Source organism: Sander vitreus, unplaced genomic scaffold, assembly GCF_031162955.1.
Source record: "Sander vitreus isolate 19-12246 unplaced genomic scaffold, sanVit1 ctg318_0, whole genome shotgun sequence".
In the NCBI taxonomy this organism is placed as follows: domain Eukaryota; kingdom Metazoa; phylum Chordata; class Actinopteri; order Perciformes; family Percidae; genus Sander; species Sander vitreus.
Window position 1 is genome coordinate 67,483 of NW_027595465.1, and position 71,793 is coordinate 139,275.

Here is a 71,793-nt window from a genome sequence, read left to right on the forward strand (position 1 = left end):
GTGGTGGGGCAGTGTGTGCTACAGAGTGAAAATATCAACCACTAGTGCAGCATTTGGACTATGTGTTTAGTTGATCTTTATCATTTGATGTAATGGCTTACACAAAAATACTTTGAGCCCACAAATTTGTTACATAATTCAAATCGTCACTTGATGACATCACATTTGTAGTAATATTGAATTAGGAAGGTTTTTCCTGATAGAACACATTTCACCGTAAAACATCCTTAAAATACAATTAAATGTTAATATGACAGTATTGTACACATGTTTCAAATGTATATGATGATGAACAGTCTCTTTCAGCTGAACACCAGAGACAAATCCTGGAACTGCTCCTCAGACAGTGAACAGTGGAACTCCTAAGACACTGACAGAGTTTCTGATTCAGCGCTGTAAGCGCTACATTTAAATACAACTAATTTATATGTAATAGCTCAAACATTACTCTGAGCCCACAAAGTTGGTTACTTTAAGTATCAGTCACTTGATGGAATCACCAGTTAGAAACATTGAAATAGGAACATTTTTCTGAAAGGAAACTCTATCCAAATGATTTTCTTCAAGGGTTTTAAGATGACTTGTGTGAATCTCTCCAGTTCTCAAGAGAGAAAGCTCCTGGCCCTCTCCATTGGTCTGAAAATCTAAACTCTTTTGTACAAATCTGTGCAGACGCTGCAATCAATCTCTGCAGTTGTCCAGAACGCTTGGCCTACTTGGGCCTTTGAGGCTGGTAGTCTCCGAACATGGGCAGCCACATTTGTAAATGCTGCAGTGAAAATGCAACCTTGTAAGTGCAACTTCTTACAAAAGGATCCAAAGTCTTGGCTGTAGAACACCATAACATTTAACCACAAATGGAAAATAAAATCAAGCAAGTCTGTGCAATTCAGCTCTGCCTACTCTGTGCTGTACAGCTGGGTGCTCAGTCTATTGACTTTTGGGGTCATTTTTTTTCCATCAAGCTCCATCAGGACCTTTTGCACAAATTCAAAGGTGAACTGCAGCCTTTCAGATATTTTATGTTGAGTGTGTATATGAGCCCAAAGACCATGGCAAAAGCTGTTGCAACGAGGGCAACTCGTTCAGGACCTCGGTTCCTTCGATGACAATTTGAATGTCTTTGGGTGGACGGAGAGGATCCTCTTTGCCAGTGATAAAGATCGCCATGACTATCTGCTCCAGTTCTTCAGCCTCATTTTCCTGCATAAAAAAGAAAAAGAAAAGAAATACGTTAGCTTCAGAAATCTCCAGATTTCATGTTAGATCATAATACACTCTAAACTTTCAAAACTTGAATAGGTGCAAATCAAACAAATGTTTATTAAAAGGGGTGTGACTAGATTAAAAGTGACAAGATTTCTCGTCAGGTTAAAAGCTGTTTCATGAGATTCCCGCAATTCACATTTTTTCACACGCTGCCAAGCGACACATCAAATTTTCTCACACAGTAAAAAAACAAATGTATAACTGATAACGTGCACTCACAGAGTGAATCAACTGTGTGTGGATTTGTGGTGAGAGTTCTGCCTGATCAGAAGTGTTTACTCTAGGGCTGCACGATATTGGAAAAAAACTGACATTGCTGACATCACATATTCTATTCTGCAATATATATTGCGATATGAAAAAATACAGGAACAGGAGTTCAATTGCTCCATTTGAAAAGAATTTAGCATCTTAAAATTATTGGGGTGATTTTGTAGGGAAAAATGCATAGAAAATAAAAATAAATAAGCAGAGGATTTATTTTTAAAACCAGCCATTCTTGAGCCTGATTGTCTCATTAGCAACAAACTGTGTGTATGTAAGAACTCTTAAATCGGAGTAAGAGTAAAGTAAATCGGTTGTGAAAGTTATATAGTAACGTAAAGAGTAACGTAACTAGTAATGTAATATTATTACTTTTTTAAGGAGTAATAAGTAACTAGTAACTCATTACAATTTCTGAGTAACATGCCCAACACTGATGATGACGTTATTCTCGTTATATTCCAACCCAGTCTCACAGCAGTTCCTGTAAATGTCACGTTATTTTTAATCTGTTGATACGTGTTCATGGGCACGTTTTTTTCATGTAAATGTCACGTTATTTTTTTACGTGTTCACGGGCACGTTTTTTTACGGACACCGGGAGGCGGCCGAAAAGGACGCCCCATATGCCGGGAAGGGGGACGCGCGACAATAACGGGATGGCGGAGGTTGGGTTTAGGAAAAACCCTACGGGGAAAGGGCGCCTCACACGCCAGGAGACGGCCGCGGGGGACGTGCCACAATAGCGGGACGGTTGTGATTAGGAAGACTACGGGAAACAAAACGCCACCTGCGGGACGTGATCCCTGCTCGTCCGGGTGAAAGTCCCTGTGCTGTTTGACCCATCCACCACCCCAAGCAACTTCCCTTCGCGTATTTTCGGCTCTTTATACTACTATATATATACTACTCATGCTGTGGTCACGAAATATGCTTCCCATTGAAATACATTAGTTCACATTTCCGTGCTGGCCACCACGTAAAAAATGAGAAAAACATGCCCGTGAACACGTATCAATAGATTAAAAATAACGTGACATTTACACGACCTGCCTTGAGACCGGGCTGTATATTCTGACATTTTTCTGGACATGTCAGAGAACACAGATATGTGGAGAGATTCTGAATGTGCAGCAAGTTTTGAACATGAGCAGAAAACCTGCTGAAAGCTGTTAAAGTCCAGGAGTTTATAACTGAATTAAAATGTATTAATTTATCATTGAGGTGAAAAGGTGCCACAATCTTAAAGAGGTAACTTCCCCAAAGACACAAAGAGGAGGCAAGACTAAATCATGGCTGCGTGTGTGCTGACCCGGCAGGAGTTGATTGACAAAAGTTGATCTACAGGAGAAACATATCTGAAAGCAACACAGAATGCCTGAGAGCCGTACTGCATTATATTGTTATAGTGTTAGGTTTTGAATTGCCATATGCCACATCAATTGTGTTTCCCCCTTACATAAAGACATTTTCACCATACATTGGTGCAGAAAAATTCCCCAGAATGCAGGAGATTAAGTGTTTACTGCTCAAAATTGAGTCATAATTCAGCATCAAAGATTTCTTATAAATAGTGTTAAATTATCGTCTTGTGAGTTGAGTTTCTCATCACACCCCTATTTATGACATATGGCTAGGAAACCTAGACTATGACCCTGTTAGTCTGTAGGTGTTAACTGTGTGAGTAAGTGAGAGACATGCCCTTACCTGGTATTCTTCGATAAGCTTCGCCCAGGTAGATCATCAGAGATTTGAGGATGCATTCTCTTCTGATGGTGATGTCCACAGTCTGAGTAAGAGCAGCTACTATTAATTAAAATTAAACATTTACAAAAAAAACTAACTATTCAGCCATGGATCCCACTGATACACAACTTATTCATAGATACCTCATCTAAAACCTGCAAGGTCCTGGTGTTAACAGTGTAGCAAACTAACATTACCAGCTAGAATTAGATGGGCCTGTAATATTATGGCTGATTATGGGTTACCGATTATGGGATATAACGGTGGCAAACAAGGGCTGTGTCCGAAATCACCCACTACTCATATAGGCCTACTAGAAAACCATATAAAACCAAACCAGTAGCCTGTCGTACTGTAGAGAAAAGAGGATATCCAACTGCAACTGCAGGTGTTTGTAGCATCTGCTAGTGAGATACTGACATTTATAGTTTATAAATGTTAACACTTGCCAATATTAGACTTGTTAGCATTTTCATGACCCAATTTGTGCATTTTTCTTCAAGGTTTCTTTGATTATTACAATATTTTATTTATATTACAGTCTGTTATGTTGCAGTGCTGAGGAAAGAAATTGGTGGTAGCCTATGTTTTTTTTTAAATTTAAAATGCAATGTAAAATGACAAAATAATTTACTCACTCAATTAAAAGGCTGCAGTTTAAAGCATAATTACATTAGGGGAACAATATTTAGACTATAGGCCTACACTTGGCAAAGCACCTGCCAGATGTTGTAACAGATGACCTATCAAAAATGATTGACTTCTAACCCTCAACATTTATAGCTTACTATACTAGGAGATATTTATATGTATCTGTGCATCACAGGATTCTAATGTAAAACCATGTACAAAGGTCTTGGTATGAATGACTAGGCTGTATTTAGGAACAAAACTCTTTAATATAACATAATATAAAACTAGTTTAACATCACTGTTAATCTTGCGAAAAGTCTGTCATTTTTTTTATCAGTCCTTTTTTTTTTTTGAAGACAAATGTGAAAAGTTCTGCTGGAGAACCCCATCCCAGATGTCCATCTCCTGGAGGGCTTCTTTCTTTTCTTCTCTGTCCATCGAAAGGACAGCAGGGAGTTTCAGTCCTCCATCCAATGTTGACTTACGGCACCAGTCAGCTGCAGCAAGGCTATCTTGGATAAGAATGTTTTCCTGCAGTAAAAAAGTATGTTATTGGTAATTGATGTTGTTCCCAAGTAAAGATTTCAGACTTATAGAGCATTTACAGTACATTTGAAAGAAACATAAAAAATGTTGTACCAACAAATGCTGTCTTTATCAACACTGTGGGTTCCATCTAAAACCCTCCAAACTAAATTTCAGTATATATTCATAATTGTCTTAATTGTACATATAAATAAAAGAAATTAAGAAATGGTAATGCAACAAATGTGTATCCAGAGCATCTTCAATACACATCATTAAGTACCACTGTCATTGTGTCCTGGGAGTGAAAGAAGCTTCCTGTCACAGTAAGCGATGCTGTATTGTATGGTCAAGCAATGGACAACACCTTCATATGACTTTGATTGTGTGAAAGGCTAAATGACATTCATATGGGTGTTTATGTTTACTACTTTAGTGTTCATCAGGGACCCTACAATGTATTCATTTTCATTTTCTACTTTTGTATTTAACAAATTACTTCATTGCTTAACTATATTTATATTCAGCTCTATTGTTATTTGTTTGTTTTACATGTAAGCATTGCATATTTAATAATTAATCAATGACAACAAATAGAAGTTTATCGAAGCTTCGAGGGTCCAAATTTTACATTTATGAACTTCTGAGTTGTGATGCTTGTGAATGTGCTGTACGGCTTCCACCATCGGGAGTCGCCTTTGAGCTACTCAAAAGAGCTGAGATGCAAAAGCCATAAAACCAAAACAACTTTGTTGCTGGAGTTAATACGTAGATGCATTAACTAGTACTTTCAGCAGAATAGAAACAGTGTCTGTCTCTCTGGCTGCAACACATACACAATTATTAATATATTACAGATTGCCAATTTTGACAAGATAGCTGTCCTGAGTTAAATAAATTTTTGTGGAAACGGTTTTGGGGGGGGGGGGGAGTTTACAAATGGTTTTACCTCTTCTGTGCTGTCTGTTTCATCAGCTGTCTTCCTTGCAGCTCTGGGGAAAAAGGAAATGATCTGTAAATGTGATTGATGTGAAACATCACCTGCTAATTCACTATATGCCACAACAAGCATAATGCATTCAGTGATGTTTCATATCGACATGCACACCAACATCAGAAAGAACGTCCTGTAGCCTACCCTTTCTTTTCCTTTGAAGGTGTGGTGGTTAGAAGCACAGATTCAGCTTGGTAACGACACAGGTTGCTGTTGCCTTGCAACCACTGAATCAACACTCAACACTCAATCAAGAAATACAATTATTTTTAATAATGAGCATGTCAGAAATTATCAGCTTCAATCCCATTACAGTATTTAGTCTTGTATACTGTACATTTATGTTCTCACTAAAATTGATAGTCATACTTAAGTACTTCAGTTTCGATTTTAACAACTAGTAGTAGAAAGTCATGATTCTATTTTGCTAGTTGTGGTATGTATTCTGCAAATTACGTTCTCCAAATTATCCAAAGTCAAGTGACACTTGTCCTATGGCATTACTTACTCAGTAATTAGTTTTCCTGTAAATGTAGTTATATTATTTGTGAACATTACATATCCTCATTATTTTACCTTTGACAAAATGACCTCTGTTTTGAATAGCTGCTTCTCAGCTACAGTTCCAGGTACTGTCAGGATTTTTTTCCAGTCTCTGGATAATCTCGTCTGTCTGTGGTAATAAGTAAGTAAGAAGCATGAAAACACGTTGACAGGGGATATTAAGAAGGGTTAACAAAGAAAACTGTTAAATTGTGCACAGTCAAGGCAACATTTTAATTATTCATTACTCCCTTTCCCCCTCCTCTGCCTTAAAGTCCTGTAATGGATTTGAAGTAATGTCAATCCTTCTCTGTCCACCAGCATTCATCTGACTTAAAAGGTTTCCTCCCCCAAAATGACAGGATATTGGTTTCAAAATCAAAATAGTTCATGTGCTCTGTTACTATAGCTTTCTTTGTCATGATATCCTTATATAAGTTTATTATAGGCTGTCTAATTTGGGCTTTCAAATACAATTAGTTAACATGCTAAACATGTGCATTGGGATATGGAATATATGTTTTGGTGAACAGAGCGGACTTAAATGCATGCTGAAATGAACACAAATTTATTGAACAAAAACTGGCGAGGAACTCAGCAGCAGGAACTAGGATGGCGAGGGAGCTCGGGGAAGCACGGGGAAACCGGGGCTGCAGACCCGAGGAGGAGGCACTGGAGCAGGGAAGCAGAGGAGCCAAGGAAGAGCTGGCTGGACGTGGAGATGGAGGCAGGGTGAAGCAGGGTGCCGTGGGAGGACTGAATGGGGAGGCCAGCTGACTGGATATGAAGGTTTGGAGGTGAACACTGTGAAAGCAAACACAAAGAAGGGTAAGACAAGGAAACACACAGGGACAGGTAAGTGTAAAGGATTTTTCAGGTAGCTTATCAGCGAGCATCACCGGTGAAGCGGAGACAACGATTCAGCGGAGATGGTCTGTTGAGCCGGGGTTGAAGTACTGTGCTTAATTGTAGATGGCTGGCACGTGTGCGTGGCGGGAGAGCGGTGATGGTGATTGCAGCAGGTGTGTCTTGTCAGCTGGCAGGCAGTAGACAGGATGGGAGGAGGGAAAGCAAAAGAGACACAGGGAGAGAGACAGAGCCGACAGAAAAAAACCAACAGTTAGAGAAAATAAATAAAAACTCACAGCCAGCCGACCCCAACCATCACAATATATGTCTAAACATCTGTGACTTCAATATATTTTTCAGTCACATACTATTGTGATTGCGATTGAAGACCAGGAGTTGTGTCCACAAATAAGAGTCTACATACCTTCATGTCATTGAATAAAGTGACATGTACGCTGTAATGTTTTCTCAGGGCAGGATCAAATCCTCTGTGTTTCCACAGATACATTCTATTGGACAGAACATGCCTACTTTGCAGATTTTTCAGATCCTATAATAGTATAATAAAGTATTTTTAGATGTTGATTCAGTTTTTACCAGTCTTGTTAAAGTTGTGAATGCCACCTCATAGTAAAAACCTTGTAAATGTCACTTGGGAGCAATGTATGTTTTTACCGTAATCTCTTCATCTGTCAGAAAGTCTTCTGCTTTAACAGCCTCCACGATGTCGTCTCTGTTTAAGACAAAAGCATTGCAGAAATTGGCTCCATGTTTTTACATCTTTTCATTTCGAAACATTGACCTTAGATTAGCAAATAGATAAAATGTTACACTGGATTTAATGGACATGTAACTAGCAAACTGGCTGCTGATATGTGGGTAAAGGCTAAGAATAATGTTTTGTCTTACTGTCTATATCTTTGTAATTATTAATAATGTCGTACATTTATTTATGTTTACTTATGTAGTTGTTAATTAATTTCATACATTAATATTAGTCTTTTATATTAAATGTAAAAAAATGATAAACTGCATTCATCAAAAACAACTATAAGAGTTATCAATTTGGTTTCAATGGCAACCATTGGTCTGACGTGTATGAGGTTATTCTTACATATCTGGGATGTTGTTGCATCCACAAAAGAAATCCTTTGACATCCAGTCTCCTTCTACACCAGCACACTCGAAATGCAGCCAGTTTTTGCAAGGTGAGCGTTGTACCCATTGGTATTGCTTTATGTGGTTATGGAAAACACAGGTAGAAAACAGGATTGTGAGAACTTTACCAATATTCCACAGTATCTTGACACAGGTATTTCCATATAATCAGTAGTGCCTTAAATATAATGGACCTCGTCAACTATGTTGTGTGTGAAGTTTTGAGTTGTCATTTGTGTAGTATATACTTGGTTGTCCCTGTTGCTCGCTGGAACAAACACAACTTTGTTTTCCAAGCCTGGCAATGGCTGCTGGAGTCTGTTTTTTTGGCTTCAGATTCCTGTAATTTACTTTTCTTTTCTTCCATTTTTAATTTGTCTTCTGCAGTAAGTGGAAGTCCTGTGTAACAAAAAAAGTTGCTCTAACCAGATCCATTTTCTTTTCAACAGTATATTGTATATCATCATATAATAAAACATAAATTACTCCTACCTCAGCATTGACATTTTTGATCATTTGGGTAGCATGATGCAGCCGCAGAGTCCTGCACTGGTTGAGAGTCAGAGCCTCTGTACTGACCGCAACATGTTGCACTTCATTTTCAGCTGCCTAGTTGGGAACAAAACAATTTACTTTGACGAACCCACAGATGTCACTTGCATGTCACAGGAAGACAAGCAGCACACAGAACAGGCAACTCACAGAACACATGAAAACTCCACAATTATCCGAGTCCTGCTGCTTCCACTGTGGAGGATATGTCACACAACATCCTTGATGACCGCCAGAAAATCTGAAGACATTTCTACCAAAAAAGCAGCAATATTTGTTTAGCATATTGTCACATTACCTTTCCAATACCTGAAAAAATGTGTATTTTATGTTACTCTCCCTTTACCTGAGGAGGTCCATGTCATTGTCACTTATGTTTGAATAAAGCCCAAGTAAATCGTAGACCCGAATGTCTTTGGTTCTGAAGTCAAACACCTACAAGGAAACACATCAGTTTATACAACCTTCCAACATATGACAAAATTATAACACAAATATTTAGTAGGCCTATATGAGTAGTGGGATGATTTCGGACACAGCCCTTGTTTGCCACCGTAATATCCCATCCATCCATCCATCTTCATCCGCTTATCCGGGGTCGGGTCGCGGGGGTAGCAGCTCCAGCAGGGGACCCCAAACTTCCCTTTCCCGGGACCACATTAACCAGCTCCAACTGGGGGATCCCGAGGCGTTCCCAGGCCAGGTTAGAGATATAATCCCTCCACCTAGTCCTGGGTCTCCCCCGAGGCCTCCTCCCAGCTGGACGTGCCTGGAACACCTCACTAAGGAGGCGCCCAGGCGGCATCCTTACCAGATGCCTGAACCACCTCAACTGGCTCCTTTCGACGCAAAGGAGCAGCGGCTCTACTCCGAGCTCCTCACGGATAACTGAGCTTCTCACCCTATCTCTAAGGGAGACGCCAGCTACCCTCCTGAGGAAACCCATTTCGGCTGCTTGTACCCTGGATCTTGTTCTTTCGGTCATGACCCAGCCTTCATGACCATAGGTGAGGGTAGAAACAAAAACTGACCGGTAGATTGAGAGCTTTGCCTTCTGGCTCAGCTCTCTTTTCGTCACAACGGTGCGATAAATTGAATATAATACCGCACCTGCTGTGCTGATTCTCCGACAAATCTCCCGCTCCATTGTCCCCTCACTCGCGAACAAGACCCCAAGGTACTTGAACTCCTTCACTTGGGGTAAGGACTCATTCCCTACCTGGAGAAGGCAATCCATTGGTTTCCTGCTGAGAACCATGGCCTCTGATTTAGAGGTGCTGATCCTTATCCCAGCCGCTTCACACTCGGCTGCGAACCGATCCAGTGAGTGCTGAAGGTCACAGGCCGATGATGCCATCAGGACCACATCATCTGCAAAAAGCAGCAATGAGATCTCCAGCCCACCGAACTGCAACCCCTCTCCACCCCGACTACGCCTCGATATCCTGTCCATAAATACTACAAACAGGATTGGTGACAAAGCGCAGCCCTGGCGGAGGCCAACTCTCACCTGAAACGAGTCCGACTTACTGCCGAGAACCCGGACACAGCTCTCGCTTTGGTCGTACAGAGATTGGATGGCCCTGAGAAGGAACCCCCTCACCCCGTACTCCCGCAGCACCTCCCACAGTATCTCCCGGGGCACCCGGTCATACGCCTTCTCCAGATCCACAAAACACATGTAGACTGGTTGGGCATACTCCCAGGCTCCCTCCAGGATCCTTGCGAGAGTAAAGATCTGGTTTCGTTGTTCCACGACCAGGACGGAATCCGCATTGTTCCTCTCGTTTTTGAACAGGGGAACCACCACCCCGGTCTGCCACTCCTTAGGCACCGTCCCAGACTTCCACGCAATGTTGAAGAGGCGTGTCAACCAAGACAACCCCTCCACACCCAGAGCTTTAAGCATTTCTGGACGGATCTCATCAATTCCTGGGGCTTTGCCACTGTGGAGTTGTTTAACTACCTCAGCAACCTCCACCAGGGAAATTGACGACAATCCCCCATCATCCTCCAACTCTGCCTCTACCATAGAGGGCGTATTAGTCGGATTTAGGAGTTCCTCAAAGTGCTCCTTTCACCGGCCTATTACCTCCTCAGTTAAGGTCAACAGCGTCCCATCCTTACTTTACACAGCTTGGATGGTTCCCCACTTCCCCCTCCTGAGGTGACGAACGATTTTCCAGAAGCACCTTGGTGCCAACCGAAAGTCCTTCTCCATGTCTTCTCCGAACTTCTCCCACACACGCTGCTTTGCCTCTTTCACGGCAGAGGCTGCAGCCCTTCGGGCCCTTCGGTACCTTGCAACTGCCTCCGGAGTCGTCTGGGATAACATATCCCGGAAAGACTCCTTCTTCAGTTGGACTGCTTCCCTGACCATCGGTGTCCACCACGGTGTTCGTGGGTTACCGCCCCTTGAGGCACCTAAGACCCTAAGACCACAGCTCCTCACCGCAGCTTCAGCAATGGAAACTTTGAACATTGTCCACTCGGGTTCAATGCCCCCAGCCTCCACAGGGATGCACGAAAAGCTCCGCCTGAGGTGTGAGTTGAAAGTCTGTCGGACAGGGGCCTCCTCCAGACGTTCCCAATTTACCCGCACTACCTGTTTGGGCTTACCAGGTCTGTCCAGAGTCTTCCCCCACCCCCTGACCCAACTCACCACCAGATGGTGAACGGTTGACAGCTCCGCCCCTCTCTTCACCCGAGTGTCCCAAACATATGGCCTCAGATCAGATGAAACAATTATAAAATCGATCATTGACCTTTGGCCTAGGGTGCTCTGGTACCAAGTACACTTATGAGCATCCCTATGTTCGAACATGGTGTTCGTTATAGACAATCCATGACTAGCACAGAAGTCCAACAACAAACAACCACTCTGGTTTAGATCAGGGAGGCCGTTCCTCCCAATCACGCCTCTCCATGTGTCTCCATCATTGCCCACATGCGCGTTGAAGTCCCCCAGCAGAACTATGGAGTCCCCGACTGGAGCCCTATGCAGGACTCCATTCAAGGTCTCCAAGAAGGCTGAATACTCCGAACTCTTGTTTGGTGCATATGCACAAACAACAGTCAGAGTTTTCCTCCCCACAACCCGCAGGCGTAGGGAGGCGACCCTCTTGTCCACCGGGTTAAACTCCAATGTAGCGGCGCTCAGCCGGGGGCTTGTGAGTATCCCCACACCCGCCCGGCGCCTCACACCCTGGGCAACTCCGAGAGAAGAAAAGAGTCCAACCCCTATCCAGGAATATGGTTCCAGAACCGAGACTGTGCATAGAGGTAAGCCCCACCAGATCTAACCGGTAGCGCTCCACCTCCCGCACAAGTTCCGGCTCCTTCCCCCACAGAGAGGTGACATTCCATGTCCCCAGAGCCAGCCTCTGCTGCCTGGGTCTGGTCTGTCGAGGCCCCTGACCTTCACTGCCACCCATGTAGCAGCGCACCCGACCCCAGCGGTTCCTCCCACAGGTGGTGGGCCCATGGGATGGAGAGATGTCCGCCACGTAGCTTTTTCGGGCTGTGCCCGGCCGGGCTCCGTGGCAAACCCGGCCACCAGACGCTTGCTGACGAGCCCTCCATCTGGGCCTGGCTCAGACGGGTCCCCGGACTTCCTCCGGGCAGGGTCACTTCATCCCTTCCTCGATTTTTCATAGGATTTTTGAACCATTCTTTGTCTGGCCCCTCACCTGAGACCACTTTGCCTTGGGAGACCCTACCAGGAGCACAAAGCTCCAGACAACACAGCCCTCAGGTTCATAGGGACACACAAACCTCTCCACCACGATAAGGTGATGGTTCCCGTTATATCCCATAATTGGTGAAATGTGCCATGGCATCTTATGGTGAACCGGTGGCAACCCACACAAACAGCGGCATGTGCCGCGGCATCCTAGATTGCCACCGGAAATACCATACAAACAATGGCAGGTGTCAGAGTAAATTTGTGGCATCTCAACCTGCCACCGGAAATACCACTGCGAGCTGCCAATGCCACTATTTGAGCTAGCTGTCTCTCTATTATTTACCCCCCTTCCTGACAAGCTAGCATGTCATGGTTGGTACCAATTGATGCCTAATGTCATGTAGTTTCATATAATACTGATATCTTCACTAGCTTTAAAACAGAGCCCACATAGCTCTGAAAGACAGTAATTTCTGCAAATAAACGTTTTCTAGGCTCTTCGCGCCACTGTTAACTATTAACAACACTCAGCAAAGCAAATGCATTTTAATACATAACATTAGCTGTAACGTTAACTAACTTATATGCCCCCACAAAATGCATTTTGAAATGATAGTTGTTAGTATGATAGTTTGCATTTATTAGTTAGCTAGCTAGCAAACTGTGATAACATTACTCACCCACTACCAGGGGTCGGCTAACGTAACCCAACGTTTGAATGAAAAATGCTAACGTTAGTGCTATCTTATAATTTACATGCTATCAAGCGTGAGTGCTGAAATTATGGCCAGTCAGGTAAACTTGGAAAAAAATGTTAACGGTAGACAAAGTTCATTGTTGTTACCTTAAGTATCAATGTTGCTCGTTGTTCTTCTGTGTCGTAGCCTGGCTGGAGGGGTCTGTTGGAGTGTACCGTCACGGCCGCCGCCCAACAGATTATTCTGTGTGATGGACGTTTTTTTTTAAAATGCTTTATTTAGATGTAAACAGGTCAGGGAGGGTGATCTCAAACTCAACAATATGCATGTGCAAATCATGCTTAATCTAATAAAAATGCTCTGATCAAATGAATAAATTCAGTTTACTGTCGCACTTCCAATTTATATTGTATCCATCTAAAAAAATTGATTCAACCATAAACATAAACTAAAACGTTTACTTTAAATGAAAAAACTAATAATGTTAAGATATTTCAACGAGAAAATACACATTAAACGAACAACAGCAATGTTAGACTTTGTGAAAAGTAAGCAATTGATTAAATGTATCTCCAAGGGCTAGACTTCAAAAACTCAGAACTAAGAATTTGGAGTAGGAATTTTGGGAGGTCCTATGAATTTCTGATTCTTCGTTTGACATTCTGCGGGATGACTCCTGCTAAATTGACTGAGAATCCAACGCAAAACAGAATTTTAACATTTTTAACAATTGTTGATGCACAATTTACAATTTACTTTTAGAAGGCTGACTGGTGGAAGGACATACTGGCAGATGATTAGAAGAACCGCGTCTAGCTTGTGTAAGAGATGAGGACTGCATTTGGAGAGTTGAACTCAAATTGTTGTCATTGCTGCTATCATCCATGAAAGGATCACCATCCAGTACCTGGAAAAATCAAGATTTGTCTTTATATTTCCAAGAGTTACTTCTACCATCCATCTTTTAGAGGTACATCTCCCAGAGTACCAGTATGCCCTCCTAATTATAAACTTTGCTACTACATTACGACAAAGAAGCCAATTTAGTCAATTTCTGGTCTTAGATTGAACATTGTAAACATTACAAATATTTGTATAGTTCCACAAAATGTTCATAGTTACTAAACTGAAATTAAAGTTTAAGAAGAACAGATTACAGAAGTCAGCGGTAATTGACAGCATTTAATCATCATGTATGCATGAGTATGCACCAATTATGGGTTATTATTCTAACAGTACTCTGTAGGTCAATTCAAAGGTGATATTTCTTACCAAAATTGGCTTTGATGGTCTGAGGTATAGGGCTTTCAATGTATATACTTTGTGATTGAGACTTGCATCCAGTTCCTGTCCAGCACGCAGTTCGGGGGAAATCAATCTGTTGCCACATGCCATCAGAAACTCAAGGCTGAAAAAAAAAAGAGTAAACATGGTTTTACATTTTATTTTTGGGATCAATGCCAAAATGCACAACACACATTGGAAGTGATGATTGGACATGATATAGCCAATAAAGTAAAAGTGCTTACCTCACTTCAGCAGCCAGTCTTTTCTCCAAAGGCTTCCCTTATTTGTTCAGTGACAGTCTTCTGCTCCCAAGACTTATGGAATTCAAACCCATTCAATATATGTCCGTGTTTGTGTAACCGTTGTTTAGTGTGATGCTTGATGACGACATTGCTTGACGGCTTCAAAAGAAGGATGACATCTTTGTTGAAAGTATTGTGATGGTGAATTTTGCCCTAATAAAACAAAGCAGACATCATACTTGATATGTATTCATCCTTTTATTAACCCATAACACATGGCACATACTTTTATTTCTAGAACTCTACAACAACAACTTTAAAGTTTGCTGTCATTCAATGATTTATGTCCTTTAACATTTCCCTAAAACTGGTGACAGTGTAGGCTAGGCCTACATTAAACCATTTGGTTCACTTAAATTAAGCTGATGAAACAACAATACCATGCAGCTAAAAATCAGAAAGGCTTTCCCACAAATAATGACACCTCTTTTTACTTAAAATTTGGCACTGTCAATATTAGGATTACGAATGCTACTGACGCTTAGCGCTGAACAAAGTGACAATGATCTGTAGTTGTGATTTACATTTTATTGGAGTTTTGTAAAAGCACAACAATCCAAAGGAGTATAATGACACAAACAATCCCAGGGGAAAGCACTTAAAAGCAATACCAAAAACACTTTTTTCTATTGGTCCTCAATGCAGGGATGCCAACTTTTGAGTTCAGTTTGAGTGGTTTTTTCCATTACTACTCCCCAGAAACTAATAACCTATCACACAGGTGTATAATGCCCCTGGAAATGTATTATGATTGTAATGTATTATGCATTCACAACTTGGAAGATTCAATTCCTAAAGCCTCTTTTTTACATTTCTTATTGAGGCCACTTATACTTCAGGACAGAGTTTTCTAAAAACACGTTAAATTGCCATGTGCTAACGGAGGTAAAGTGTTGAGAAAAATCCATTATTTTTTAATAAAATATTTTTTTGCCCTTAATTTTTAGATTATAAAAATTTTCAAAATGACCAGTTCAGCAAAAATCGGTTTTGTGTAAACTAGACAGTATTTTATTGATGGTCACTATGGCGGTTACGTGCGATGAAGCGAAGGAACAAGGTCATTGCGTGGACCGCGGTGAAGATAGTTTAAGGTTGGAATTAGCGATGTGTTGTATATTGAATATCCAACTTAAAACTAACTTCAACCCGATCCGCACAATGGCTGTTGTTCCTTCTCTTCATATTTACAGTAACGTAATTGACATATTTACATCTGAGAAAGCCAGGACATAAACTTAGCGTGACAAAGAGCATGTTTGAAGCCTTATAATATGCCCGAACCTTACAACCCAGGAGACTGGGTTATGCCAGTGCAGTGAGGGCATGAAATTGGACACATTTGCGGGAGGTTAAATCTAGGCTAGGCGGGTGGTAAAAAATCGTGGTCACTTACCAATATACAATCAAATCAGTTATACAAATCAGCACCAGAAAAATAGAGCTTATTTATTCTTACCTGTTCCTCGGACGAGAGCCCCAGTTGCCAAAGTTTTGCTGCGTTGGATATCGGAAAGACTGCTGTGATCCTCCGGTTTGGCCTTGTGTCTGCGTGGCCTGTAGCAGGGACTTGTGAGTTGCTGGTCTGAAAAGTTGTCTCATTTCACTTTCTGCCGTGGTGTGAACAACGTTAGGTGCAGATGAGCATGTCCTTTTCCGCTCAATGGCAGAAATAGTATCAGAGGATGTTAAAATAGTTCTTAAAACTCCAAAGGCTTGCTGCAAAGCGTCCCATCTCCATCCATGCTGATCGCGACCTAAACATGACCCTGCTCAAGTTTTTCAGCCAATCACGGCGCGAAAAATTTTCTGCCAGATAAAAAATAAATAGAAATATAAGAGTAAAATGTATGAATGTGAGTTTAACATATATTCTTATGAGAGAAAAAACTGTATGTATGTGAAAGGAGAATGTATGTATGTGAGAGTGAAAATCTTCACTTATACGGCCCCTCATATGTATGTATGTATAGTTTGTATATATGGATGCATGTATGTATGTATGTATGTATGTATGTATGTATGTATGTATGTATGTGTGCATGTATGTATGTGTGCATGTATAGTATGTATGTATGTATGTATGTATGTATGTATGTATGTATGTATGTATGTATGTATGTATGTATGTATAGTATGTATGTATAGTATGTATGTATGTATGTATGTATGTATAGTATGTATGTATGTATGTATGTATGTATGTATGTATGTATGTATGTATGTATGTATAGTATGTATGTATGTATGTATAGTATGTATGTATGCATGTATGTATAGTATGTATGTATGCATGTATGTATGTATGTATGTATGTATGTATGTATGTATGTATGTATGTATGTATAGTATGTATGTATGTATGTATGTATGTATGTATAGTATGTATGTATGTATGTATATATAGTATGCATGTATGTATGTATGTATAATATGTATGTATGTATGTATAGTATGTATGTATGTATAGTATGTATGTATGTATGTATGTATAGTATGTATGCATGTATATGTGTGTATATGTATTTTGTCATAAAGAGAGTGCCTTGGATTTTCTCCTGATGCTCGTTGGGTAACTTCCTACCCTCTCCCCCAAGGAGCGCTCCTGTTCTAATATTTAAATATATAAAAACATTTCTACACGTCCCCTTCCCTCAGGCCCTGCCCCTGTGATGATGTCACCGCCCTGAGAGGTTTAAAGTGCAGAGGAACTGCGGCTCTGAACACACGGAGCAGCAGCAGAAGAACAAGATGGAGGCCTCCAGCAGCAGCTCTTCCTCCTCATCTACCTCCCTCAGAGACCTTACACACTCAGGTAACATGATGACATCATCCATCAGCTGATCATGGAGCTCAGCAGCTGACTGGCTGTTTGATCAACAGTCAGGCAGTTTGGTTAAGTTTAGGCCCCAAAACCACTAAGTTAAGAAAGATATGGTGGTTTGGGTTAACATTTTAGGTTACCAAGGTTACCATGTGATGCGGAACATGACGTAGCTCTGTTTGTTTCTGTAAAGTTAAATAAACTCTGTTTCCTTTGCTGAACGAGCTGCATGTGAGAGGGAACTCAGCGTTGGAGTGTGTGGTATTTACTAATGAGGTCCACATGACTGAGATCTGTGGTGACGGGGATTATTCTGCTACAGACTGCTTATTGTTACCGTCCTCGTTATAGAAGCTTTAAATTCACAAGTATTTTAATAAGTCTCTTTGTGTTTGACCCTGAATGTCACAGACTTTATCTGCTGAAAGATGCTTTTTTTGGTGGATCCAGTGTTTTGTTATGATTTGTAAAAAGTTATATATGAATTATAATTTAGTGGCTGTGCTGCTCACATCAGACACAGTCCAACGTGAAAAGAAACAAAGAGTGAATTATTCTGACTCCATAAGCCTAACCCTAAGAGAAGAGATATACAGCTTTCTATCCTGAATAGATATTAAACCAGCGGTGTAGTCTACTACGTGATATGCAGGTATACGCAGTAGACCCACTAACAAAGCTCCAGGTGTTATGGGTTTGGTGTGTTTTGTCTTAATTTGGTAATCTGTTTTTTCTGTTTTTGTATTTTTGCTCTGTTTCCTGTTTTATTTTGACGGTCTTGTTTTCTGTCTTGTCTTGTCTTGTTTTTACTTCATGTCTTGTGATTGCCTGATGTTTTCCACCTGTTTCCCAGCCCTTGTGTCACCTGCCTCTTGTTACCTCGTTACCCTCTGTATTTAGTCTTTGTGTTCCCCTTGTCCTTTGTCAGATCATTGTGTCTTGTTGCCAGTTTGTATTCCTGTGTGTTTTGTCTCCAGTTTGTTTGTCTTCCTGGTTTGTGTTAAAGTTTCAGTTTTTCTTGGACTTTAGTTTTTGGATTCCCGTTTTGCCTGCTTGTTCCAGGGCTCTTTTGGTTTTTGTGCATTTTTTTGAGTTTATTAAAACATCAAAACTATCCTCAGTTTCCCCCTTTGCATTTTGGGTCCGTAATTCTCCAGCCTTCCGTAACACCAGGATTTACATATACCCAGTAACAAAGCTACAGGATTTACATATACCCACTTAAAAATGCCCAGTGACACGTAACAACATACTTTCCATTATATTTTTGATATATTCTGAATTGTCATCTGTTATTTTCTTCACTAAATAAAGGGATTTCCACCGTAAATTGATGCATAAAAGTGTATCCGAATACACGAAATGAAGTCGTTGATGCTCAAAACTTCCTTGGGGGAGGACACCCAGACACCCCCCCGAAGGCAGATTCTGGCCTATATATATATATATATATATATATATATATGTATATGTATATGTATGTGTGTGTGTGTGTGTGTGTGTGTGTGTGTGTGTGTGTATATATGTATTACACACTACAATACACTAGACTACACCACTGTATTAAACGTTAGTCTACTTTAATGAGGCTCACTTTTCTTAGATCTGGATTATTGACATTAATTAAACTCCTGCCTCAGTGGAGAGGAAGCAACATTTAATATTTCCCATCAAGCTTTGCACAGAGAAGCCTCATTACAACATTAAAGGAGATTTCTGGCCAATTTTTACCTGAATCTTGATCGCTATATATCTTTGAGTACTGTCGATAGGAAAAGAAAACGAGCAAAATCGGTGCTAGCAAACTGGAGTAGCGGCAGCTACGTCCAGAGCTCCCAGTTAGCTAAAATGCCAGTTATCGGTGCATCTTATAAAGAGTGCCTTTGTGCCTCTTAACAAACACAAATACAATTAAAATGTCTGTGCAACGTGAACAGGGCCCTTACGTGACAACAAGATGCGTTTTCAACTCAGACATTGTGAAGAAACTGTTTAAATTCAAAGTTTGTACTGCCACCTGTCTGGATCCTGCTGGTAGCTAGCTTGGCCTGCTAGCCGGTTAGTAATAGCGTTACTGAAGGCTAGCTGTAGTCTCGCACTGAAGTCCCGTTGGAATTCAGTTTTACAGGAAATCGTAAACAAACAAACGTGAACCATTTCTTTTCCACAGTAGATCAACACACGCTATTCTTACTCCGATCTTCACTCTTCACACACTACGCTCCGATCTGCACACTGCTGTTTACCGACGGGAGAGAAAGCGATCAAGATTCAGATAAAAATTGGCCGGAATTCTCCTTTAAACCAAAGCTGTGTCTGATTTACATGTTGGTGTCTGTCTTTACTGGGTTAGGGGGGTGTCCGGTTTCGGACTCAAACCCTTCTATTTAGAGCTGCTGAAACAAGCTTCTTATTTGTTTAAAAATTTAAAAATATCTTCTTATGAGGCTTCTTGTAGGTTTTTGTCGCTGTTTTGAGGTTTTTGTAGCTTTTTACAAAGTCTTTGTACCAATCACCCCCGCCCCAGGCAGATGGGTTGGTGAGGCTTATAACTCATGGTTATTAACTATATATGCATTTATTATAGTTCCTTCATGTTTTTATCATGCCTAAATGTTAATAAACTGTTACAATATGACTGACTCTCTCCAGCGCTGCAGCTCGTGAACTGGAGAGAACCGAAGAAGTCGGCGGCTGCGTTCGGAGTGTCGCTGCTGGTTCTGGTCTCTGTGGCGACGCTGTCCGTCATCAGCGTGGTGTCCTACCTGCTGCTCACTGTCCTCTGCATCACCATCACTTTCAGGTAGGAGTCACATGGTCAGGCAGCAGCCAATCAGAGACTCAGAGACACACAGAGACTCAGAGACACACAGAGACACTCAGAGACACACAGAGACACTCAGAGACACTCAGAGAAAATCAGAGACACAGAGAGACAAACAGAGACAAACAGAGACACTCAGAAACATTATTATTATTATTGTTATTATTATTATTATTATTATTATTATTATTATTACTTTTATTATTATTATTATTGTTCAGTTTAGTTAACTTAAGAAACGGACAGTTTAAAACCCTAAGAGCCCTAAGGGATCATCCACGATATGGTACCGTACGAAATGGCACCTCTGATTAATATTTGGATAATTTGATAACGGTTTAATTTAGCCACTTACCAATTTTTGCTGCTAAAAGCTAAGGAGTTAGCCATCACAGGGGTTTCTTTGGTCTCATTGTAGCCTTTACAGAAGGTTTTCTATCCAGCCTAGAAGTTGTGCCTCTTTTCGGAGTTGTTCAGCAATAAATCCAAACGCTTATATCCAAGATTTATCCACTTGATGTCGATAATTTATCAATTTTCCGTCATTTTTGCTGCTAGCTCGATGCTAGCTGCCATTTTAAATATCCCATGATGCGTTGCGAGATTGTGTTGACGTCTTTCAACCAATGGGAAGGCAGGTCCGTCATACAAAGAATTTATGGAGTGGCAAGATGGATCACTCCAGCGAATCCGAGCGAGAACAAAGGCTATAGAGTAGCAAGATAGGTCACTCCAGTCTATTACCGTTCTACAGAGAAGAATGTTTGGAGATGTAGCACACATGTGGGCCTTTTTTGAAGAAATGTAAATAGTTTGTCCTTTTACATGAGTTGTAATGTTCATTATGTTTATTTTTGCACTGCATGACTCCAAATATATAGGAGAACTGTTTTAGAACATTGCTGTGTGTGTGATTTCAATAAATATGACATTATTATTATTATTTGATTATTGGCATAAGTGAATGTCATGAGGGCAAAAGCGTCTGTACTTTTTTTGAAAATATTTATATATTTTGTCAACTGTATAAGTTATAATGTTTATTTCTTCACAGTGTGACTCCTAATACAACTGATTTAGACAGGAGATTGGCTTAGCTTTTATTGATATGTGTGTGATATCAATACATATCTGTGAGATTCATGTTCCGTTTTATTTATTTATTTGTCTTTAAGGTCATAAAACCTTTTTTTTTACATTTAAGTGACCTCACTGCAGCACAAATACTCTAATAGCCCAGTTTTTCCTGAAAAAAATGATGTTCATAAATTGACTGTAGACAACAGGGTTGATGTTTTACAAGCTTTTTTAGAAAATAAAACCAGACGGACAATGAAATGTAAAAATGACCTTACACACATGATCAAACACGGGTTAAAAATATCAGAAATATTTCTTCTGGTGTCCCCTGGCCTGGAGGTTTTAAAGGCTTTTTAAAATACAAAGAAATGTATGGGAATTATAAACCAAGCCTGGAAACAGCAAGTGATGTAATCCTAACAGCCCTCTGCTTCCTGTCTCTAGGGTTTATAAATCAGTGATCCAGGCCGTCCAGAAATCTGACCAAGGACATCCGTTCAGGTAACAAGCTGCCCGTCCTCTGTCCCCCACCCTGGTCTGTCCTATACTATATATAACCCTGTATATAACCCTATATATAACCCTGTATATAACCCTGTATACAACCCTATATATAACCCTGTATATAACACTATATATAACCCTGTATATAACCCTATATATAATCCTATATATAACCCTGTATATAACCCTGTATATAACCCTGTATATATGTACATAACCCTATATATAACCCTGTTTATAACCCTGTATATAACCCTAGATATGTCCCTGTATATGTCCCCAGGTCTCTGTTGGACAGGGACATCTCTGTGTCCCCGGAGTCCATCCGTCTGCTCGTTGATCGTTCTCTGGTCCTCCTGAATCGTTTCACAGATCAGATGAGGAAAGCTGCTGCTGGTGGAAGACATGTTCGACTCTCTCAAGGTTTCACACACAAACTGTTAGCACGCAGCTAATGCTAATGGTTCAAATGTTAGATTCAAAGATTCAAAAACCTTTATCAATACCACACAGTGTAATTCACGCTGTTGCAGCAATGATGTTAGGGGGAAAAGTTCAAGAGACTAAAGATAAACAATAAACTAATATGAGTAAAGAGAATAGACAGTAAAATGTATTTACAGTATTGAAGTATTGCACGCAGCTAATGCTATGTTTCAGCTGTATGTGTTCTTCATGTTTCAGCTGTATGTTTTTTTTCATGTTTCAGCTATATGTGTTCATGTTTCAGCTGTATGTGTTCATGTTTCAGCTGTATGTCTTCATGTTTCAGCTGTATGTTTTCTTCATGTTTCAGCTGTGTGTTTTCTTCATGTTTCAGCTGGCTGGGGTCATGTGGATAATGACGTACGTCGGAGCAATCTTTAATGGAGTCTCCATCCTGATTCTCGGTGCGACTTCTCTTTGACTCATGGATTTAAATCTGTAAACTAAACTGACTGACTCTTCTAACTAACCTGAAGCCTCTTCTCTTGTTTCCAGCGGACATTGTTTTCTTCAGCACACCGCTCATCTACCAGAAGAAAAAGGTACGGCAGAATGAGACAAACATTAACAATGTTTTTAAAATAACTTCTGTCTGCTTTCTGTCAGCATCGTCTCCCAAAGCATGCACCCATACTCATATTTACTAAAACTAATGTTCACGTGCCTCTCCGGGAACCATCACCTTATCGTGGTGGAGAGGTTTGTGTGTCCCTATGAACCTGAGGGCTGTGTTGTCTGGAGCTTGTGCTCCTGGTAGGGTCTCCCATGGCGATGAGGTCTCAGGTGAGGGGCCAGACAAAGAATGGTTCATAAACCCCTATGAGTCATCGAGGACGAGGTTAAGTTACCCTGCCAGGAGGAAGCCTGGGGCCCCTGTCGGGCACAGCCCGAAAACAATAACGTGGCACCTCCCTCTCCAACCCATGGGCCCACCACCTGTGGGAGGAACCGCTGGGGGCGGGTGCGCTGCCACACGGGTGGCGGTGAAGGTCAGGGGCCTCGACGGACCAGACCCGGGAAGCAGAGGCTGGCTCTGGGGACGTGGATTGTCACCTCTCTGTGGGGGAAGGAGCCGGAACTTGTGCGGGAGGTGGAGCACTACCAGCTGGATCTGGGGAGGCTTACCTCTACGCACAGTCTCGGTTCTGGAACCATACTCCTGGATAGGGGTTGGACTCTTTTCTTCTCCAGAGTTGCCCAGGGTGTGAGGCGCCGGGCGGGTGTGGGGATACTCACAAGCCCCCGGCTGAGCGCCGCTACGTTGGAGTTTAACCCGGTGGACGAGAGGGTCGCCTCCCTACGCCTGCGGGTTGTGGGGGGGGAAAACTCTGACTGTTGTTTGTGCATATGCACCAAACAAATGCTCGGAGTATTCGGCCTTCTTGGAGACCTTGAATGGAGTCCTGCATGGGGCTCCAGTGGGGGACTCTATAGTTCTGCTGGGGGACTTCAACATGCATGTGGGCAATGATGGAGACACATGGAGAGGCGTGATTGGGAGGAACGGCCTCCCTGATCTAAATCTGAGTGGTTGTTTGTTGTTGGACTTCTGTGCTAGTCATGGATTTTCTATAACAAACACCATATTCGAACATAGGGATGCTCATAAGTGTACTTGGTACCAGAGCACCCTAGGCCAAAGGTCAATGATCGATTTTATAATCGTTTCATCTGATCTGAGGCTGTATGTTTTTGACACTCGGGTGAAGAGAGGGGCGGAGCTGTCAACTGATCACCATCTGGTGGTGAGTTGGGTCAGGTGGGTGGGGGAAGACTCTGGACAGACCTGGTAAGCCCAAAAGGGTAGTGCGGGTAAACTGGGAACGTCTGGAGGAGGCCCCTGTCCGACAGACTTTCAACTCACACCTCCGGCGGAGCTTTTCGTGCATCCTTGTGAAGGCTGGGGGCATTGAACCCGAGTGGACAATGTTCAAAGTTTCCATTGCTGAAGTTGCAGCGAGGAGCTGTGGTGGACACCAGTGGTCAGGGAAGCCGTCCGACTGAAGAAGGAGTCTTTCCGGGATATGTTATCCCAGAGGACTCCAGAGGCAGTTGCAGGGTACCGAAGGGCCCGAAGAGCTGCAACCTCTGCTGTGAAAGAGGCAAAGCAGCGGGTGTGGGAGAAGTTCGGAGAAGACATGGAGAAGAATTTTCGGTCGGCACCAAGGTGCTTCTGGAAAACCGTTCGCCACCTCAAGAGGGGGAAGCGAGGAACCATCCAAGCTGTGTACAGTAAGGACGGGACGCGAGGAGCACTTTGAGGAACTCCTAAATCCAACTAATACGCCCTCTATGTCAGAGGCAGAGCTGGAGGATGATGGAGGATTGTCGTCAATTTCCCTGGTGGAAGTTGCTGAGGTAGTCAAACAACTCCACAGTGGCAAAGCCCCAGGGATTGATGAGATCCGTCCAGAAATGCTGAAAGCTCTGGGTGTGGAGGGGTTGTCTTGGTTGTCATGCCTCTTTAACATTGCGTGGAAGTTTGGGACAGTACCTAAGGAGTGGCAGACCGGGGTGGTGGTTCCCCTGTTCAAAAACGTTATTTTAACATTCAGATGTGTGTGTCTGTGTGCGTGTCTCTGTGTGTGTGTCTCTGTGTGTGCGTGTGTCTGTGTGCTTGTCTCTGTGTGTGCGTATATGTGTGTGTGTGCGTGTGGCTGTGTGTGTGTCTGTGTGCATGTGTGTGTGTGTCTGTCTGTGTGCGTGTCTCTATGTGTGTGTGTCTCTGTGTGTGTTTGCGTGTGTCTGTGTGCGTGTCTCTGTGTGTGCGTGTGTCTGTGTGCGTGTCTCTGTGTGTGTGCGTGTCTCTGTGTGTGCGTGTCTCTGTGTGTGTGTCTCTGTGTGTGCGTGTGTCTGTGTGTGTGTCTGTGTGCATGTCTCTGTCTATGTGTGTGTCTGTGTGTGTGCGTGTGTCTGTGTGCGTGTCTCTGTGTGTGTGTGTCTCTGTGTGTGCGTGTGTCTGTGTGTGTGTCTCTGTGTGTGTGTGTCTGTGTGCTTGTCTCTGTGTGTGCGTATGTCTGTGTGTGTGTCTCTGTGTGCGTATGTCTGTGTGCGTGTCTCTGTTTGTGTGTGTGTCTGTGATTGTGTGTCTGTGTGTGTTTGTGTGCGTGTCTCTGTGTGTGTGTGTGTGTGTGTGTGTGTGTGTGTGTGTGTGTGTGTGTGTGTGTGTGTGTGTGTGTGTGTGTGTGTGTGTGTGTGTGTGTCTGTGTGTGTCTGTGTGTGTGTTTAGACCCAGATCGATCAGTACATTGAATTGATCCGGTCCAGAGTGGAGGAGATGCTGCAGAAGTAAGTTCCCATCAGAGCTGCAGGTGTTGGGGGTCTTCCAGTACGGTGGCCGACAGGGGCAAACGCCCTGCAACTTAACAAAACATGCAAATAGACAAAACACAAGCAAATTAAGAAAACAACTTCATTAATTTCACAACTCATGCGTAGCATTCAGCAAACGTGCTGCAAATACACACAACACAACCAAATACATAAACGCACTGCAAATACACACAACACAACCAAATACATAAACGCACTGCAAATACACACAACACAACCAAATACATAAATGCACTGCAAATAAACGATGCAAAAAGAAAAGCACACAAACCCCGAAAACAAATACAACAAAAAAACGCTGCAGATCCAGATTACACACCGGAAGTTCTCCAGACCTCTAGAGGGAGCAGCTAGTGGAACAGCTGGTCTCCATGGGGGGGGGAAGAGAGAGAGAGAGAGAGAGAGAGAGAGAGAGAGAGAGAGAGAGAGAGTAAATATGAAGTCTATGTTTGAGATATGTTTTCTCTGGTTTGGTGGCTGTGTCTCAGGTCAGGTGATACTCAATCAGCAGAGACGTCTATAAATTCGTGGTGATAAAACATTTAAAACTGCATCAGCGTTTAACGTTGACGTTTGTTTAAGCCATATTACATGAGAGGGTTTCATTTTGAGGTACGAAATTACTGAAGTGTAGGCCTCCTCAAGTGTAATATTGTGATTATACAACAACGGTTACCAACAAAATAAGTGAGCAATCTGTATTCATATTGTGGAGCAATTCGCTCTTGAAATACAAAAAAAAACAACAGACAGGATTTATAGTCCCTCCCTGTTTAGTAAACCAGCCAATTTACCATGGGATTTATCAATCTGAATAAATCCCCCCCCCTACATATATAAACACAAAACTGCTTTGCTAACTCCGTGTCATAAGTAAGACATCTGCTGAAAAAGTTATTGTATTCATTAGCATGATTGTCGTACTGTTGAGTTCACAAACATCTAAAACACCAAAGTACAAACACATAGCGGACCAGACGCGAGCTTTTATTTTGAAAGGCCCAAGCTCGGGGACAGCACCGGGAGGGCATGAGACGGGAGCATAGAATTTATATTATTAATATATTACGTTATTAATAATAATAATATGAATTTAATATACAGTCTATGGACGGGAGGGCATGAGACGGGAGTTCTCTTTTTACTATGCAGCCATACCCGACTCTAATAAAAAGGCAGAGCTCTCTCCCCCCGTGGGGATCTAAAATCCAGCTGTTCCACTAGCTGCTCCCTCTAGAGGTCTGGAGAACTTCCGGTGTGTAATCTGGATCTGCAGCGTTTTTTTCTGTTGTATTTGTTTTCGGGGTTTGTGTGCTTTTCTTTTTGCATCGTTTTTTATTTGCAGTGCGTTTGTGTATTTGGTTGTGTTATGGTATTTGCAGTGCGTTTATGTATTTGGTTGTGTTGTGGTATTTGCAGTGCGTTTATGTATTTGGTTGTGTTGTGGTATTTGCAGTGTGTTTGTGTATTTGGTTGTGTTGTGGTATTTGCAGTGCGTTTGTGTATTTGGTTGTGTTGTGGTATTTGCAGTGCGTTTGTGTATTTGGTTGTGTTGTGGTATTTGTAGTGCGTTTGCTGAATACTGCGCATGTGTTGTCAAATTAATGAAGTTGTTTTCTTAAGTTGCAGGGCGTTTGCCCCTGTCGGCCACCATATTCCAGACATATGTAGCTGCTCCACCCTAACAGAGTGTCTCTGTGTGTGTCTCTGTGGGTTTCTGTTTTTTTTGTGTTTCTGTGTATGTGTTTGTGTTTCTGTGTATGTGTTTGTGTTTCTGTGTGTGTGTTTGTGTTTCTGTGTGTTTCTGTGTATGCCTGTGTTTGTGTGTTTGTGTGTGTTGCTGTGTGTGTTTGTGTGTGTCGCTGTGTGTGTTTGTGTGTTTCAGGGTGCAGGACCGGTTACCTGGAGCTGTGAGAAGATCCAAAGCTGAGTGACCAGCTGACCCCCCACACTGTGCTCTGATTGGTCCGTTTGTAAGCGAATCAGCTGCTGACTGATAAGAAAACCAAAGTGAAGCTGGTTGTTTGTTTTATTCACTTTGTTTCATTAAAGAAGAGTTCACATATTACCCTCCCTGTCATGTCCTATTGCCTCCTGTTCAAACTGAGTCTTTCCTACAGTCTGAAATAAAAGACTTCAGTTTGACTTATTGAAATGAAAGACTTCAGTTTGACTTATTAAAATAAAATATCAGTCTGACTTATTGAAATTAAAGATCAGTTTAATCTACAGGAGACACTCAGAGATCTACAGGAATGCACCGACCACGGCAGAGAAAATAAAGACTGATGGCAGGGAAACAATACAGAGTTCAAACAGTCCTCTCATGCAGAGGTGTCATGGTGCTGTTTCTTTCTGCAGTTTTGGTATTTGTGTTTGGTGGGTTTTCCTGTTTCTCTCCCCGGCAGTGTGGGCGCAGCAGAGGGCGTAGTCTCTGTGACGAGGCACACCTGATATTCATCTCCTTATCTCTCCGATAAAGCCTGGTCCAAACTCCACTCCGGTACCAGATTATCCCATGGCTGTCGATAGAGTTCAGTGGCTCTTTGCTCTTGTGGTTTCTACTAACTAACTAACTAACCTGAGTTTTCCAAGTGTGCAGGAGACTTCTAAGTTTTGTAATGTTTTTGTTTATGTATTTTTGGATTTCTGGACTAATAAGAGTTGTTCGAGCCTGCAGTCTTTTAAGATGTATTAATGTTATTAGGACAATGCAGATTAATCAACATTTCTGTAAATGCGCCAGTGTTAGCCAGAAGGCTAATTTTCAACTGTAGTCCTAGTTACCCAGCATGCATGTCTTTATGGTGGGAGGAAACCAAAGCAGCCGAAGGGAACCCACGCAAACACGGGAAGAACATGTAAACTCCACACAGACAGGCCCTGCCCGGACTGGGGATCGAACTCTGCAGTGCCAACTTGCTGTGAGGCAGAAGTGAGCCACCGTGCCACCCTGTCTCCAGCGTTCCCAGCTTTCAGCCTGAGTGAGTCTTCTGGTTGGACCGTTATCTCCTCCTGCTACACCAGACAGACTTCATTACCTCCAACTGCCTCCGGCCGATTCCCCCAAAACTCTTGGTGTTTCCAATAAACACTCTAAAACCATCTCGGCCTCCGTCTCTGGGACTGAGGGTCCAAACACAAAAACTCAAACCAAAAAAAATGAAACACTTTGACCACGCTTGTTAGAGCACAGTGAACACACAGCGGAGCGAAGCCTCACCCTCTCATTAATGATTACTGATCTGATCATATTGATCTGCTAGCTATTGTAAAATGTCTTTTTATTACAAATACTGACTCAAACTGCAAATGCTGCAGGATTAGTTCTCTCTTTTATTAGATAATGAATATGTAAGTAAGATATAAACATGAAGATATAAACAGAAATACAAAGAAGTGCTGGTGTAGTTTTTTCTTTAGTTTTATAAAACCCAACCGAGTCACGCAGGTGAAACAGTTCAATGTGCAAACTTTATTCAACATTAATAACATGAGACAAACTTTATTCAACATTAATAACATGAGACAAACTTTATTCCACCTTCTGTGTGACATGTAAAGATCACAAACAGTTTAACATTTAATGTCATGAATAATAAATAATTTGTTTCCTTTGAATCTGACAATAATTACATTCAAAAGAAGTTAAAAATATTTCTTCATGGTAACTAAACTGTGGCATTCTGTTATCACATCGTCACCATCTCCACAGTAACAAAGTCCACTGAACTGATACCAGAGGTCAAAGGGCACTGCCGCTGAAGAACTGATTCTGCTGAAACTGCAGAAAGAAGAGAGACGAGCCACAGGAGGAAGATAGAGGAAGCAGGATTAAAAAAAAAAAACGTGACTAATACAGGAAGAAGTATTTCACAACTGTCTGGAAAGAAAGACTGAAAGAGACAAAGCTTTAACTGCCAGAATATTTAACAAACAAAGACTCCTGACACACTAGAGAGTTAGAGAATAATTTAACAGAGAGAGAGAGCAGCTGGTTGTTGTTGAGGTTTAACAATCAGGAGCAGATTCTGACTGACGAGGAAAATACCTGCAAAACATTGAGAGAAATCAGTTCTTCAGTCGATCGGTTCTTCAGTCGATTGGTTATTCAGTCGATAAGTTCTTCAGAGGAAAATGGCCGTCAGCTCCCCGAGAGACAAGTGAGTCAAAAACAACTTATAATATTAATAATAATAATAATAATAATAATAATAATAATAATAATAATAATAATACATTTTATTTAAAGGTGCCTTTCTCAGCACTCAAGGACACCGTACAGGGATACATAAGACATTTAAAAGCAGCAAAAAATATAAATAAAAATAAAGAATAAAATAGAAACAACAGAAAGAGGCAGAGTAATTGACATCAAGTGGAATAGGAAGTTTTAAACAGATGTGTTTTGAGTTGCAATTTGAAATGGGGGATGAATCGATGTTTCTGAGTTGGGGTGGTAATGAATTCTCAGTGTTCAGTAGATTTATTGACTCCTTGAATCCTTCGCTGTGTGTTGGGTCCTGCATAATAATGACATTAGGACGTTTATTACACAACTGCTTACTGAAGAAATAAAGAATTTGACACAAAATGATTTTATTGATTTAAAATGGTCCTTTCATAGACTGTGATCAGAACTGTGTCCATGGCAACATACAGAACAGCAGAATGCCATGATTGACCAATCAGAATCAAGTATTTAACAAAGCTGTATAATTCTTTATAACAGATCGTTGCTATGGATGCAGCTCTGATCACTCTGGAGGACATCTGTCAATCCACAGAAAGACATTTGAGTAATTCATCAGCTGGGGCAAAAAAAGTAAAGAAACAAAATGGAGAACCAGAAAACTGTGCAGAAGAAGCAGAGAGATTACCAGACACATAAAACTGGATGACAGAGAAATAAAAAGACATGAGGCAAACATTAAATGGAGTACTTACCGTATGTAAAAAGAACATTTTCAGTTTAATGTGAATTATGAGTAGGCTCCAGAGTTTAAGTTGCTATGGACGTATTGTTCAACCGTGTATTTTCTTTAGCAAAAGCAATAAAAAACTTTTTTATATTAGGGCTGTCAAACGATAAATTTTTTTTAATCGTGATTAATCGCTGAATTTCTATAGTTAATCGCGATTAATCACATATTTTATCACATTATTAAAATTCTATTATTTAGCATTTCAGAACAGTTTTTAAGTCCATATTAACAATGAAAGCCATTCTTACCAGATGATCTTAACTGGGAATCAAATGATGCAAAGAAAGTTACTTTATGAACTTGACTTTAAGATTTGTAATTATTTATTTACTGTAAACAAAAGAAAAATGTGTGAATCTGTCATTACTGCACCATTCCTCCAAGTACCTAACTAAAAACTAAAGAACCCTATCCTTACCAGAGTCAATCTAGTGTGCAGTAACTCCTAAATAATCTGGATTAGTCACTGACGTCCAGTGATCACCTTGCAGCACTTTGCAGCAGTTCCAGTGTGGCTGCTTTCTCCGTGTGGTACAGGCTGTGTATGGTGAGACTACTGTCCCCCTCGACGGCCATGTATAAGACAGGTCAGGTGAGACTATTGTCCCCCTCGACGGCCATGTATAAGACGGGTCAGGTGAGACTACTGTCCCCCTCGACGGCCATGTGTAAGACGGGTCAGGTGAGACTACTGTCCCCCTTGACGGCCATGTATAAGACGGGTCAGGTGAAACTACTGTCCCCCTCAACGGCGATGTATAACACAGGTCAGGTGAAACTACTGTCCACCTCGACGGCCATGTATAAGACGGGTCAGGTGAAACTACTGTCCCCCTCGACGGCCATGTATAAGACGGGTCAGGTGAAACTACTGTCCCCCTCGACGGCCATGTATAAGACGGGTCAGGTGAAACTACTGTCCCCCTCGACGGCCATGTATAAGACGGGACATGAACATGCCAACCAAAGTCTTTAAGACCGGAGTCCTCTACCATGCTGACAGGTCTGCAGTTAGTTGCTACCCATTTTGCAAGAGCTGTAGTAATTTTTTTGGATTTGGTTTCATCAACAGGTCAGCGTGTAGCACTCTCCAAAATAGAGCTTTGCCTGAGCCTGCTAGCATCAACCTGAGTCACGTTAATTAGCTCGCAGGTGGTAGCTCAAGCTTGACGTGCTGCGGTGATATTTTAATTTGGCTTTACACAACGTGCATATGGCTTTCGACTTGTCTAATGAGCTGTCCAGGAGTTTTGGAAAATAAAAAGTTCCATTCAGATTGTATTGCTGCTGTGTTTCTCCATCATGCGCATCATGTGCATCACACATCCTGCAGCCTGCAGCAGCAGGAGGAAGTATGGCAGCTTGATGATAACTAACGGTGCTGCAAAGGGTCAAAATAGTAGCCTGTTAGGCATCACGCCAAGCCCAGTGAAGTGTAAAATAAATTAATAAATGGCGGCATGCGATTAACATATAAAAAAATAAATAACGCGTTATGCTCGGCCCTTAATCACATCGCGATTAGTGCGTTAATGCTGACAGTCTTATTTTGAATCAATATTTTGAGTCAAATTTTTGATTTATTTGGTAAGTACAGTAGCTGTGTAATAATGTGGATAATGTAGTATTGATGTATTTGGTAAGTAGCTGTGTAATAATGGGGATAATGTGTGTAATAATGTGAATAATGTAGTATTGATTTATTTGGTAAGTAGCTGTGTAATAACGGGGACAATGTAGGGTTGATGTATTTGGTAAGTAGTGTGGTGGAAGTTTTCGATGCAGCAGGTGTAGATGTTTTAAAATAGGAAGGTGAAACAAAATAAGGACAGTCGAAGACTAAACCAAGTTAGGTTTTTGTATTTTATTATAAACTTGCAACTTTACAAAGAAGCACACGGTTCACAAAAGGCACGCAGCGCTGGCGTGAAAGGTCTCTTCAACGAATAAGAAAAAGCACACAGTATATATGCATCTCCAGTGAGATAGAAAGACATACCCCCCTTTCTAAACATGACTCAACATTTCTTACAATCAAACATAGTCAGACATTCAGTAGCCACTTCACTTCTTCCCCTCTGTAGCACTTTCTACCCAAAGGTTTAGACATCTCGTTTATCTCAACTATGTGAGAAGTCTCAACTATCCAGGGAGAAATAACAGATAGTTTAGGGTGACCTTGTAGCCCCTATCTGTTCAGCGTACACATTACGTTCCCAGACTTTGTGGCTCTTACTTTCAACATGTGAGAATAAGAAAAACTCCCTTCCAGTATTGTGAGAGAAACACTAAAAGAAATTATACAAATAATATAGAGAATCATGCTTAAATGTAAATTTGCCATCACAATAGCTGTGTAATAACGGGGATAATGTAGTATTGATGTATTTGGTAAGTAGCTGTGTAATAATGTGGATAATGTAGTATTGATGTATTTGGTAAGTAGCTGTGTAATAATGTGGATAATGTAGTATTGATGTATTTGGTAAGTAGCTGTGTAATAATGTGGATAATGTAGTATTGATGTATTTGGTAAGTAGCTGTGTAATAACGGGGATAATGTAGTATTGATATATTTGGTAAGTAGCTGTGTAATAACAGGGATAATGTAGTATTGATGTATTTGGTAAGTAAATGTGTAATAACGGGGATAATGTAGTATTGACGTATTTGGTAAGTAGCCATGTAATAACGGGGATAATGTGAATGATTGATGTGTTATTTGTTTTCTTATGCTGTGAAATTAGTTCATGTGCCCCCCTATGAAAGAGCAGATACCCAGCCTTTTATCTATCTGCTCAGAGTAAACTACACGTATTGCTACACGATGTTTTTAATATTTCAGGGTTAAATGGTTGAAAATATGAAGATAAACAGCTGCCTGCAGAACAAAGACAAAAACTCAGAGTGTTCATGTGTTTCATAATAAAATGTTTATCATTTTACTTTGAAAATGTCTTTCTGCAGGTATTTTGGCGTCTGGCTGATTTTCTTCATGCTCGGTTTGGGAACGCTGCTGCCCTGGAACTTCTTCATGACGGCTACCATGGTATGACATCACTTCCTGTCTGTGCTCCACCTACACAGCATCTTATGCTCTGAACCAGCTTTTGTTTTGAAGGATGGGGAATTATATTGAGTAAAAACTCAAACAGCAGTCTAGTCTAAGTGACTGTCCTGATACTGAATTAAGCTAATGCTAGCTTGTGTCAGGTAAAATGTTTATTTTTATTTTATTTCAGATATTAGTGATATCTCAGTAAGATGCTAAAAAAATATTTTTGTCCTGTGTGTGTTATTGAAGTGGTAACTCAGTGGCTGACTGCAGTACCTCGAGCGGCCGCTTGAGACGAGTCATTCCCCATCAGCCCCCATGTTCCAAACATCCAAACTTACCTGGGACAAAACAAACGTTTTAGTCTCTACAGACAATTTCCTTTTCATGACAACTACCCTCATAGACGCAGCTCGGGGTGTCACTATAATTTCATATTTTTGCAAGGCAATACAGCAGAGGCTTACAGAAAACACACACCACGTGCCATACAGGATATGCAGTTGGGGGTCAACAGGTTGTGGTCGGCCGACTTACTCTTGCACCGCTCTGCACAAACTGTCAGTTCTCTTCACTTTAGCAGCAATATGAAAATGAACTTCACTTCTCTGTCAGTACTTTTCCACTCAACCAACTGCAATTCTCTAAAGCACACTATCTGTCCTGTCATAAATGCAATACAGATTGATATGTTTTCAAGCACTCACACAGATTAATATAGTTTAAGCAATAATATACAGGTGCTGGTCATATAATTAGAATATCATGAAAAAGTTGATTTATTTCAGTAATTCCATTCAAAAAGTGAAACTTGTATAATGTATACATTCATTCCACACAGACTGATATATTTCAAGTGTTTATTTCTTTTACTTTTGATGATTAGAACTGACAACTAATGAATACCCCAAATTCAGTATCTCAGAAAATTAGAATATTGTGAAAAGTTTCAATATTGAAACACCTGGTGCCACACTCTAATCAGTTAATTAACTCAAAACACCTGCAAAGGCCTTTAAATGGTCTCTCAGTCTAGTTCTGTAGGCTACACAATCATGGGGAAGACTGCTGACTTGACAGCTGTCCAAAAGACGACCATTGACACCTCGCCCAAGGAGGGCAAGACACAAAAGGTCATTGCTGAAGAGGCTGGCTGTTCACAGAGCTCTGTGTCCAAGCACATTAATAGAGAGGCGAAGGGAAGGAAAAGATGTGGTAGAAAAAAGTGTAGAAGCAATAGGGATAACCACACCCTGGAGAGGATGGTGAAACAAAACCCATTCACAAATGTGGGGGAGATTCACAAAAAGTGGACTGCAGCTGGAGTCAGTGCTTCAAGAACTACCACGCACAGACGTATGCAAGACATGGGTTTCAGCTGTCGCATTCCTTGTGTCAAGCCACTCCTGAACAAGACACAGCGTCGGAAGCGTCTCGCCTGGGCTAAAGACAAAAAGGACTGGACTGCTGCTGAGTGGTCCAAAGTTATGTTCTCTGATGAAAGTACATTTTGCATTTCCTTTGGAAATCAAGGTCACAGAGTCTTGAGGAAGAGAGGAGAGGCACAGAATCCACGTTACTTGAAGTCCAGTGTAAAGTTTCCACAGTCAGTGATGGTCTGGGGTGCCATGTCATCTGCCGGTGTTGGTCCACTGTGTTTTCTGAGGTCCAGGGTCAACGCAGCCGTCTACCAGGAAGTTTTAGAGCACTTCATGCTTCCTGCTGCTGACCAACTTTATGGAGATGCAGATTTCATTTTCCAACAGGACTTGGCACCTGCACACAGTGCCAAAGCTACCAGTACCTGGTTTAAGGACCATGGTACCCCTGTTCTTAATTGGCCAGCAAACTTGCCTGACCCAACAATGCAGAAGAGCTGAAGGCCACTATCAGAGCAACCTGGGCTCTCCTAACACCTGAGCAGTGCCACAGACTGATCCACTCCATGCCACGCCACATTGCTGCAGTAATTCAAGCAAAAGGAGCCCCAACTAAGTATTGAGTGCTGTACATGCTCATACTTTTCATGTTCATACTTTTCAGTTGGCCAACATTTCTAAAGAATCCATTTTTTGTATTGGTCTTAAGTAATATTCTAATTTTCTGAGATACTGAATTTGGGGTTTTCATTAGTTGTCAGTTATAATCATCAAAATTAAAAGAAATAAACACTTGAAATATATCAGTCTGTGTGGAATGAATGTATACATTATACAAGTTTCACTTTTTAAATGGAATTACTGAAATATATATCAACTTTTTCATGATATTCTAATTATATGACCAGCACCTGTAGTTTTAGCTGTTTTTGGGTTAATACATTCTATGCAGCAATATAGTTTTAGCTGTTTTGGGGTTTTCAACTGAACCTCCGTTCAACAATATTACATTTTGGACCTTTAAGGCTTAAAGTTGCGTACTGTTACTATCTACACAAGATTAGGTATTTGAGTATGAAAACCTGGATTTTTAATTTAACCAAGTATCCTGTTTCATAAATACATGTCTGGCATTTGTAGCAAAGCAAACCGCTTAAAAATCTATTCAAAATTCATTGTGGATAGATCTCTGCCTCGCTAGACTTGCATGCATTAAGCGGTGTGACATGTCCGTCCCAAACTGACGGCCACCTTGACGTATCGCTGTAATGAACTGCAGCGGTCAGTGAAGTATCTATGGATATGTAGCCCTATCCTTCAGGCCGCAAACCCCAGCAAAGTCTGACTCTGCGTTGTGTTTATTTAGGATGTTGGATATACCAGGGCATGTGGCAGGGACAGGAAAACAGGAGTCCAAATGGTGGTTGAGACAAGCAAAACTCCTCATTTATTAAGCCTTTCGGAAAACAAAAGAGAATATGACCTCCGTTGGCCTCCGTTGAGTGCAGTTATAGGCGTGTGTCATTGTATCAACATACTCGTGCCAGCGAGGTTTCAAGTCGGGGTCCAAGGTGCCCAGCATGTTCATCAGAGTACGATTAAACCTCTCAGTGGTTCCATTTCCCTGAGGGTGGTATGGAGTGGTGTGTGTTTTGGTGATGCCAGTAATCTTGCACAGATCTCTTACCACTGCACTCTCAAAGTTGTGCCCCTGATCAGCATGGAGCTTTGCTAGGAATCCAAAACGACAAAAGAAGTTCCTCCACAACACCCTAGCCACTGTAGTTGCCTTCTGGTCTTTAGTTGAGTAAGCCTGGGCAAAACGGAAGAAATGGTCGGTGACCACCAGCACATTTTCAACTCCGCTAACAGACTTTTCCAGTGTCAGGAAATCAATACAAACAAGCTCCATAGGGGCATTGGTATGTATGCTGACAAGGGGAGCTTTGAGGCCCGATGTGGGTGTCTTCCTGAGACAGCAACGCTCACACTGCTCACACCACACTTTTACATCTTGAAACATCCTAGGCCAGTAGAAGCGTTCTCGAATCAGAGTGAGCGTCCGTTCGAATCCCAGGTGGCCTGATTCATCATGTAGGGCTGTTTTCACCATTCTCTGTAGCTTCTGGGGCAGGACTAACTGTTCATTGATTCCATGCTGGCCATCCTGAACTCTGCGATATAGGGTACCATCTTTTACCACCAATCTTCTCCACTATTTAAGGAGGAGAGAGGCTCGCTCTCCCCAGGTCTCTCTTTCTGTCCTACCAGGTTTGGTATTCAATGTTCTGAAAACTTGTGCCCGTACAGATGGTCATAAAACTTTTCTGTCACCGCCCACTTGAGTGCTAGAAATTCCAGCTTGTGAGCTGGGTAACGAGTTTCTGCTGGGCTTAAACCCCTACTGGCATATGCTATCACCCTCTCAGTCCCACTTTTAACTTGTGCCAGGACAGCCCAGGAGACCTTCTTCAGAAGCATCTGTCTCTAACACAAAGGGCAATGTGTAGTCAGGGTAGCCCAACAACGGAGCCAATGTGAGTTTCTCTTTCAGCATACAAAATGTCTCTGTGCATTCCTCAGTCCAGAGAAAGCGTGGCTCAGGAGCAGGAGGCTTCTTCTTTCCCCTGTTCTTCCTTTTGGGGTCGCCAGAGGTAAGACGATACAAGGGTGCTGCTAACTCGGATAACCCTCCACAAATCGCCTGTAGTATCCTGCCAAGCCCAGAAACTGCAGAACCTCCTTGTGGGTTGTGGCCAGTCCTTTACCTTGCTTACTTTTGCTGGGTCTGTATGAATTCCCTCGGCAGACACCAGGTGTCCCAGGTACTGGACTTCCTTCCTCATGAGGTGGCAACCTTTATGGCCTTCATAAAGATCCATTGGGGTGACAAACGCCGTTTTATGCTCGTCTTGCTCTGCCACCTCCACTTGCCAGTAGCCAGACATCAAGTCAAGGGTCGAGAAATATTTAGCCTGACCCAGGGCCTCAAGTGCATCCTCGATTCTTGGGAGTGGGAAAGCATCTCTGGTGCTACAAGAATTTAATCTCCTGTGATCAACACATATCCTCAACGACCCATCCTTCTTTGTCACAACCACAATGGGAGAGGCGTAAGGACTTTTGCTGGGGCGGATTACGCCAGATTCCTCCATATCCTTCAGGAGATTACGAACATCCTGCCACTGGGAAGGTGGTAATTTCCGATAAGGAAGGCAGAAAGGTTTGGGATCAATCAGAGGAATCTCATGGTGCACAGTTTTTGTGTGTCCAAAATCCATAGAAATATATTTGCATTCTTCTCCACCAGCTGCCTGAGTCGGACTCTTTGCTCCTCTTCCTGGACAGCCGCTTCACTGAGATCCACATAACCAGGTAGGATGTGTCCAACTGGATTTGGGCGGACAACCTGGTCATGGCTTTGACACACTTCAGGCTCTGCACTCTGTACATTTCGTTCCTCATCCGTCTGTTCATCACCTTGAGAATGCTGATTGTCGCCATTCCACTGCAACACGTCCCGCAACTGGAATGCTTCTGCCAGATGAACATGTGGTTTGAGCAGTACTGGTCGTGCAGATAAGTTCATTACTCTAACGGGGACCCGGCCCTTTTTCACATAGGAAAGAACCCTGCCCACAACCAGGCCCTCCGGCAGCTGGGAACCAGCCTTGCTCTCGACAAGAGCAGTGTGTCTTTTTTCTTGGACCCCCTGTCACTTTGCACATCACATTCACTTCCTTGCCTGCCGGCACATGTAGTTTGCGGCCAGCATAGTGTGCAGGGCCTACCCGACCATCATGACTCCCAAGCTCAGCGTCACCCACCTCCAACAGGGCAGTGTACCATTCGGGGTGTTTCTCTTTTACCACAACAAGAAACTGCTGTCCGTATGTTGCTTCAAGGTGGGATCTGGAGGCACGTATAACATTGGTCCCCACTAGCAATGGAACTTCTGACCGGTACTCCGTTATAGGAACAACAAGTGCAGGCACATTGGTAAACTCTTTACCCAGAACTTTAAGGTTGATGTAGAGTGTGCCATATTGGGGTATAGCATGACCACCAGCACCTTCTATTGGGATATTGGACCTGTGCAACTCCTGTCTACACAGTTCAGGATGTGAGCGCCAAAATCACCTTGGTGACAGTGGTTACTTGGAAGCCAGAGTCAATAAGTGCCCTACAGCTTGTGCCATTTACGTCCACCTGATCCTCATTTAAGGGCCCGACCAAAGGGGTGTAGGGCTCTGTTGAGGCTCCCTGTTCCTGCTTTTCTTGTTGGGGACCTTGATGTGTGCCCATGGTTGCCCCAGTTACCACAGGCCTTAGGAGTTTAAAGGCTGCCTGACCGTGGCAGCATTTTCACTCGGCACAACAGCAGCAGAAGATCCAGGGGGACGAGTCTGTTCATTGTCCGGCAACACAGCTCTGCAAACCTTTGCTGCATGTCCAGGCTTGCCACAATGGTAGCACACAAATGTGGCTCCTGCGCTCATGTTCCCTGTTCCTTGGCGAGACCAGGGGGGATCTGGGACTTGAGTGGTGTTAAGCTTGGATTCCAATGGTGAAAGTTTTCTACTTTGTTCTTCCTGATTCAGAGCCATGTCTTTTACAAGCGCTGTTAGCTCAGAAAGCCCAGAGTTGTGCTTCCCTGTATCAGCTCTGTCGGTTGGTCCACTTTGAATTTTACCACCAACAACTTGGACCTGGCTTAACGCCTTCTTCTGTTTGTGTTGGAGATTAAATCTTTGTTTCTCTGGCAAGGCTTCTGAGCTCAATTTGCAGCTCCCGAAAACTTAGTAGCCTTGGCTTCATGGGTGCGATTCTCATATACACTTCCTCGTCAGTCAGCCCTCTCATGAACTGCCTAGCCAATTTAGTATCCCGATCTGGAAAAGGCTGGCCACCATTCTGAACCTCTTCCATATCTCTGTGTCACTTTCAAGGCAATGGCATAGGAACACGCCGACTCCCCTGTGCATTGGCTCCTCTCATAAAAGTCAGCTAAGGTGTCCAGGGATCTCTGCATGTCACCGTATTCAGCTCTCAGCTGAATACGGTGACATGCACTCTCTCAAAAGCTCTCTCAGGACTTTGTTCAGGTGAGGGGAGATTTAAAACCAGCCGCCTAGCCTCACCACTTAGGTGCCTCGGATGTCTCGGATCCAGTCGTCAATCAGGATCTTGCATTCAGAGCCCCCCGGACGAACACTTGAACATTTTTCACTTGATGTGTCTGGGTGAAACCCCCATGGTTGGGTTGGGCAGGTGAAAACCTTGTTAATCCGTCATCAACCATGTGGGGGAGTGTGTGGGATTTTCTAGTGGCCTGCATGTGATGAAGGTGGGGTTGAACGGCTTGTGAAGATTGACCTACTGCCTGAGGTTGGTACACTGAGAATGAAGGGATGTACATCCCATACGATGAGTAAGGAGGTATGGGATAGCTGGTGGGAAAAGGATCACAGATTGCAGGTGGGGCAGGTACTGTTTCTGTAGCGCTCTGTATGCCCACTGGGGGGCCATGCATAGAAACCTATGGGTTTAGGTTGAAAGCACTGGAAAGGGTTGTAAGTTACTTGCTGAAGGTATGAAGACCTGGGGTTTGAGCAACAGGCTGGGATTATCAGGAATTGTAGAGCTGGATGTCCTGGCTGTAGTCATAGGACGTATAGGGAGAGTGACTTCAGGAGGACTGAATGGGGTCAGGGAGGCATACTCTGAGACCTTGGGACCATATCCTGTTGTAGCTGGGCCCTGGACACTTACATGTTTAGTAGGCATGGGGGCCTGGCTGGGAGGTGTGGGGACAAAGCTTGTTGCTGGAGGGGTGAGTACACTGGGATGTGAAAAATGACCAGCAGCTGGAGGTGTAGGCTCATTGCTTGGGGGGGGCATGGTGTTAGATGTGGCCTCCCATGGCGTTGACCTCAGAAGGTGCTGAGAGTGACGTTGCAGGGATTCATGGGGACTGTTCACCTCTCCCATGTTAATTACTGTCTGTTCTGGAGCATGCATTACCACATAGGTGCCAGTCATTGGTCCACGTGAGTGGTATAGTGTCTGCCTTACTGCAGGGGGGATAGTAGACAAAGGACGATGAGGAGTGTTTTTGTAATGTCTTTGCATGTTTGGCTTTTGAGTTAGTGTAGTGATAGAAGGAAGTGAAAGGATGTATCAGTGTTGTATTATGAGTTGGCTAGGGGAGACACAACCAGATACAGTATAAAGCACCAACAAGCACCACAGCATGTACACAATTAATTCACATTTCCATTTAACATAACTTGTCGTGTTGTTATCCGAAAGCAGTTTTAGCACCTATTTGTTCCAATATCTAAGACATGAGAGGCAACAACAAAACCTGAGCATTGAGTCAACAGAGATGAATAGTCTGAAAATTGTCTGCTCGTCGTGTAAACCACCATCCAGGTCACGGCACAAAAGATGTACCCCTATCCGTCAGGCCGCAAACTCCAGCAAAGTCTGACTCTGCGTTGTGTTTATTTAGGATGTTGGATATACCAGGGCATGTGGCAGGGACAGGAAAACAGGAGTCCAAATGGTGGTTGAGACAAGCAAAACTCCTCTCATTTATTGAGCCTTTCGGAAAACAAAAGAGAATATGACCTCCGGTGGCCGCGGAGGGTCAAAAAGGCTCCATGTTACAGCAAGCCAAACAGAAAAGGAGCACTCAAAATAAAACAAGGGCGCCAGATATATATCTATGAGTGGAACCAATGGGCGCAGAACTGCCAACACGTTGTTGTTTGAGTTTGAATAAAAACAGAATAACACAATGGTTGTGTCTGTGTCTTTAGTACTTCACCAGCCGTCTGAAGGACTCGTCATTGGTTGATTATTCAGCCAATCAGACAGAAGCAGAAGGTGAACATCGCAGCATTCTGGAGGCTAAATTCAACAACGTAATGACGCTGTGCGCCATGCTGCCGCTGCTCCTTTGCACCTGCCTCAACTCCTTCCTGCACTCACTGTGAGTACTGCAACACAACACCAACGAAAAAGAGTCCAACAACACACTAAAACCAATGAAGAAGAGTCCAACAACACACCAAAAACCAATGAAGAAGAGTCCAACAACACACATAAATCAGCAAGGAAGACGACGGGAATTCATGGAGGCCAGGGGTCTGAAGTGGTGGGTAGATGCTAGATCAGACCCGATACATGTGTCAACATCAACAAAGCATACTGTGCAGGCATCAACACTTAATGCTGTAACAGGGTTATAGTGGCACTTTCTACTGCTATGAAATCACTATTACATAAAACTACAATTCAACATGTTTCAACAGGAAATGTGATCTGAAATTGGGGAGAAATTAACATCTGCAGCCCAGAGTGTCTCAGAAATATACCCACTTCATTAACGTCTGTTAATGCTGTTGAAGATTTAAGTGTTGATGTCTGCGCAGTATGCTCATGTTGATGTCAACACGTGTGTGGACTGAGATTTGGCATCTACCCAAGCAGTGGCCCTGGGCCCTTCAGCAGAGAACATCCAGGGTTTTCTGGGTTTAGAGAGTTTTCTCACTGAACAGCTTAATGTTGTTCAGGAAGATCCAGAAGGTTCTCAGGACTTTACAGTGATCCTTTTTGGGGAGGGGGTTGTTGTTTTTTGGGGTGACTATGTTTATGCAGGAGGTTATAGATTTCCTTGAAGAGGGTTAAGTAGTCCTGAGGGAGATTTGAGAATCCTTGAGATTGTTGGGTAGTTCTTGGAGAACCTTTAGGGGGCTCCAGCACCTGTTTCAACAGCCAATAGAGAAGTCAGCTGGTCAAGTCAGCTACAAACTATATAAATAAAATGATCAATTTTATTTCTGTGTTACAAACTGTCAGCTGGTGGAAATGGCAGAGTTCTAGATGCAGGCTCAACGAGCATGGTATGTGGTGGAGAGAGCAAGAGAGACTGAAGAGAGGGAGCAGTATGTGGTGGAGCTAGAGAGAGACTGAAGAGAGAGAACAGTATGTGGTGGAGCTAGAGAGAGACTGAAGAGAGAGAACAGTATGTGGTGGAGCTAGAGAGAGACTGAAGAGAGAGAGAGAGCAGTATGTGGTGGAGAGAGCTAGAGAGAGACTGGAGAGAGGGAGCAGTATGTGGTGGAGCTAGAGAGAGACTGAAGAGAGAGCAGTATGTGGTGGAGCTAGAGAGAGACTGAAGAGAGAGAACAGTATGTGGTGGAGAGAGCTAGAGAGAGACTGATTAGAAGGAGCGGCAATAGAACAAAGCATAAATCAGAGAAATAAAACCCTTTCTCCGTTTCATTGCTACTAGAAATGCCGCTGTAGCAAGTAGTTCACTATCACTCTCCTTATTCATATTTAAGATGCTAAAAATGATATCCAGCTAAGAAAAAAGCCTAAAAAGTGTGAAGTTAGAACCAGAGAGAGGTTTCTATGCAGATGATAGACCGTCTTGTCTCATTGGTAGAATGATCTCGTCTCATTGGTGGAAACTGCTTTCAGAAGGCTGCAGACCGCAGACTTACAGGGAGACAATAGTTTCACACTCATCTCGGCCAGAATCTTTGGTCTGAACTGGACTTTAGAAAACAAACAACTTTCCATCCGTCCTGAGAAGAAACATACCAACCTTCTGACTGATCTTGTTTTAATCGGTTTCTTTGGTACCAGCTGAGATATCTGTTTGCTTTGTTCTTCTGTTTGATATGTGCTGCCATCTTTACAGTTTGTTTCTCTGTGGTTTACGCCTCAGCTGCTTTTCTTCCTAGCGTAACCCCCAACACTCTCAGCCGATCGTTGAGCTTCTGCTCTCTGTGTCAGTATTCCTCAGCGTCTGCGAGTGATGGGCAGCCTGCTCATCATCATGTTTGTCTTCATGGCCACCGCTGTCCTCGTCAAAGTTGCTCTCGAGCCGCTGCCCTTCTTCTGCGTTACCATGGTGAAGATCGTCATCATCAACTGTGAGTCTGAGGGTCAAAGTTTAACTTTGAGTCTGAGTCTGTTTGTCTGTGTACAAATCAGTCTGCTTGTCTGTCTGCCTGTCTGTTTGTGTGTCTGTCTGACTGCCTGTCTGTCTGTGTGTCTGTCTGCCTCTCTGTTTGTCTGTGTGTCTGTCTGTCTGCCTGCCTGACTGACTGCCTGTCTGTGTGTCTCCAGCGTTTGGAGCTGTTCTCCAGGGCAGTCTATCTGTCTGACTGCCTGTCTTCCTGTCTGTCTGTCTGTCTAACTGCCTGTCTGACAGCATTTGGAGCTATTCTCCAGGGCAGTCTGTTTGTCTGTCTGTCTGTCTGCCTGCTTGTCTGTCTGTCTGACTCCCTGTCTGTCTGACAGCGTTTGGAGCCATTCTCCAGGGCAGTCTGTTAGTCTGTCTGTCTGTCTGTCTGACTGCCTGTCTGTCTGTCTGTCTGTCTGTCTGCCTGCCTGCCTGCCTGTCTGTCTGTGTGTCTCCAGCTTTTGGAACCATTCTCCAGGGCAGTCTGTTTGTCTGTCTGACTGCCTGTCTGTCTGCCTGACTGCCTGTCTGTGTCTCCAGCTTTTGGAGCCATTCTCCAGGGCAGTCTGTTTGTCCGTCTGACTGCCTGTCTGTCTGTCTGTCTCTGTCTATCTGCCTTTCTCTGTCTGACTGCCTGTCTGTCTGTCTGACTGCCTGACTTCCTGTCTGTCTGTCTGACTGCTTGTCTGTCTGACTGTCTGACTGTCTGTCTGTCTGTCTGACTGACTTCCTGCCTGTCTGTCTGTCTCTGTCTGCCTGTCTGTCTGTCTGTCTGTCTGTCTGTCTCTGTCTGTCTGCCTGTCTGACTGCCTGCCTGTCTGACTGCCTGCCTGTCTGCCTGCCTGACAGCGTTTGGAGCCATTCTCCAGGGCAATCTGTTTGGGATGGCTGGGCTGCTGTCTGTCTGACTGCTTGTCTGTCTGTCTGTCTGCCTGTCTATCTGTCTGACTGTCTGTCTGCCTGTCTGTCTGACTGACTTCCTGCCTGTCTGTCTGTCTGACTGACTTCCTGCCTGTCTGTCTGTCTGACTGACTGACTTCCTGTCTGTCTGACAGCGTTTGGAGCCATTCTCCAGGGCAGTCTGTTTGGGATGGCCGGGCTGCTGCCGGCTTCATATACGACTCCCATCATGAGCGGTCAGGGACTCGCTGGAACCTTTGCTGCCTTCGCCATGATCTGCGCCATCGCAAGTCTGATCAATAACCCAACTATCATATAATCTATAACTTGTTATATATATATATATATATACAGTCAGGTCCATAAATATTGGGACATCGACACAATTCTAATCTTTTTGGCTCTATACACCACCACAATGGAGTTGAAATGAAATGAACAAGATGTGCTTTAACTGCAGACTTTCAGCTTTAATTTGAGGGTATTTACATCCAAATCAGGTGAACGGTGTAGGAATTACAACAGTTTGTATATGTGCCTCCCACTTTTTAAGGGACCAAAAATAATGGGGCAGATTAACAATCATAAATCAAACTTTCACTTTTTAATACTTGGTTGCAAATCCTTTGCATTCAATTCCAGCCTGAAGTCTGGAAGGCATAGACATCACCAGACGCTGGGTTTCATCCCTGGTGATGCTCTGCCAGGCCTCTACTGCAACTGTCTTCAGTTCCTGCTTGTTCTTGGGGCATTTTCCCTTCAGTTTTGTCTTCAGCAAGTGAAATGCATGCTCAATCGGATTCAGGTCAGGTGATTGACTTGGCCATTGCATAACATTCCACTTCTTTCCCTTAAAAAACTCTTTGGTTGCTTTCGCAGTATGCCTCGGGTCATTGTCCATCTGCACTGTGAAGCGCCATCCAATGAGTTCTGAAGCATTTGGCTGAATATCAGCAGATAATATTGCCCGAAACACTTCAGAATTCATCCTGCTGCTTTTGTCAGCAGTCACATCATCAATAAATACAAGAGAACCAGTTCCATTGGCAGCCATACATGCCCACGCCATGACACTACCACCACCATACTTCACTGATGAGGTGGTATGCTTTGGATCATGAGCAGTTCCTTTCCTTCTCCATACTCTTCAAGTTGATCTTTGTCTCATCTGTCCATAGGATGTTGTTCCAGAAATGTGAAGGCTTTTTTAGATGTTGTTTGGCAAACTCTAATCTGGCCTTCCTGTTTTTGAGGCTCACCAATGGTTTACATCTTGTAGTGAACCCTCTGTATTCATTCTGGTGAAGTCTTCTCTTGATTGTTGACTTTGACACACATACACCTACCTCCTGGAGAGTGTTCTTGATCTGGCCAACTGTTGTGAAGGGTGTTTTCTTCACCAGGGAAAGTATTCTTCGGTCATCCACCACAGTTGTTTTCCGTGGTCTTCCGGGTCTTTTGGTGTTGCTGAGCTCACCGGTGCGTTCTTTCTTTTTAAGAATGTTCCAAACAGTTGATTTGGCCACACCTAATGTTTTTGCTATCTCTCTGATGGGTTTGTTTAGATTTTTCAGCCTAATGAGTGACAGCTCTTTGGATCTCATATTGAGAGTCGACAGCAACAGATTCCAAATGCAAATACCACACTTGAAATAAACTCCGGAAACTCCTGAAAAACTGAATCTGCTCCTTGTAAATGGGATAATGAGGGAATAACACACACCTGGCCATGGAAGAGCTGAGCAGCCAATTGTCCCATTACTTTTGGTCCCTTAGAAAGTGGGAGGCACATATACAAACTGTTGTAATTCCTACACCATTCACCTGATTTGGATGTAAATACCCTCAAATTAAAGCTGAAAGTCTGCAGTTAAAGCACATCTTGTTCGTTTCATTTCAACTCCATTGTGGTGGTGTATAGAGCCAAAAAGATTAGAATTGTGTCGATGTCCCAATATTTATGGACCTGACTGTATATATATATTAGGGCTGTCAAAATAAAGCATTCATTTCGATTAGAATGTGCTACCTGGATCATTGATTGGAACATTTTCTTACAAATCTTCTTTCTGAATAGGGTTGTCTACCGAAATCTGGTGCCACTGATATGTCTGCACTTCTCTCTGATGCTCTGAAACAGACATTACAGGAAACACAAACCCCGCTGCACGTGACGCTAGTTAACACTATACCCAACAGCAGCTAACGTTAGCCTACTGGTAGCTAGTAGCTGGATTAAACACAGTTAAAATGTTGACAGCTAACGCTAAACTGTATAAAGTTTGACTGTGTTTTACTGTAGAGGATAAAACACCAGGGTGTAACAATCTGCAGCTGCTGACGTCGGAAAAACAAAGACGGTGCGTTCAATGAAACTGGTAATTTACAGCCTCGTGGTGCATTCGAAGTTATTGTTAAATGTCCTTTTCCCATCTGCTGGTTGTTTTTGTCGTTCAACAGCAATTTACTAGTGAAATAGGTTATTGTTATAGTGATTACATTATTATTAAATCATTTAATTTTATTTAATTTTTCATTTTGACCATATGGCCTTAGCAATAAACAAGTTCTTTAATGTCACCAACTGTTGTTTAGTACCTTTCCTTTTTTTCTTTTTTTTTAACTTCATTAAAAAGTATCGGTTCAGGCACTGTTAATTATGTATGTGATTAATTTAGATTAATTAATTAATTCGATTACTTTTTTTAATCGTTTGACAGACCTAATATATACCTTAAAATATATATATATATATATATATAAATAATACTTCATCTTCCATTTTATCAGAGACATTTTAAATATCCCCCCCCCCTCCGTCAGGCGGCTCAGAGCTTCATGATGCAGCGTTCGGTTACTTCATCACAGCCTGTGTTGTTATTCTCCTGTCAGTCCTCTCCTACATCCTGCTGCCTAAACTGGTAACACACACACACACACACACACACACACACACACACACACACACACACACACACACACACACACACACACACAGACAGACAGACATATATATATTTCAGGTTGTGTGTGTTTTCAGGAGTTTTTCCAGTTTTATCAGCAGAGAAACCAGAGAGCAGAAGAAGAGAACTCAGTAAATCTGATGAACAGCGGTACGAACACACACCTACATATTTAACCATGATTTACATGTTTAGATTAGAAGTTCGGTTTGGTTTACCTCACGTTGTCAGTAATAATCGTTTAATTCCATTCATAGTTTCATTACAGGTTTTTATAATCACTTGCTACTAATTTCAGAACCTTGATGTCATTTTTCAAAACTCTAGATGCAAAACTCACAACGATCATCACTTGTAAAACAGACTGTCCAATGTTCAAAACATTGCATTGTGCATTCATATCTTTAAAGACATCTTGCACAATCATTGGTTCAAAAACTAATTTATAGTGAAATACCATTGAAACGTTACTCTAGATCAACAACACAAACAAGCTACCCATAATTTCACTGGGTCATCATTCGTACAATCATTAAATATTGAAGTACAAAATAGGTGATACATGTTTCATTATGGTACTTCATGCAAATACATCCCTGTAAAAGTACTGCAGTAGTAGAGAGAATACTACAGACCAATGTGGTACGAGTAAATTATATATAGTGTCTGTGTGTCTGTGTGTGTGTGTGTGTGTGTGTATATATATATATATATATATATATATATATATATATATATATATATATATATATATATAGTACTTTATATATAGTATGTATAAGTTATATATCTCAATCATCAGTAACGAGTTGGCAGAATTGGACAAGCAATTCCAAGGGCCTGCATGCATATAGTGCAGTACTGTCAATACTGTAAATAGTCTGAAAGGTGGTACATGGGACCATAGAAACAGTGTCTGATAAAGAGTAGTACATTACAGTAAAGGTAGTACATGGGATCATAGAAAAAGTATCTGATGAACAGTAGTACTTTACAGTAAAGGTAGTACATGGGACCATAGCAACAATGAATGGTAAACAGCATTACATTACAGTAAAGGTAGTACATGGAGCATAGAAACAGTGTCTGATATACAGTAGTACATTACAGTAGTAGTACATGGGACCATAGAAACAGTGTCTGGTAAACAGTAGTACATTACAGTAAAGGTAGTACATGGGACCATAGAAACAGTGTCTAGTAAACAGTGGTACATTACAGTAAAGGGAATACATGGGACCATATAAACAGTGTATGATAAACAGTAGTACATTACAGTAAAGGTAGTACATGGGACCATAGAAACAGTCTCTGGTAAACAGTAGTACCATTACAGTATAGGTAGTACATGGGACCATAGAAACAGTGTATGGTAAACAGTAGTACATGACAATAAAGGTAGTACATGGAGCATAGAAACAGTTTCTGGTAAACAGTAGTACATTACAGTAAAGGTAGTACATTGGACCATAGAAACAGTGTCTGGTAAACAGTAGTACATTACAGTAAAGGTAGTACATTGGACCATAGAAACAGTGGATGGTAAACAGTAGTACATTACAGTAAAGGTAGTACATTGGACCATAGAAACAGTGTCTGGTAAACAGTAGTACATTACAGTAAAGAACGATAATGAAATATTACATCCATAGATCATGTAGTCTAATTGGTTCATGCTCCACGATAACTGGTGACAATGAATCTCATTATCTTGTAACTTTCATGATCTAAACATGGAATATTCTATATATATATATCGATTGATAGTTAGATCATTGTAATGAAATGAATAGACAATCATCTGAAATGTAATGTGTGAATTGCCTTTTGAAGTAGTAGTACTTTGATGTTAAGTTGTGTAATATTGAACAGCTGATCTTTGTTAAATGAACAAATGATTTCAGGTTTATGTGTATCGTATCGAAGCAGTTGAAACAAGTGTTAGTTTTGAAAAATTCCCTCAAGGTTCTGAAATTAGTGCCAAAGTGACTATAAAACACTGTAAACAACTAAATAAATTCTTCTTATTCTTCTTCTTCTTCTTCTTCTTCTTCTTCTTCTTCTTCTTCTTCCTCAGAGAGTAAAGCTGAAGCAGCTGACCCCAACACACAGCAGGACGTCTCCATGATTAACATCTTTAAGAAGGTCAGAGACAGAACGGTTTTACTGATTTATCCATGAAATCATTGATGAGTATGATTGGTTTCAGGTGAGTCCAACAGCCCGTTAACATGAAAGGGGCGGGGTTTGCTTCAGACGACCAATCACAAACGTGGATACGTCATCAGACGACCAATCACAAATGTGGACACGTCATCAGACGAACAATCACAAATGTGGACTTGTCATCAGACGACCAATCACAAACATGGACACGTCATACTGCAGCAGAGCTACGAGCAAACTAAAATGTCAGAAATGGTGAAAAATGAGAATCAGTGTTTCCCAAAGCCCAAGATGATGTCCTCAAATGTCTTCTTTTATCAACTTAAAGATAATCAGCAAGAGAAATTACTTCACAATCAATCGACTAATCGAGTGATTGTTGCAGCTCTAATATATAATTTAGTTGTCATGTATATAACTTGGTTCAGTATTTGTGTCTCCCTGACTGCTGACCTTTGACCCTCAGATCTGGCTTTTGGCTCTGTCTGTTTGTTTCACCTTCACCGTCACCATCGGCACGTTTCCCGCCATCACCGCCGACACCAGATCCACCCTCGCTAACGGAGGCTCCTGGGGTGAGTCAGCACTTCTGCTCCATTTATATATTTCATTTCTATCACTCTGTCAGTAGTTTATATATTTATATATTCTAATTATTGTGAGTGATTTCTCTCTCAGCCCTCTCCGTCTATTTCTGCTTGTTTGAGATTTTCCCTCAGCTTCTTCTTCCTTTCATCTTGTATCAGATGAAATCAGAGTTAAGACTTTTGTTTACCTCGGGTTAGCGTTAGCAACAACTACTAACTAAGTTCTTTCTCACTATTATGTCCAACAGAGTGGGACCTAATCTCAGTCAGCTGTTTCCTGTCTTTAACCTGTGACTGTTTCTCCAACAGAGGGGTACTTTATTCCCGTCAGCTGTTTCCTGCTATTTAACCTGTGTGACTGGGCCGGCCGGAGCCTAACGGCCGCCTGTATGTGGGTGAGTTTAATATGAATAAATATATACAGTATATAATTAAGACTGTTAAACAGTAAACAGCTATTAGTGTATCCTCCGTCTGTACTTGGACTGTATTTGACTGAAAGTCGGCTAACTTGATCAATCAGTTGTTGTCTCTGTGTGTTTCCTGCCAGGGAAGGACATCTCAGGAACTTCCTATGTGGTTTCATGGTCCCTCTTTTCATGTTGTTTAATCGTTTACATCTGTTAAGTTAATTTAAAAATCAGAGGGGTATTGCACAAAAGTCAAACTTATGAATCCAGGATAACTGATGAAGTGAGGCTTGACCTAGTCTAATCTGTGCATCCTGGCTTGATCCTGGCTAGAGTCTAGGTCGAGTCAGACTGAGGAGGAGAGACTAGGTCAGGCTGAGGAGGAGAGACTAGGTCGAGTCAGGCTGAGGAGGAGAGTCTAGGTCGAGTCAGACTGAGGAGGAGCGACTAGGTTGAGTCAGGCTGAGGAGGAGAGACTAGGTCAAGTTGGGCTGAGGAGGAGAGACTAGGTCAAGCCGGGCTGAGGAGGAGCGACGAGGTCGAGCCAGGCTGAGGAGGAGTGACTAGGTCAGGCTGAGGAAGAGCAACTAGGTCGAGCCGGGCTGAGGAGGAGAGACTAGGTCGAGCCGGGCTGAGGAGGAGAGACTAGGTCGAGTCAGACTGAGGAGGAGAGACTAGGTCGAGTCGGGTGGAGGAGGAGCGACTAGGTTGAGTCAGACTGAGCAAGAGAGACTAGGTCTTATTGGGCTGAGGAGGAGCGACTAGGTTGAGCCAGGCTGAGGAGGAGAGACTAGGTCAGGCTGAGGAGGAGCGACTAGGTCGAGTCAGACTGAAGAGGAGCGACTAGGTCAGGCTGAGGAGGAGAGTCCAGGTCGAGTCAGGCTGAGGAGGAGAGACTAGGTTGAGCCAGCCTGAGGAGGAGAGACTAGGTCAGGCTGAGGAGGAGAGACTCTTCGAAAAATTTGCAAAATCTTCTCTGCCAATGCCATCCGCTTATTCTGCCATTGACTCGTTTGGCATTTTGTGGATTGGATGATTGAAGTTTGAAGAAATAAGACATATTGGCTATTGAACAATTAATTCATTTCACAATCAGGAGCCTCAGTAGCGTGTGGAAGAATCATACACAGCCACAACAGCCTGGCACCTCCTCCTCATGCTGGTCACCAGCCTGGTCACACGCTGCTGTGGGATGGCATCCCATTCTTCAACCAGCATTTGTAGCAAGTTAGCCAATGTGGTTGTGTTGGTCACTCTGGCACGAACAGCACGCCCAAGCTGATCCCACAAGTGTTCAATGGGGTTGAGGTCAGGACTGCTGGCAGGCCGTCCCATCCTCTCCACTCCCACATTCTGGAGGTAGTCTCTGATAAACCCCGCCCTGTGGGGGCGAGCGTTGTCATCTTAGAGGATAGAGTTCAGTCCCAGACTGTGGAGATATGGGATTGCCACTGGTTGCAGAATCTCATCTCTATATCTCTCTGCATTGAGATTGCCTCCAATGATAATAAGCCTTGTTTTTCCAGTGAGGGAGATGCTGCCCCACACCATCACACTGCCTCCACCAAAAGGTCTTACTCTATCGGTGCAGCAATCAGCACAGCATTCTCAGCGTCTTCTCCACACTTTGTGTATTTTTTTGTGTATTTGTTTTTTGTTGTATATATATATATATCAATAATAATAATCAATAATTATTGATTAGTTAATTTATATATAAGTTGTTGTCTCTGTTTTCAGCCCGGAAAGGACAGTCTGGTACTTCCCGTGTCCATCTTGTGTCGTCTTGGCTTCCTCCCTCTCTTCATGTTGTGTAACGTTCAGCCTCGTCTCCACCTGCCCGTCTTCTTCCATCATGACGGCTGGTTCATCTTCTTCATGATCCTCTTCGCCTTCAGTAATGGATACCTGGCCAGCCTCTGCATGTGCTTCGGTCCAAAGTAAGAAACAAAAACTCACCAAACACACTGAAACACAACAAACACACCAAACACACCAAAACACAGCAAACACAGCAAACACACCAAACACACCAAACACACGGAAACACAAAAAACACACGGAAACACAACAAACACACCAAACACCCAGAAACACAACAAACGCACCAAAACACACCAAACACACCAAACACAGAAACACAAAAAACACATGGAAACACAACAAACACACCAAACACCCAGAAACACAACAAACGCACCAAAACACACCAAACACAACAAACACACCAAACACACTGAAACTTAACAAACACAACAAACACACCAAACACAATAAACACACCGAAATACAACAAACACAACAAACACACCAAACATACCAAACACACTGAAATACAACAAACACAACAAACACACTGAAACACACCATGATATGATAAACTTGATAATAACTGTTGAATAATAAAATTAAATATGTTTTAATAAACTTGATAACTGTTGAATGAAACCTTAAATACATGTTTTAATAACTTGATAATAACTGTTGAATGAAACCTTAAATACATGTTTTTATAAACTGATAAAAACAAATAAAACCCTCTGGTTGTTTCAGGAATGTTCTTCCTCATGAAGCAGAAACAGCCGGAGCCATCATGGCTTTCTTTCTGTCTCTGGGTTTGGCTTTAGGAGCTGCTCTGTCCTTCCTCTTCAGAGCACTGGTTTAACTGGTTTAACTGGACTAACTGGAAAACTACATCTGTTTTACTGGACTAACTGGAAACCACCAGCTTACCACTGGATTAACTGGAAGACAAACGTGTTTGTTACTGGTCTGACTGGGAGAAAACCTTTTATTAAAACATTTCTGTTTGGGGTGCAGGGTTAGGTATAGCTGACTGTCAGAACCTCACATGTTGATGTGTTATAAATAGGTTTCTAATCAAAGTCTGCAGAACACCGCTGTTTATGGCCGTATGAAACAAAGTCAACGTTCCCTTATGTTGAATTATTTTTAACTTGTTTTAAATAAGTAACGTACTTAACTTATGTCATATTTTACGTAACCCTAACCCTACATTTTAACCCAACACATCATCTTTTTCTTAATCCAACTATGTGTTTAATGGTGACTGTTCCATGAGTGCTCCGGTCCTGGAAACGTTCGCTGGAAACGTTCGCTGATAACATTTGCTGGAAACATTCGCTGGAAACGGCTGCTGGAAAAAAACTTTCCATCGAAACATCAAAATATCCTATCATGTAATGTAATGTAATATCCTCTTATAGTTTATATAATACCAGAATATTATATGGTAATACCTCTTAAATGTCAACTGTTTAATGTCTGCAGACCGAATCCATCAGCAGACATTTGATGGGCTTGACTCCCGTTGTTCTGTTGGTTTAATATTAATATCAGAATCTGTTTGGGTTCTTGGATGAATTAAACAGTCTGAAAAGTGAAGCAAATGCTGAAGTGAGAAAGAGCTTTCTGGTACATAAGTAAATGGTAAATACATACATGTTACATGATATTATACTCAGGTGTAATACGTTTATTCAAACCTTCACAGCTGCTCATCTCCGACATCTGTTTCCTGTCTTTTATAATATCTGATTGTATATGTTATGAGTGCAATAGAAAATAGAAAAACACACAAATGAATTAGAGTTACGAAAGAGAAAATGTTATTAAACATCAAAAAGACTCAAACAGATATACTTTTTTTCACATTAAACAGTTTACTGTCTAAAGTACAAGTTGAATGTTTTTTTTCTTACTTTCAGTTCAACTGTAATGCTGTCATTTTAAAACATGTTACAGGAAGCTGCTCTTATTCTGACACATGAAGCTGCTATGGCTCCTGATGTTCTATTTCTGGCAGGCGTGTCAGATATCAGAGATAAAAATAAGCAAGCTGAGCACAGTTAAGCATAAGGTGGATGTAAATGTTTCGGTCTGTGCTCATGTTTCTGTCTTTGCTTTTATTTTGTCTCTTTAACGTTATTATGTCTGAAAACAAACTGACTTCCTTGGATTTTGAGATTTTTGGGAATGTGCAGGGTAGGTGTATGCATGCAGTCTTATAAACTGTATAAAGGTTTGTTTCTGTGTCAGTGTAGATTAGATCAAGATTTTCTGAAATATTTCTGTCTGATTCTCTTATATGTCTGCTACATGAATACATATTCCTGACCCTAAATCACATTATAAAAATGTGACATCACTGCAGCTTTTATTTATTTTTTTTTATTAAAAAAGCCCTCCAGTACATCTATAAACTGCACATTTTTATGCTCATTATGCCTAATGAGGTGTTTTTGTCTGTTTTCAGGTGTTTGCTTCAGAATGGTGAGCTTAATGTTCAACTTCTCTCAGTTCACATTAATATATTAATATTCCTGTTACTGTTACTGACTGTTATCCTGATATATGTGTCATAATGATATAATGTTAAGAAACTGAATCTTTTGAAACATAATGAATGTTTTTCTCTTAGGAGGTAATAAAGTTTCCAACATGTTTTCTCATTCTGTGACTCTGTCTGCCAGTACACGGAGGATCACGGCCAGAGTCTGGGACTGAGCGGCTGGGTGAAAAACACCAGACAGGGAACCGTGATTGGTCAAATCCAGGGACCTCAAGACAAAGTCAATGACATGTAAGTCCAGACTGATCAGTCAGTGAAAACCTGCTTCCACATGCAACAGAACGTAGCAAAATGTTTATTTCAAAGAGCGTAAAACACCCTGTTGTGTTACGCCAGCACAATGCCTTTTTAATCCATCGGGTTTACCAACACGTTGCTCCTGAATGGTAACACTTCTGACATACTCACCAAGTGAGAGGAAGCATAGCCCAAAGCCAATCGCAAACCAATTTTACACTGTTTCACATAAACACATAACTAAGGCGGTACACAGTTCTGAGCTTTGGGGTTTGACACATGCATGATGTAGCTGGACCTGCGATGGTTACAGCAGACAGCACTAGAAATAAATGGATGGTTGTGTTGTAATGCAGGTCCTATGACATAACGGTAGGTTTCTGTCTGCCACTGGACGACTGTTATATATTTTGATTATAATGCAACGCTGGTCATACTTTTATGTCAGGATGACAGAATAGGCATCATGTACTTTTCTCATAACTGTTCCAGTGATAATGCTCACTTATTGATGCAGTGCTGCTGAGTTATTTCATCTTTGTTTTTATGATGCTGCAAATTCAATAAAATGTTGTTGACTTTATTGTCCCCCAGCTGTGAAACCCAACCTTTTCCCTGGCAGACATTCATCAGTAATGTGTTTCAAGAACAGTCTCTGTTATTACATCACATCAGCAATAAATGTAATTAAAACTACTTTCTTCTAAACATACACTTCCTGTGAAAACACCTGAGTGCCTAGTCATACCTCCACCTTTCATGACTCTGCTAACGATCATCAGTTCATACACATTTCTTCTTCTTCTTTCAGGAAACTCTGGCTGAAGAGCGTTGGCAGTCCAAGCTCACGAATCGACCGAGCAGTCTTCTCCAACGAGAGAGACATTTCTAAACTGGAAATCCACGGCTTCTCCACTCGCTACTGAGCATGCCCAGACACCTCTGACAGGGTTAGGGGGAAGAAGATTTTCAATTAATTGCACCATCCATCACGATCCAGATCCATAAAGAACCTGAACCTCATTGACACCTTTAGGATGTCTGGTGTCTAATTTAGAAGTCCAAGTCTTTTCAGCTTGAAGTCTCTGAGCTTTATTCCAACTACAGTGGCACGAACAGACTGCCATCCATGTAGTAAAAAATGTTTTACCGGATGTGTGGGTTTTCTTTTTTCTAAGATTATGTCTATGCTGAGTGAATCTGATTAACATAGAGTTTGCAGTTTCACCAACATACTATAATCCACATCTGATTAAATATACACAATTAATGGACTTTAGCCATGACATTGAGATTTGAAAACATTATTATTATATTGATTTCACAACCATGTAGGTGCAGAAAAAAAATCCCCATGACCTCTGGGCCTATTGAGTTTGGCTGTCACTAAGTGATCCTGCAGATTTGTAGTCTTCCTGAACGTTGCAATGATCCGGTGGCTCTGTAGCAGCTGAGTTCCCTGTGTAAAAGACTGCAAATAGTTTTAACCATCTTAACAAGTTGAACAGTAGAAGGAGAAAATGTTGTGATAAAAGGTAAAGGAGAATCAAGAACAATGTGCTTTCTGAGTGTGTATGCTCTGAAACATTTTCTAAGAAAGGTCCTGCAGTACCCTCTAGTGGTTAAAACTGAAAACAACACTTTAGTAGCTTGCAGAAAGTCAGATCTCAAAGTGCAGATTCTGTGAAATCTGAGCAGTTGTGATTTAACTAAACCAGCATAGGTGTGCTTCAGATGATAGCTTTTTTTTATAAAGAAGAGCGTGTGAATCAGTCTCCTTAAAGAAAGTTTTCATTCACAGTTGATTTAAGCTTGATTGAATTATTGTGGTTGTTTAAGGTGGTTAAAAAGTCATCAAAGTCCTTTCTAGAGTGAGTCCAAACACCCCAGATATCATCAACATATCTAAAATAGTGGGCAGGTTTTTTGTTACATGCCTGCAAGGCTGAGTTTTCCCACTGAGCCATAAAAATGTTGAACTTCATACCCATCGCAGTCCCTTTAATTTGGAGGAAAGATTTCCCATCAAATTCAAAATCATTTCTAGTAAAACTGATCCCTAATAACTGTAGCAGTTCTTTATCTGGTCTCTTTTTGTCTGGATATTTTTGGAAAAAGTATCTTTGACATAACTGGGATGTCTGGTGGAGAGAGGTGTAAGATAGTGGTCGAGGAACTCAGCCGTGTAATACATCTCCCTCTCACAATCTCACTGTCACAATCAGACACAATGTCCCTCTCACAATCTCCCTCTCACAATCTCACTGTCACAATCAGACACAATGTCCCTCTCACAATCTCCCTCTCACAATCTCACTGTCACAATCAGACACAATGTCCCTCTCACAATCTCACTGTCACAATCTCACTGTCACAATCAGACACAATGTCCCTCTCACAATCTCACTGTCACAATCAGATACAATATCCCTCTCACAATCTCACTGTCACAATCAGATACAATATCCCTCTCACAATCTCACTGTCACAATACAGCAGGCTAATATATAGTGTGTTTAATGATGAGACAAAGTTAGACATGTAAACAGCAGGATAATATATAATGTGTTTATTGATGAGACAAAGTTAGACATTCAATTCAATTTTATTTATAGTATCAAATCATAACAAGAGTTATCTCGAGACACTTTACAGATAGAGTAGGTCTAGACCATACTCTATAGTTTACAAAGCCACAACAATTCTGGTAATTCCCCCATGAGCAAGCTTTTAGTGCGACAGTGGCGAGGAAAACCTCCCTTTTAGGAAGAATCTTTGGCAGACCCAGGCTCTTGGTAGGTGGTGTCTGACTGTGCCGGTTGTGGGTGTGATGAACAGTTGCAATAATAGTCACAATAAAGATAATGGAACAGTGACTACAAATGGTAGTCATAGTAGTTTATGTCATAGCAGGACACTGCAGGGCATTACAGGATGTAGCATGGCACAGCAGAGCATAGCTGGACGTAGCAGGACAGAGCAGGATGCAGCAGGATGCAGCAGGGCACCGCAGAGCATAGCAGGATGTAGCAGGATGCAGCAGGATGTAGCAGGGCACCTCAGAGCATAGCTGCACGTAGCAGGATGTAGCAGGACGTAGCAGGACGCAGCAGGGCACCGCAGAGCGTATCGTGTTGTAGCAGGGAGTGCAGCAGGACCACGGCGACAGCTGCAACCATGATCTTGGTGCCATCCTAATCCAAGGAAATATACTGGGCGAAAAAAAAACAAACATAAGGACTCTGGGGAGTAAACTCCCCAGAGCTAGGTTAGTAACAAGCATTTCTGGGACATGGATGCACACAGATGGAAAGAGAGAGGAGAGAGAAAGTCAGTGTGTTAAAGGAAGTCCCCCAGCAGTCTAAAACTATAACAGTATAATTAAGAGAAACAGGTTAAGGAGAGGAGCCTGGTCGGGCTAGAACTCTCCCCACCCGGATCGGCTGTACTGGCCTGCCTCCCTCTACTTTTATTATATTATTGATTATATGGTAGATTAATCTGACGACTATGATGAGAAGCAGGTGGGCCAGGCTAGGCGGACGCTGCAACTCCTCACTCCCTAACTATAAGTTTTATCAAAGAGGAGCGTTTGAAGTTTACTCTTAAATGTGGTGACAGTGTCTGCCCCCCCCGAACCCAGACTGGGAGCTGGTTCCACAGGAGAGGAGCCTGGTAGCTGAAGGCTCTGGCTCCTGAACCCAGACTGGGAGCTGGTTCCACAGGAGAGGAGCCTGACAGCTGAAGGCTCTGGCTCCTGAACCCAGACTGGGAGCTGGTTCCACAGGAGAGGAGCCTGGTAGCTGAAGGCTCTGGCTCCTGAACCCAGACTGGGAGCTGGTTCCACAGGAGAGGAGCCTGATAGCTGAAGGCTCTGGCTCCCATTCTACTTTTAGAGACTCTAAGAATCACTAGTAGCTCTGAGTTCTGGGAGTGTAGTGCTCTAGTGGGACAGTAAGGTACTAAGAGCTCTTCTAGATATGATGGTGCTAGACCATTTAGAGCTTTGTAGGTCAGAAGAAGGATTTTAAATTCAATCCTGGATTTTACAGGAAGCCAATGCAGAGAAGCTAATACAGGAGAAATATGATCTCTTTTCTTAGTTCTTGTCAGAACACATGCTGCAGCATTCTGGATTAGCTGCAGAGACTTATTTGAGCAACCTGATAGTAAGGAATGACGGTATTCCAGCCTGGAAGTAACGAATGCATGATAACTGACATTAACGCTGCACATGTAATGCACATTGTTATTTTAAAGGTAAAATATGTAACTTTTCTGCTATAAAATGTTGTCATTTTATGTTATATATTTTTTTGAGTTGTGTAGTTACACTATCCCAAATGTTTCTACCAAAATGGCAAACCCAGAGAAATCTGTTATTTTATTTTCAGACACATCACGTTTCATTTAGTCACCCGTCAGTGGCGTCATATAACCTTTCACCATCTAGCTACTCGTAACTTCTGTTAAAACACAGGCACCCAGATGCTACGTTCGAGAGTAATTGTAAATCATAAAATGTCACAGAAAAAAATACTGGTAACACTGCTTTTTCTGCCAAAAGGTATGGGGTGCCGGATGTAAAAGTTCGGTTACAATTTTTTAGCTGATACATTTTCAACATTTAGCTCACTGTCCTTACATTTAGTGCATTTTCCTCACATTTGAGACAGAAATTATATATATATAAAATAGCTAAATGTTAAATCTAAATGTTATATCTAAATGTGTCGCCAAGTCTAAAGCTAAATATTTGGAAAATATTCAAATCCCCAAGGAAACCACACCATTGCAGTGGCTTCAAATCGCACTGCACCGCAATTTTCAGTCAACACCTGTTGGTACAGTAAATACTGACTACAGTGGAGCTGTTCGACTAATGTTACTGGATTAAAACACATTTCGGTCAGTATTTTGTATTATTGACTTATATCACAGAAATGTCTTAATATGTGTGTGTACTACAATGCCGTTGTTTTGTTTGACTCATATCTCCTTGTGTGTTTAACGTTAGTTTGACTCATCCTTCACAAGCAATCTAGCTCACACACTGCAGCCGACATGTCATCTGAACAGGCCTCGCAGCACTGTAACTAGCTAAGTTAGCTAGGTCTCGCAATGCGAGACTGAACAGCAGTAGGCCTGTCACACTATAGCCACATGTAAGTAGTTTTCAATACTTTGGTTACATTACCGTGTTTTATTAACCTGAATTATGTTGCTATATTAGCTTGCGAAGGAGCTATCCGTTGCTAAAGCTAATTTATCTCAAAAAGCAGAAACGTTAGCTAACTACTGCCAAGATATGGTTTCACTAGAGACTAGAGAGGTGTTGTAAGACTCGTCAAGTGTTGTCATGTGTTTACACTGTCTTACAATGAAACCATATCTGGGCAGTAACATTAGTTAGCTACTGCTTTTTGACATAAATTAGCTAGCTAACGTTAGCGTTAGCAACGGATAGCTACTTTGCAAGCCAATAAAATATAGCCTTGGCAAACAGAATTAAGGTTAATAAAACACGATAACTAGCTATGTAACCAGTATTACAAACTTCTTACAAGTGGCTGGATTGTGACATTCTAGTTGTGTTCGGATGAATATGTTGGATGCATAGCTGGACTTTATCCATGCTGGGCTAATGTTAGATTGCTTGGGAAGGATGACGCTAGTCACACACGGAGATATGTAATTCAAATAACGGTATTGTGATTAACACAACTATTAAGGCATGTCTGTAATATACCGGTCGGTCAATAATATAAAATACTGTAGATCAGTGCTTTCCAACCCTTCTGGTCTGAGGTTCCCCCACAGCCCTGTCATATAAACTCACATACCCCGCCCTATCAATTCCCAATGTGTTCACACTATTTATCATATTAAAGTGAATATTCTTACATTTTCATGCAATTGAACTGTAAATATGTAGGTTGGTCAGAAATTCTACTAACTAGACCTTTTACTTGAAGTATGGTTAATGTTTCAAAAGTCATCCATTACTTTTAGCTAATCATTTCAACTGTTAGCTAAGTCAGTAGGCCACTTTTAGCTATTGTTTTCTACCATTGATTACTTCGCTATATGTTTTAACATATGTGTTGAGCTGTTTTAGCTGATATATTGTTTTAAATCAATCATAATTCAATTATTATTTTGATTAGTTAAGCTGCTCCACAATCTTTCCAAGTACCCACTGGCTACAGCAGAGATACCCCTTGCTGGGGCATCACTGGGTGCAGCGTGATTTGAAGCCACTGCAGTGGGCGTGGTTTCCTTGGGATTTGAATATTTTCTAAGTATTTAGCTTTACACATGGCGACACATTTAGATATAACATTTAGATTTAACATTTAAGATTTAGATATATATTTAAGATTTAGATATAACATTTAGATTTAACATTTAGATATATATATATAATTTCTGTCTCAAATGTGAGGAAAATGTGCTAAATGTTGAAAATGTATCAGCTAAAAAATTGTAACCGAACTTTTACATTCGGCACCCCATAAAAAGGCATCATTTTGTGATTAATTACATGCCACTTTGCAACACAGTAATACAGCAGAAACCTTATTTATTGATATATATCAATATCAATCCAGGGTTAGGGGGGTTAGGGTTAGGGTTAGGGGTGTTCGGATCCCAGAAGCCTCCCCACGCGTCTGACAACTACGTGGTTGAAATGGAGACTAACGGTGTGCACGGGCCGCCGCATGTCACTCAGAGTTTCCCCCTCTAAAGACCGCTGTACCCAATAAATAAAAAGCGTTGAATCCTTTGTCTAAAGGAGGGATAGAGAAAAGGACAGAGGTGAGGTCTTCCTGCTGGAGGAAAGGGATGGTGGGGTGAGAGGGGGGAGAGAGGAAGACCCATCCCTCTCTCTGGAGGAGGAGGGGAAGAGGAAAATCCATCCCTCTGTCTGGAGGAGGTGGGGAGAGAAAGAGTATGCATCATCAGGAGCCCTTCGCCGAGGGCAGTGAGCGAGAAAGAGAGAGAGAGAGAGAGAGAGAGCGAGAGAGAGAGCGAGAGAGAGAGAGAGGGGGATGGGGGAGGGAAGGAGGGGTGTTCGGATTGATTATAATAGAGACTGGTTATAAAGATGAGACGTGCATAAACCGTAAGTTCCTACTTTGTTTCCTATTTTGTGTCCTATTTTGTTAAAGTTGAGTTGGGTTAGGGTTAGGGGTTAGGGTTAGGGTTAGGGGGTAATAGCCAGGATCATCAAGCAATGATCCTCAACCATGTGTGGGCGGACATTGTAAAGCTGGCCTCGCAATGTCATCTAGTCATGCCGGCATTGTGAAGCCGGCCTCGCAATGTCATCGAGCCATGCCGTCATTGTGAAGCCGGCCTCGCAATGTCATCAACCATGCTTGCATTGTAAAGCCGGCCTCGTAATGTCATCTAGTCATTCTGGCATTGTAAAGCTGGCCTCGCAATGAGTGGGTTTTTGACACTTGGAAATTAGCTGTTGGAAGCTGTTGCGCTTGCAGCATACGTGCTGCAATTGGGACGGAATTCAACAGCTAGGTTCTATGTGTGAAAATGTGCTTCATTGTAAAGCCGGCTTGGCAATGATTGAAACGGGATACCAGGGGCACGGGCAATTTGGGCCCGCGGTTTTGTATGGCCACAGGGGGGGGGGCTTAAGTGTGGGTGCCCAGGCTCGACCGGAGGTCAAGGTGCCTGGAGGTGGGCCCTTTTTCCTGAATGTATACCCGGGGAGGTGAGCCCCTTTCTGGGGCACAATGGGTGGCTCGCCCGGTGTGGGCCTTGTAAAGTCGGCCTCGCAATGAGTGGGTTTTTCCCACTTGGAAATTGTACGTCAAACAAGGCTGGTTATGGAACTAGGTAAGGGGTTAATAGCCAAGATCATCAAGCGATGATCCTAAACCGTGGGTGGGCGGACATTGTGAAGCCGGCTCCGCAATGTCATGTAGCCATTCTAGCATTGTCAAGCCAGCTTTGCATAGGTACACACCAAATGGTTAGGTTTAGGGCTCGGATTACCTGGTAAGGCATAGACTATACATTAGGTTTAGGCAAAATGGCCTTAAATCTGAATGAGATCAATAGATCATAGGTTAAGGTTAGGTCAAAAAGACCATGATTAGATTTAGGTATACATTAGGTTTAGGCCAAAAGGCCTTAAATCCAAATTAGATCAATAGATCATAGGTTAAGGTTAGGTCAGAAAGACCATGGTTAGGTTTAGGTCAAAAGAACAGTGGTCCTTAACAACAGGTAATTGCCCATGAAGAGAAAACTGCTTAATACCTTTACACCACTCGGTTGGAAAGACAGTACCGTCACAAATCAGACTCCATCAATGATGTAGAAACATGTTAAATCTTGGGAGTTAAATACAAAGAGTCTCGTCGCGGAGCGCACGAGGCTCTGATTGCACAAACTACTGGCGGAAGTCAGGATTCCACCCACCCCCACCCACCCAAGGAAGGGCCCCTCTGCACAATAGTGCAGCTTATGACCCTGCAGAGGTTAAGGTTAGGGGTTTGGGGAGTGGGTTAGGGTTAGGGGTTTGGGGAGTGGGTTAGGGTTAGGGGTTAGGGTTAGGAGAGTGGGAAGTGGGACTTAGGGTTAGGCATGGAGGGAGGGGGAGGTTAAGGTTAGGGGAAAGGATCTGGGCTAGGGGGTAGGGCTGCCTACCTCTCATTGAGGCCCCTGGGAACTAAAGTCCCTAATTTGGTGATCCAATTGCGTTCAATTTTGCGTCTGACCCTAACTGTCCAATTCGAATTTGCCTCCAAAATTGTTGCTCTTAAATTTGTCCATTCATGCTCCACAAAGTGTTTGACCAGGGGATTGTGCAAATTCTTCTGATTGATAACATTGTACCTGTGTTGTGTGAAACGTACCAGAAGTGTGTTTCCGTCTCCCCTACATACTGCAAGGAACATTTCAAACACCTGATTAAATAGATACAGTTTTTGGTGTGTACATTTGTGTCGACCTGTGTTTTAAACACCTCTTTGGTCACGTTGTTTTGCACTGTTTTGTAGCGTCTGTAGAAACTGTCTAGTTTTCTGGATTTGGACGGGTTCAAAGGTCGTAATTTGGACCTGACCAAAAAATCCCTCAAGTTCTTGTTTCTCCTGTAAGCGGCAATTAGCCTATAATCTTTCAAAAAAGCTTCTCCTCCTGAGCGAATGAAATTGTTTTTCAGTTTCTGGACAAAGGACACGTTCGCTTCTGAATAGGTAACCACAGTCGCCAGAATCGGGTCAACGCAGATGGGCTTGGCCTCCTCGAATGTTCTGAGGGCCCTGCGTAGTATGGTGGCTGTGTAACCCCTATTCAGAAGGGACGAGAAAAAGAGTCTTGACAGCGACTTTAAAGTCCTCCTGTCTTGTGCAGATTCTCTTAAATCTCAATAGCTGCGACTTAACTAAGCCAGCAAATGTGTGTTTCGGATGGTAACTCGACTTGTAAAGGAGTGAGTGACTGTCTGTCTCTTTAAAGAACACTCTGATGTCCAGTTTGAGTGTGTCTGTGAAGTGTGGTCCTTTAAAAGTTGTGGTATCGAGAAAGTCAATGGAGTCTGAGCTAAGTGTTGCAGTGAGATTAATAGAATCGCTATACTGGTTCAATTTGTCCAAAAACTGATAAAACTCTGCCTCGGTGTGATTCCAAACGCCCCAGATATCATCGAGATATCTAAAATAATGGAGGGGTCGTATTGGACAGGAAGCTAGAGCCCCCGTTTCCCACTGGGCCATGAAGATATTAGCGTACGCTGGCGCATAGAGCGTGACCCATCGCTGTTCCCGGACCTGTAGGTAAATCTGGCCGTCGAACTCAAAGTCATTCCTAGTTAGACTGATCTCTAACAATTGAAGGAGCTCCTTGTCGGGTCTTCTAATGTTAGGATGCTTTTGAAAAGTATTCCTGACCGCTGCCAGTCCGTCCGAGTGCTGATGTTGGTATAAAGAGACGCAACATCCATCGAGAAGAGATAGGCCGTGGCGAGGGATATCAAGGCCTTGACCTTCTCCACGAAATCGTACGTATCTTTAATATAGCTATCGTGGAGAACCGATAATGGGTTGAGGTAGTAGTCGATGAACCTGGCCGTGCGATATGTCACGCTATTGCAGTCTGAGACGATCGGTCGCCCAGGAGGAATTTTTGAGCGGGATCGACCATTTCTCGCCAGGTTTGTGAATTTTAGGCAGGAGATAAGCGGCGGGCTCTCGGCTCCTTTTTCGCTCAGGAGAAAATGCTTTTGTTTAATGTTGATGAACTTTTTGGTGTACAGAGTGTTCACAATTTTATCAACCAGAGAATTGTCTCTTTATAAATGGGGTTATCAATTTGGTATAATAATACGTGTCGTTCAATTGTCTGAATCCCTCGTATAGATAGTCAGCTCTATCCAATATAACCACGGCGCTCCCCTTATCCGCCGGTTTCAGAACAATGTTATTGTTAGAACTGAGCTGCTTTCGAGTGCTTCTAGTTCAAACTTTGATAAGTTGGGTTTTGTCCAACCAATTTTGTGGTTGTGCTGAAGGGTGTTCAGATCAGTTGGATTAATTGTGAGACCTCAGGTGGCAAAAGAGCCAGAGCAGGTGACCAAGTTGACTTAGGCAGGAGCGGCAGCTGTATAGATTCAGGTTTATTCTGATAATAAACAGCTAGTTTCAAATGCCTATGATAGTCCTGCACGTCTGCTCTTAAAGTATCTCTAATGTCCTTATGAGTTTGCTTCTGGATGGATGGGATGAAAGTCAGTCCTCTGTCAAAGTAAGCTGGTCTGTGCTGCAGTTAAAATGAACGACTTGGAGAGGTTAAGTACTGTCTTTGACCCCGTGACCTCTGAGGTTTTTAAGGGGTCATTAAGTTTAAATGAGAGCGCCAGTGCCGGAACATGTGTGCTGCAGTGGATTTGGTCCAATGGATATGGTCTTTTTCTGTGGAGAAATCTGTTCTGGATAATGTTGGAATGTGATCATAGTAGGACACAAGAAAGACATTTAAATCTCTCAGATTCTCCTGTTCTGATGGTTCTAAATAGCGCGAGAAACTAAGGACCGGGATTAGCATTTTCGGGCCTTTGGAAAAGCCACTTTGGCCACGAGGAGGACTTTCCTTATTTGTGGAATGGTTACTTTCTCTGCATCATCGGGTTTATGATTGATGCCAAAGGAAAGAAAGCAGTTTCTCAACACCGGGTGAGACAGGGAGTGCGTGCCAGTAAGGCTTCAGCGTGTTCAAATCTGGCTCCTGGATAACTCTCAATTTGGATATGTGACTCTTCATAACTGGGGAATCTAGAAAGATTTGAATCTCCAATGTACAGCCATTTTTTGCGAGGCAGTAAAGACCATTCGTTCATTTTGTCTCTGGTCGTGTTATGTCTGAAGGGTGAAAACCGTATCTGTGTCTGTGTCTTAGGTGTGAGGAGAGTCTGTCTGCTCTGTAGGCGTGGTGTTTTAAGTGGCCCTGTGTTCCCAAATGGTAAAGTACCTTCTGTGATGAGCATACCACGAGATGGCCGCACAGCCACCTTCTCTGGGGTCTCCCCATCCGAGATCGTGATGCTGAGGGTGCTGAGGTCGGTGGAGCCTTCTTTGGGGAGCATCAGTGGCCACCGATGCATCATCTGGCGGCCGGGCTCCTGAGGTTGAGCCGTCGCGTGTTCCGATGGGTTGACTGTGGCATCAACTGCGGTCTCGGAGGTCGTCTGGGATGCAGGAGGGTCGACAGGGGCCTGTAGGAGCTGAGGAGAGGACGGGGGTGGAGGAAGAGGAGGAGGAGGAGAGAAGAATGGGTTAGGGGAGAGAAATGAAAAAGGGGAGGGAGGTAGGGATAGAGGGAGGGAGAGGAGCGGGTTAAGGAGTGGTAGGGGGGCTCCTCGGCTCGCTCCGCTCCTCTGGTTCCGTCGCCTCCGTCTGCTGCTCTGGAACTCTGGAGATGCGATGCATCCGCCGTCACTTGTAGCGTTCCAGATGTGGGTGTCGGTCTCATGGGGGTTTTGCCGTACCCTAGGTTGGCGTTGGGGTAGTGGCAGCGTGGGGGCTTAGGGGTTCCTCTTGAACCTCTGTAATGTCATCGTTTCTCTCCTGCTGCAATATCGGGCGTTCCAGCTGTGCGGACCTGTCCTCATTATCATGTACTTCCACCACTCTGTTCTCCATCTCAGGTAAGGCAGGTGTGTGTGACCGTGTGACAGGTTGTGTAGCTGGCTTAGTGCGTGACTGCAAAGCGTCTATGATTTTGGCATAAACAGAGTCAAGAGTTTCACGTGCCAATTTGCGACCAAAAATGGCTCTGAGCCCACGCTGAAGCGATGTCATAGTTTTGCTGCCAATTGTCAGTTTTCAACTGGACCAGAATGCGCAGGTTAGCTTTAGTGATTCGGTGTAATGTTCCTTTAGAATCAATAATGTGGACTCTTCCCACATCTCTGCATTCTCTCTGATTAGGCCTCCCGTGCTCGAAGTTGGTTCTGCAGGTTTAATTGACTCGGTAAGTAGCTTGGTAATCTTGGCAATAGCCCGTGGAGAGTTGCGTGCAGAAACATTCGAAGTGGTGTGCCGCTTTAATGAGCTTGTGGATGGTGCGGGTTCTAGTGGTGAAGTCTGGGTCTTGTTGGCGTTGCGCTCGGCGAGGGCTGCTGCTGTTTATTGTTAGCACGCCTCTGGTTGCTATAACCCGACCTCTGTCTATTATTAGAATTGTTAGCCCACCTCTGGTTACTGTAGCCCGACCTCTGTCGTCTCTGTTGCGGACCTCTCTGTCGGATCGGCGTGAAGCGTGATCCGTTCTGCCAATGGGCCCTACCGTTGCCCTTGGCCTGGCGGCGATTTCCCGGTCGTTTCTCCCTTGAAGCCCCATAGCCCCGCCGGTGTAGCCGGGCGGTGGTTGTTAGCTTTGTAGCTGTTGAGGGACTCGTTGTTGGGTGTTCTTATAACTTTTAGGCCTGGCTGCCTCTGCATAGCTAGCTCGGTAATTGTCATCGTAAGCTTGGCTGAAAGTATAGTTGTTAGTGGGCCCCATTATCATGATAGCTGTGTTCAAAGTCATTAGCTGGCCTGCTAGCGGGATAACGGTGGTGATTAGCTTGAGTGTTAGCAGGGTAGTTAGCCCTCTTAGCGTTATCGTAAACCGGCCCGTTGCTAGCAGGGGTAGTCAACCCCGTTCATATCGGTCATGTGAGGGCGTGAGCGCCTGGGGGGGTCACCGAATTCTCGGTTGGTAAGCCGTCCCGTCGATGCGTACCGTCTGCCATGTCGAGTCATCCTCATAGCCCGTTTTCAGAACAGTCTTCGTAAACTTCGTCCAAGTTGCTAGGGACCGTTGTTGGCGGGGTAGTTAGCTTGCTCGTACCGGTCATATGAGTGCCGTGAGCGCCTGGGAGTGTCGCGAAGTCTCGGTTGATGAGTCGTCCCCGTCGGTAACATACCGTTTGCCATTCGGGATCTTCCTCATAGCCGTATTCAAGATGATCTTCATAAAAATCATCCATGTTGTTAGGTCCCGTCAGTAGTGTAGTAGAGAAAAAAAAGGAAGAAAAAAAGGAAAAAAAAGGAAAACAGTATAACTAAACTAAACTTAGTGAAACTAAAATTGACTAAAAAGTCCTCCAAAGCGTGATGGTATGGTTGTTAATAGTTTTATTTTTCAAAAAAAAACAACGGCAGCGTTTCGACAGAACAATGTCTTCATCAGGTTGTGTGAAACAAACACTGAGTAGCGTACTTATCCACAGTGGAGTCAAGGGTCAGAATACGCGGGCTCTCAATGAGATCACCGCCCCACTTCCTGTTCACATTTCTCAAATTTCAGAATAAAACATCCGTATCATTACCTGTGCATATTCCTCGAATTTCAAAATAAAATAGAAATTATACATGGAAACATGAATTAACATCATCACACATGTACACGTAAAAATACACTCCTTATACATATACGAGTGCGTGTGTATACATACACATATGCGCATCTGCACACACACTCTACCAGATATACATTTGCACAAGGCACTTTACTGTTGTATGAAATGCATTTTATAAGTATTTATATATTTAATTTTTAGGTCTTCCAATCTTTTAGATATTTAAATTTGTAAATTAATATTAATATTAATGAGCATATAATGAAATGCATTTTAAATGAAGTGTTTTAACAGATGTATATACATATCGTAGTGATAAATTCAGTAAAATTATAGTAAATATATCCATACGTACATATGGAAAGGTATGATCACACGCATACACATACACGTGCGCCCGTGCACACACACACACACACACATGCATGCATACGCGCCGGCACAGCCTCCCACATGCACACATATAGACATGCACACAGCACTTTATGAATGCATGAAAAACATTTTAAAAAATCATAAAAACAGAATGAAATACATTTTTATCCAGTATTATTGTGCATAAGATGAATTCAGAATAACTGGAAAATAATTATGCATCCAGCACTTTATGAATTAAATGAAGAATCATTTTCAGATCATGAGGTACAGACGACGATCCATAAACATGGTGAGGCAATCCCTTATTTTATGTAACACATATTATGTTTTGGTGTCCTATTAATCATGTTAGGACTTGGGAATTGTTTTCAATCATTAATTTAGTGACTCAAGAAATTGAGCTTTCACTAAAGTGGGATAGCCAAAGTAATGGTTGTGATAATCAATAGTTAGAGTGGTTATGTTAAGGGCAAGGCATCTGGTGTGTCTGTATGATCATGAAAAAAATGGGACATCGAGGAATGCACAATAATGAAGTGGCTATATAAGAGAGAGGGATGTTATGATTATATTCTGAGACCCGTACTTACCATTCTGTGGATAATATAGGAACCATCACGTATAAACAATTTAAGTATCAAATCATTTGAATACCTAACATTTAATTATATATCCTCCAATGTTTGGACAGGAAATGTAAAACACAAAAAGACCCCCCTGTATAAGGGAGGAGAACGAGCACTTAGCTTCAGTAATAAAACAGTCTGTGTGTCTCCATCTAGTGGACCAAAGCAGAACAAAAAGACACCTACATCTGAGGGAGTTCAATAAACTGTTCATGTGGCTCCATCTAGTGGACAAAAATTAGAACAAAAAGACACCTCAATGTAAGGGGATTCAGTCAAAGAGCAGAACAAAAAGTGCCTCTGTGTGAGGAAAAGCAGTCCAGTTGGAGGATAGTGTCCTTGTAGATCCAAATGTTGTTTAGTGGACAGTGTTTTTGTATGTGTTTTTCAGGCAAACCAGTTGCTTAGCGGTGACAGTCTCTTGTATGTCAAGCAGCCTGGTTGCCGTGTAGGCACAAGGTTTATATGTGTTCTCTTTGAGCAGGCTGGCTGCTGTATAAGGACAAGTCTCTTGTGTTCATGTGGCCGATAAACCAGCTGTTGTGTGCTAATAAGTCTTTCGTGTGTCCATAAAGCTGGTTGTCATGTGGGCACAAGGCTTGTGTGTAATCTCTGAATAGGCCAGTTATAGTCCTGACCGGACTTCAGTATTTTGAGTGTTAAAAGTTCAAGTCTTTGTTGTGTTATGACAGTCACATATGTAAGTGTAGAGTCAACCGGTCAGTCTAAAAAATAGAGCAGATCTTCATCCCATCCATCCAGAGCATAAAAGATACATATATACACACATACATACACACATATACATATATATACATATATATATACACATGCAAGCTCATAAAGATCAGTATAATACAGAATCAACAAAACAGTACTTCCACAGTATTTTGGTTTAAAGAAGCAGTGGTGTAATCGTATCCAATAATATTGTGTTTAGAAATTGCGAACTATGACGTGCAATGAGAGGAAAGGTCAGGAGAGGGGACCCCCCCAAAGGGAAGGAAGGGGGGGGGCGGAAAAGGCCCCCACCAGAGTACGGGCTGGATAGGAGTTAAATACAAAGAGTCTCGTCGCGGAGGCTGCGAGGCTCTGATTGCACAAACTACTGGCGGAAGTCAGGATTCCACCCACCCCCCACCCACCCAGGGAGGGCCCCTCTGCACAATAGTGCAGCTTATGACCCTACAGAGGTTAAGGTTAGGGGGTTTGGGGGAGTGGGTTAGGGTTAGGGGGTTTTGGGGGAGTGGGTTAGGGTTAGGGGGTTAGGGGTTAGGGGTTAGGAGAGTGGGAAGTGGGACTTAGGGTTAGGCATGGAGAGGGAGG

General features: G+C 42.5%; 3 protein-coding genes, 1 long non-coding RNA gene and 1 pseudogene across 4 annotated transcripts; 3 read left to right on the top strand and 2 right to left on the bottom strand.

Annotated features, from left to right (window-relative positions):
• Positions 1-5,748: 5,748 nt before the first annotated feature.
• LOC144513687 (uncharacterized) lies at positions 5,749-8,370 on the bottom strand. Its single transcript, XM_078244866.1, has 5 exons — positions 8,230-8,370; positions 7,938-8,056; positions 7,499-7,556; positions 6,874-7,010; positions 5,749-6,778 (listed from the first exon to the last, which is right to left on the bottom strand). The coding sequence occupies exons 2-5, from the start codon at positions 7,979-7,981 to the stop codon at positions 6,463-6,465; spliced, it is 555 nt and encodes a 184-aa protein (XP_078100992.1). The 5' UTR covers positions 7,982-8,056; positions 8,230-8,370; the 3' UTR covers positions 5,749-6,462.
• A 319-nt stretch (positions 8,371-8,689) lies between these two features.
• On the bottom strand, positions 8,690-14,312 carry LOC144513681 (uncharacterized). Its single transcript, XR_013501156.1, has 5 exons — positions 14,189-14,312; positions 13,673-13,823; positions 13,063-13,159; positions 8,880-8,968; positions 8,690-8,786 (listed from the first exon to the last, which is right to left on the bottom strand). It is a non-coding gene; the product is annotated as an uncharacterized LOC144513681 (long non-coding RNA).
• Positions 14,313-17,256: 2,944 nt separating this feature from the next.
• On the top strand, positions 17,257-27,490 carry LOC144513684 (reticulon-3-like; annotated as a pseudogene).
• A 1,940-nt stretch (positions 27,491-29,430) lies between these two features.
• Positions 29,431-54,676, top strand: LOC144513685 (equilibrative nucleoside transporter 1-like). Its single transcript, XM_078244864.1, has 12 exons — positions 29,431-29,719; positions 33,509-33,590; positions 41,800-41,972; positions 43,787-43,926; positions 45,014-45,148; positions 47,682-47,779; positions 47,899-47,971; positions 49,899-49,966; positions 50,454-50,562; positions 50,884-50,969; positions 52,725-52,924; positions 53,538-54,676. Exons 1-12 carry the CDS (start codon positions 29,694-29,696, stop codon positions 53,647-53,649), a joined length of 1,302 nt encoding a protein of 433 aa, XP_078100990.1. The 5' UTR covers positions 29,431-29,693; the 3' UTR covers positions 53,650-54,676.
• Positions 54,677-54,772: 96 nt separating this feature from the next.
• Positions 54,773-56,655, top strand: LOC144513686 (acylphosphatase-2-like). The gene is made up of 4 exons (XM_078244865.1): positions 54,773-54,989; positions 55,261-55,277; positions 55,478-55,587; positions 56,405-56,655. The coding sequence occupies exons 1-4, from the start codon at positions 54,875-54,877 to the stop codon at positions 56,517-56,519; spliced, it is 357 nt and encodes a 118-aa protein (XP_078100991.1). The 5' UTR covers positions 54,773-54,874; the 3' UTR covers positions 56,520-56,655.
• Positions 56,656-71,793: the final 15,138 nt, after the last annotated feature.

What these genes read in the sequence shown, in the direction of transcription:
- LOC144513685 (XM_078244864.1), top strand. Translation starts at nt 29,694, where the DNA reads ATGGCCGTCAGCTCCCCGAGAGACAA. An exon ending in ACATCCTGCTGCCTAAACTG is followed by an intron (nt 47,780 to 47,898) that starts GTAACACACACA and finishes GTGTGTTTTCAG; the next exon opens with GAGTTTTTCCAGTTTTATCA. An exon ending in TGCATGTGCTTCGGTCCAAA is followed by an intron (nt 52,925 to 53,537) that starts GTAAGAAACAAA and finishes TGGTTGTTTCAG; the next exon opens with GAATGTTCTTCCTCATGAAG.
- LOC144513687 (XM_078244866.1), bottom strand. Translation starts at nt 7,981, where the DNA reads ATGTCAAAGGATTTCTTTTGTGGATGCAACAACATCCCAGATAT. An exon ending in TGCAACAACATCCCAGATAT is followed by an intron (nt 7,557 to 7,937) that starts GTAAGAATAACC and finishes TGTCTTAAACAG; the next exon opens with AGACGACATCGTGGAGGCTG. An exon ending in TGACAGATGAAGAGATTACG is followed by an intron (nt 7,011 to 7,498) that starts GTAAAAACATAC and finishes ACTGCCTGCCAG; the next exon opens with CTGACAAGACACACCTGCTG.
- LOC144513686 (XM_078244865.1), top strand. Translation starts at nt 54,875, where the DNA reads ATGTTTCGGTCTGTGCTCATGTTTCTGTCTTTGCTTTTATTTTGTCTC. An exon ending in CAAGACAAAGTCAATGACAT is followed by an intron (nt 55,588 to 56,404) that starts GTAAGTCCAGAC and finishes TTCTTCTTTCAG; the next exon opens with GAAACTCTGGCTGAAGAGCG.